This window comes from Cupressus sempervirens, chromosome 2 (assembly GCF_028749045.1).
Source record: "Cupressus sempervirens isolate cs-2001-9-10 chromosome 2, ASM2874904v1, whole genome shotgun sequence".
Taxonomy (NCBI): Eukaryota; Viridiplantae; Streptophyta; class Pinopsida; order Cupressales; family Cupressaceae; genus Cupressus; species Cupressus sempervirens.
Genome location: NC_143119.1, coordinates 196,413,349 through 196,485,437, shown reverse-complemented (window position 1 = coordinate 196,485,437; position 72,089 = coordinate 196,413,349). Strand labels below are relative to the sequence as shown.

General features: G+C 31.9%; 2 pseudogenes; both read left to right on the top strand.

Annotated features, from left to right (window-relative positions):
- The first annotated feature begins 31,473 nt into the window (after positions 1 to 31,473).
- Positions 31,474 to 52,472, top strand: LOC149571753 (alpha pinene synthase, chloroplastic-like; annotated as a pseudogene).
- Positions 52,473 to 54,064: 1,592 nt separating this feature from the next.
- On the top strand, positions 54,065 to 59,984 carry LOC149571752 (alpha pinene synthase, chloroplastic-like; annotated as a pseudogene).
- The last annotated feature ends 12,105 nt before the right edge of the window (positions 59,985 to 72,089 follow it).

The window sequence follows — 72,089 nt, the reverse complement described above, 5'->3', positions numbered from 1 at the left end:
AGATACCCTTCATTTGGAAAATATCAGAGATCCTTTATGCTGCTCTTGTTTCTAATAATGTAAGAATGATGCAATTACAAAGCAACTGATAGGAAGACTTAAGATCTAGTATGTTGATATCAAAGGTAAATTTGGGGCCATTCTCCTATCTAAAGTTAACTAAAGGAATATGTTGATTGTATCACTTCATATATACTTATGAAGAATATCATACGCATAAATTTATATAGTGGTATAATCCATTGAGCCAAGAGTTTGATTGAGGATTGAGTTAAAGAGCTTTTGAGCCAAGAGTTTAATTGAGGAATTGTTAGAAGCATTTGAAAGCTTGTGATGCCCTTTATCAAGCTATACCCCACAACACTAATTACAAACACTTTCGAGTTGTTGAGGAGTCTTTAAGACCTTCAAATTTGACTTTTAACTTTTTATGCCAACTTCAAAAACAAGAAATTTTATTACATTAAATCTAGGCATTATCTTTCAACATAAAGTTATTAGCATTCTTATTTAGCCCCATCCAAAGTTTCAAGAAAGGTCTAGGAATAATTTGTGCTGAAATGTAAACTTAATTTAAATAGTAACCTTATGCAAATTCAAGGTTGACATTGTCCATGAACAAATCATTGCTCAATCAACCTTGTCCTCTCCAATTTGGAGTTCCCCCTTGTCTACCAAAGTAGTCTACAAAAAAATTCAAAAAAGCCTAATCATTCTCAAATTGATTATGTTTGAGAAGGGTACATTGAACTCACCTTCAAGGTGTGAATCTCTTTGTAATGATAACATTGCTCTCACAAAAGCCATAATATTGAAACCCAATGAATGCATGAAAATACCACATTGTAGGTCATGTCTAATGGCTTCTTGTTTACTCATTTTTTTAATATTCATTACACATCCAAATTTTCACCAACTTTGTAGCTCTCTATCCTCCACTAAAAACATCAAATTGCTAGAGGCAACTCATTATTCTATGCTGTTTATCATGACTAGGGATGATAAGAGTATGAGTAGATATAAAATATACAAAATATAAATATATTCCTATGTGACAATGGATAATCAATATTGACTAACTTTAAAGATTTTAAGAAAAGGGGAAATTTAGTTAAAAACATTGATAAATTGTTAATGAAGATAAAATATTGAATAGATTTATATCAAAGGTAGTGATGTAAAAATAGAAGATATGAGTCAAAGTGGGAGAAATTAACTATTGGCGAATGCTACTCAGGGAGAGAAGTGTTATAGTTAAGATATGAGTCAAGCAGAGACATGAAGTAGAGAAGTGTTGCAAGGAGGAGATGAAGGGTTTATTAGTTCTATGAGTATTTTCATAAGGGGGAATATATAATAGAAAAAAGTGGAAACATTATTGTGTTTCATCATAATTTGAAGATGATAAATATTGGTGAGTAGAGGAGGTCTAAGGCCATGCACCAATTCATGCACCAATTATCTAGTAATTACTTTGAAAACCAAACCTAGTGTGACCTTATTAGGTCTATGTACTTTACATGGGTTAGGTTCTACAGGAATGGAATTGGGAATCTAGGCTTTGGAGTCTTAAATAAATTTCAAAAGGGTGTCTGAATCTACCCATAGAATAGTTAGATTTCAACCTAAGAGGAATTTAAGTTTAGAAAATTAGAGTAGGAGACCTACAAGGAATTCTATGATATTCAACATTTTGTACTGTATGAAAATTGGAGGGTTAAACCAAGAGTTGATTCTTAATCAGTTCAACATAAGGAAAGTGCCCCAATAGAAACTTGGGGTTGGTGAAGCCATTTGTGAAGAGTTATAGTTATTGTCTTGGAATAGGGCTTGTATCCCTAAAATAAAAAGGTACAAGATCTTGATTGGAGAAGTACTCACCTTGGAGGGGTTCACAAATGACTCCATCACTTTGGATAGGCCATAAAAATGATATCCTATAGGAGTAAGATATTAGGTAGGCCACAAGTTTAGTTTGGTAGATTAGGAAGAAGAAAGTGCTTAAACCTCACTTCTTGCTCAACATCTCTGCACTAGTGAGGGGGAGATGAAGAGGATAGATGGCTACATAGATATGGAAAAAAAAGAAATATAAAGAGGGGGGGGAATAAGAGAGAGTTAGATACAAGATAGAGTGAGATACAAGGATAACATGAGCCAAAACTACCAAATTGCAGTGCTTGAATCCTTCATTAGAAAATTGACACCCAAATTTGAATACGACTCTACAAAACAACATGTTCCTTCCACTTTTCATACTCTTTTATTTCCTTTTAAAGATGCTCTATGATTTTCCATAACATGCATTGTAAATTCATTAACAAGTATAGCTCCCTCTTAGAAGTATCTTATGTGTCATCTTAGATTCATCCCCCTCTCATGTGAGATATCTCTCTTTCTTATACATCACAACTATTTATTAAACTTTTATTTTTGCCTTAATCTAGTTACTATAGAATAATAACAACACATTCCAATCAACTTGTGATTATGTTACAATCATTAATGTATGAAAACACATAAAAGTATCAGTGATTATGTTACATTTATGATTTTTAAAATGACTATTTTTTGCAAATAATACTTCTTTTTTCTACTATCTTTGACATTTTTTAACTGATGATAAAAAATGGTGGTTATGTATTGAAGCTCAACAAGCTAATTGTGTTTTTTCTTCTTGTCTATATTCTTTTTGTAACAATGATTTTTTCTTCTACACAAATTTTGTGACCACTTGTGATCAAATTTTTATCTTATTTTTAACATAAATGTTTAGAGAACTTTTGATCTAATTTTGTTGGATAGAGTAATTTGAAATTAGTGATTTCTTTCATGGAGTTCCTAATAAATCTTAAGGTTCTCATTTAGGTGACCAATTGCCAAGAGGTCCATGAATATTGCCTAATAAAGTTTATTGCTAGGAGGTCCTAATTGATCCTGACTGTTAACATTTATTGCCAATCAATATTGTATCAAAAATTCAAACTAATTAGGTATTGAATTAAACTTGATAAACAAATGATAGAGAAGGAAAACTTTAAACATGAACAAGATCATAAATCATATGACGATGACATATTGCAAATGATTAACTTATGCTTAAATAGTGATAAAGTTTATTGTTAATCAATATTCTATCAAAGTTTTGAATAGATTAGGTATTGAATTTAATGTCATACATAAATATATCTAATTTAATATCATACACGCACATATCTAATTTAATGTCTTACACAAACATATCTAATTTAATGTCATACATGAACAAACATATACTATAAAATGATAACCAATAATGTCACGTACATTAACAAACACATAATATATTATGATAACCAATAATGTCATATATGAACAAACATATCATATATTAACCAATAATGTCATAATTCAAATAATGTCATACATCAAATAAATGTCATATATCAAATATAGAATGTCATATACATCAAATATGTATCGAATAGGTCCATTGATGCCTATATATATACATGTCTAGATTAAGTATATCTTTTCCTTCCCACAAGGGGAAGGAAACAAGTCTCTCAACATCTTCTTTTGTCATGTGTAGGGAGATAATGGAGATGATGGGGTCCTCTTGACATGCTCACTCATCCTCTTGTTGAGGCTCTTCTCCAACTCTAGTTGATACAAAGAAAGTAGATATGAATCAATATTTATTATACCTTGAAATCAAATATATGTACACACAAAATCAATTATTTTCTTATCACTATCAAATAGTCACTTTGTAAGTCCACCTCAAAGGCTTGTGGACAATTAGGAGTGACAAGACCCTACAAAAATTCAATAAATATAATCACTTATAAATAACATTATAAATTTTGAGACTAACTATTATAAACAACAACTAAAATGAAGAAAAGTCTTTCATACCTCTGTCAATGGCTGTGAGCTAGCCACAACTATAGCCACTCCACTATCAACAGATTGTTGGAGATGAGGAGGTGTGTCTGACGTTATGAGCTGCATGTCATACAATGCATGTTACATGTAACATGAAATATGAAATAAATATAATCAAATGAATTAAATTAACATGAAACAATTGTACCTATACAAAGCTCATATGATGTCTATGCTCCAAGTCTATAGTAGAGGTTGAGGGTCCTTTGGAGAACCGATACACATGCATAATTTTTTTTGTCAATCCTTAATATGATTATGTAATATATATGTATTAATTAAAATGATTAAATGGAACAAAAAATGGGCCTGGAGGATTGCTGTTAGGCCCAACAACACTCCGACCCTAAATTTTGAACAATGTCAATAGATGCTAATTAATTAATCATTCACTATACATATAAAATGTCATCAGATTAGTAAATTATAATTGTAATTTACCTGTGTGTCAATGCCAAATGTGTCATTCAGGAATTGATTAGTGACAAGCCCATCATCCTCACCATCTCCAGTATGAGTGCCAAATGTGCATAGGGATCCGTATGAAGTGCACATGTGACCATGACAAACAAAAGGCTCCCCCTCAACTAATGGGCTCATGGAATGGATGAGGGTCTGCATCAATGCATTAATGGTCCTTAGAGCACTGGCCTCTACATGTTCCTTCACAACTGAAGGAATAGTCACATGCTCATGTTGTGGCTTGCCCATAGGTGCCCTAACTAAATTAGGGTCACGACGTGCTCCTAGCCTCTCAAATGATGACCCCCCACCTCTACCCTGGGAGTCTAATATATCAAAATAATTGGGGATCTCCCCAAGGACAAACTCACAATATAATTTCTTCAAAAAATACATGGGGACCTCGTGATTGTTGCAAGGAGGGACATCAAAAACCATCCACCATCTATCCCAAAAATTATTTCTAATAGCATTGTGTATGCAGCAATGGATGGGTAATCATTTAGTACGCTCTCTAATAGTATTTTGCTCACCGAGTTTTCTAAATAATGCACATATACTACCTTTTAGTTTTTCTTTTTTTTTAACGTCTTTATATGACAATTTATTTGCATAAAATCTTTTTTGTTCATCCTTGTTAACCCTCCAAATATCTAATTGACCACTAACTGAGGCTATTTGGGTCTTAATGGATTTGAGGGATGATGCCAATTGAGCCCTCATTGGACTGGTTTGTCTAGATTCTTTCAACCAAGCAATGAGACCTTCTAATTCAATTTTACCTCTCTCTATTTCATTTATTATATTTTCTTGTGTGCTTGGTGGAGGTCTTACAATTGGTTTGGGTTGTGGAATTTGTTGTTCTTCTTGAGGAGGGTTTTGGTTTTGAGGTTGTTGAGGGTTTTGAGGTTCTTATGGATTTTCTAGTTGATTATGGACATTTTCTGATAAAAAATCAATTGAAATCCAAATAAATAAACAAATCTAAATGAAAATTGTAAAAACCCTACAAAACAATATGAAAAACATATCAAACAATGCAAATTTAAGTTTAGATCACATACGATGTCAGCGTGGGTGCGCTTGTGATCTCGAATTTTGTCAGCGAGGAGGCATATTGGCAATGGATGGTGCAAAAATGTTGAAACTCCAACCCACATACACACTGCTCTGTAGGAAAAGGGCAAAAACACTGATGGAAATGATGGGCTATGGGTGTGTAGCCCATCATATATAAATTTTTTATTTTCCTAATAGTGTGTACACGCTATTGAAAATAGAGAAAAAAAATATTTTTGCACCTTTTTGGCACCACAACTCAGTGCATATGCCCATAGCCATAGGCCTCTTTTTATTTATTTTTGATGATTTATAGATAATATCTGCAATGATAGATTTTGGAACACATACTTTTTTTATAATTTTTTTTCTTAGATATCTCTTTTGACTTTATGCCCCCATGTTGATTAGAGGAGACATGGTGGTCTTCCTTTTTATATGGATTCTTGAATTGCTTCTTTTTCTTGTATTGAACATTCAGGTTACTTCCAAAAGACTTGGGACTTGTGGAAGAAGAATGATGATATGACTAGTTTAAGTGAGTGGGTGGATGAAAAGGATTCAAGGATATGCATCTACATTGATCTTGAGGAAAGATAGGAGAGGGAGGGACATAAGGACCCAAGATGGAAGGAAGATGTGAAGCATTTAGTATCAGTGGGGGAGGTCCAAGGATGGATGTGGAAGATGCAAAAGGGAAATCAATAAGTTAATCAACATCTATATGAAAATCACGGACATCAACATATTTAGAGTGGGAATTAAGATTTTCAATAGTATCATGAGCATCTTGAATAGGAGAAACTTCTTTGGTAGGAGTACTTGAAGCTTGAGAAGATTTAGGAAGAGTAGAAAGTGTAAGGGAACATGGAGTAGTAGAACAAGAAGATGGAAGACTTTGATCTTGACAAGGATATTTTGATATCATAAGTGTAGACTTTTTCTTTTGATTTTCAATAGGCTCAATATTGGAAGTAACAAAACTATTTTTAATAACCTTAATGGATGTATCATCTTTCGAAGGTGCAACTGTATTAAGGTCATTTTGATTGTCAATAAACTCAACAGTATAAGTAGTAACTTGATCTTGCTTAGGAGAAGACATAAGACATGGTGGAATGAATGAGTAAGGGCACAAAGGATCAAAAGAACCATGAAATGGACCAAAGACATCATGAAAATTATTGGATAACATGGAGGGTTCTTGATCTTGATCTTTATTTATATTCTTTTCTTTATCATTTTTAGATTCCTCTTAACATGAAGCCACTCCTAAGGAAAAGGAAGCATGTTGGAATTGTATGGAAGACTTTGGAATAGATGATGAAGGACTAGCTGAAGTAGGAATTATAGCACATGAAGGCTTAGGCTCTTTAGGTTTAGCATTATCAAAACTATTTGTACCCAAGTGAAGGTTAGCTTGAGTTTCTTTAAGAAGTAGCAATTGAGGATAACTATAGGGAACTACATGAAAAGATTAGAATCTTTGTTGAATGAAGGATTGGTAGAAGATTTGGGAGACTTAGAATCTATAGGGGATGTATGGATAGTGGAGGAAGTAGAAGATGGAAGGGGAGCATTAGAAGAAAAAGGTTCAAAATCAACATGATCTTGCTCAAGAGCGTAATCTTTATTTTCAGCATGAGGGTTCTTAGAAGAGGAACTCTTATTTCATTGATGTTTTATTTTAGCCCAAAAAAATGCTTTCTCTTCCTCAAAAAATGGAGATTTATCATTTAGGCATTGTTCAAAAATTTATCAACGTTGTTTTCAAAATTTAAGTCATATGGATTACCATCAATATCTATCATTGATTCATCCCCTTTAAGCACAAGCATAGGACTAGGAGGACTTTTATGACACGTAGGAATATAATATTCATCATCATCATAATCATTGTCACTATAAGTATTATAGATAGGCATATCCCAAGACTTTTCATGTTGTTCATTATGGTATGGCTCAATAAGAGGAATAAGACTATTGGTAGAAGTAGAAGAAGAATGATATCTTGAAGAAGAGGTAGGTAGAGATCTACATGAATGATATTTAGAAGAATTGTGATAAGACTTAGACAATCATGATAAGTCTTAGAAGATAAAGAATCTGAATGATATTTAGAAGAATCATAATAAGACTTAGAAGATGAAGAATTTGAATGATATTTATAAGAATCATGATAAGACTTAAAAGATGAAGAATCTGAATGATATTTAGAAGAATCATGATACAACTTAGAAGATGAAGAATGTGAATGATATTTAGAAGAATCATGGTGAGACTTGGAAATTAAGGAATATTTGGAAGAACAATATTGTAATATGATATTGTATATGATCCTATCAAGAACGTTTAATTTCTTCCATTATTTCATCATTTTTGTCACAAGGTTGGCATCCATATATCTATTGGAGTAACAACACTTTTCAAATTCAATAAGGAGGTTGAGTTCATCTATGCTCAAACGATGGTCCCTAAGAAGATATTCAAGATCCATGGTTCTAGAAGAAGAAGAATCAAGCATGAAAGAACACAAAGGATGAATAGAAGGTAGACTATATGATAATAGGAGGAAAATAATCAAGAAAACATGAAGAAGAGGAAGAATGGAAATGGGAGACTAGAAAGACATGGAAGATGAAGAAAAAGAAGACCAAGGGTTATTTTGTGAAATTTGATACCATTTGAGTTCGTTTGAATGTTGAGCAACATATAATAGCACTTGTAACCAACATGAAAGAAAATGTACTAGTTGATAAGATAACCCTAAGAAACATTGGTATCAAACTAGGATAGTAAAAGCACTCACTTGTCCAAAAGAGAAATGATAAGATAAAATATTGCAATAGGCATAAACTAACATTGCCATAGAGGTGCCCACAACTTTGGGTAAATACCCTTGAACATATGGACCAAGAGGATGATTTATCCAAATTTCAATTAATTAAAATTGAATTTTGATGAAAGTGGATGGACAATAGATTACTAAAACTCTCCAAGCATAATATCAAAGAATCCAAAGTATATCTTTCTCAAAAAGGATAGTCTCTAACTCACCAACTCCAAACAAGATCTCTTGTGAAATCAATGATTATTAATTCAAGAGGTCAAAGCATAATAACCCAAGGTGTAAACAAGCTTCTAACAATGGGGTAAATAGAAATCTAAACTAGATCAACCTAGGTAGATTGGAAATAATAGGACAACAAAGCAGTTTGATCATAAAGTCTCGACTTAGGAATTTATATTTTGTTCATTTTAAATGTCCAAATAGTTGTATCAATAGATTTTTAATCATGAACTAGGAACACAAGATAGCAATAAGGGATTTCAAGAAAATGTCTTCAAACAATGAGCAACGAACAAAGCGACCTTGCACATGAACAAGAATAGCGTCGTAGTATCAATCTAATCCTTAGAACCACTACTATGTATGTTCTCAAAATGTTTTCCAATCACATAGTTAGTCCTAGAAATGAAAATTTGGTAACACTATGGTTTTTAGTAATGTTCAACTCTACATGCTTTATAATCTAGAGTGGGCAAAATCTAATCCCAACACACCAGGGTTTTGACATATTCTAAGAATTTAATCAATTGAAGATACTGAGAAGATTTGAAAATCCAACAAAATATTATACCCATGAGGATTTCCCCCACAAGAAAAATTATATAGTGGTTGCTACTACCATGTCAAAAATGGCTATTACTGCTTGAGGTTTCATCCATGTGGTTGACCCAATAAAGGGAATGTCCACTATGGTTTAACACTCTCTAATCAAGGAATACTCACAAAGTTGTACCACATGGGTACTTGGTTTGGATTCAAGGGTTCCAAGTTTTTGATGTGCCCAAAGGGAACAGAGCATACTCCTCTAGCCTCTTCACCTTACCCAAACATAGCAAACAAGATTCTTTGACATGCTAATTTGAAATCACCTCACCAACTATTTAGAAAATCCATCAACAAACATCATCAATCTAAAAAGAGAAAGGACAAATGGATGTTGAGGACAAATCCAAATGAAATAGTGAGATTATAACAAATATCCTTCTATACCTACAAGGGGATCCATCATCAAGAGGAGCTTCACATGTAAAGCGAGTGAATGAAGCTCAATCTCTCAAGATCTTCCAAATGGTGTTCATAGGGCCTAATTACTATGTGAAACATAGATGCATATAAGAAAATCTAGATCCAATTTTAGAGCACTAAATGAAGTGTGAATCTATGAAAGCATATAAAAGAACTCAAGTCAAACACTCGAGAGGGTTCATTTTACTTCCAAATCCAAACATTATAGAGATCCAAAAAAATCCCTAGTAATCCTTGCAATGTTTCTTTTCTCTATTGTACCTTTCATTTTATGCTCGAATGCTCGCTCGCAACAAACAAAACAACAAGCAAAACAAGCAAACACAAGATATGCAATATATATCCAAATTATGCAAAACTAGGGTTAGATCTAAAAATATAACTTTTAAAATTGATAATAATCAAAAAATAACCCAAATGAAACTCACATCATCCATTAATCCATTGTAAAACTTAAATACAAGCTATTCATTAAATGCCCCTTTTTATTGATTTTTGACCTAGTCATCAAGATTGGACCTATATGATATGAATTTGGATCTAAAAGCCTAAATGCAGAAAAAATGACCCATATCAAAAATTAGATTGATTTTCAAAAATGTTAAAATTTTGAAAATATCTTTTCATTTTTGCTTTAGGGAGCCATTTTGTCAAAATAGACCAATTTTTGCAAATCAAATTATTAAGCCCTAATATGATCTCTAAAATCAAAACACAAAGAACCAACTCTATTTAGAATTCAGAGATCTTTCCAAAAATGTAGACATTTTCAAAAAAATCTCTAATTTTCTCCTTAAAATGATTTTTCATTAAAAATAAAGAAAAAATTAAAAAAAATTGAAAATACCTCAGAAAAATCTAAAAATTGGACTAAATCTTGTTTGATAGGTCACCACCAAAAATTCAAGTTAAAATACCTAGCCGTTTGGGAGATATGATCAAATCTTTCAGATCTAGGGTTTTTTATATCCAAACAAATCTGCACAAGGGGGTTAACTCCAAAAATATCTAAAAACAAAAAGCAAAGGTGGGTTGCCTCATGGTGGGTGCTAAAGATGTATGCATAAAATGTAAGCACACTTCTATGAGTCAGTATATCCAAGATTGCTCAAGAATGAGGTCTCAAATGGTGGCTCATAGCTCTTTATTCATGGAGTGTAAGGGTTAGTAATGAATGCCCTTAGTTTTGACCTAGTTTTGCCCATTCAAGTACACCATGAAACAAGAGATTCAAAGATAAAAATATGCATGCAAATGAAAATGAAAACTAATCTATATGATAACGATGCAAAACAATGCAAGATCTAATCTATGAAAGCAAGATCTAAGCTAATATGCAAATGCAAGGATGAAACCTCATGATGGAAGCCATGGATGCATGAGAGAAGAAGAAAAGAAGATATAAGTTCTCCATGAAAAGCTTTAGTATTCAAACTCCTTCAAAAATCACTCTCCAAACCTACAATATAACAATAGCATAATAATAGATGTTCAAACCTGTAGCATAACATTAGAATAATTGTGGATGTCAAAAATGAAGAGAGGGCTCTGCTTTATAAAGAAAAATGTGGAGGTGGAAAGATTCTCACAACCAATATGGAATAATAGAGTTTGATACATGTGAGACAAAATTCCACCAATGAGAAAAGAGGAGAAGAATTAAATGAGGGAAGGAAAAAGGAATTTATTTCATTTCTATTTTCACGCGAGATTTATTTAATTAAAAGGGAGCAAGTTCTTTTAATTAATTATGAAATATTTAATTAAATTAAAAGAGGGGATTTTATCTTAATTAATTAAATGTGGATGAATTATTCAATTAGAGGAGTGGTTTTATTTTAATTAAATGGGGACTTATTTTATTTAAATAAAATGGAGATTTTCTTTTAATTAAATAAGACTCAGGATAAAATGATCAACCTTAGAAAATATCAAAATAATCAAATTTGATCAAGGAATTTGATTTGAATTGATTTAATAAAATATGGAAAACCATCAATTTAGGAAATTGATAAATTGATAAATTGAATAATGGGGGCCCATAGTATAGGCAGCCATTTTAGGGTGCATACAAGTATCATGTGTTGCTGAGAAAGAAAGCAATAGAAAAAGAGATTAGATTAGAGTATCTGAGTACTAAAGATCAAACTATAGATATCTTTACAAAATCTTTACCTATAGATAAATTTGAGTACTCAAGAGATATGCTTGGGGTTATACCTTTTCCTACTTCTAAGTAGATGATGTTGTAAGTGTATTAGTCTAGTGGTATATAGCACTATTGTTAGAATAGATTGAATACTAATGCTTCCTATATGGGGGAGTATCTGTGATGAGATAAGTCATTGAGGACTCTTGGTATTTCACCTCGAATAGTGTCTTTGGACACTTAAGCTAGTTGAAGACTTGGGGTAATAAAGTGACATAATGAGGACTTTGTCATTGATGTAAATGGGGGAGAATATGCATGAAAACATCTCCTAAGAATGTAGGAGGAGAGTGCATGAAAATCTCTATTTTATTAGGAAGACTTTGAAAGATTCATGTAATTGTGAGTTGTTTACTATGAACAATTGTTTATGATCCTAAAGAAGAAGAAGAACAATGTAGTGTTCCAAAGGCTTTTAGATTTGATTGATGAAGAGGATTTGTGAAGATGAGAACAAAAACAATAATTAAAAAGTACTATTTTGGTATTCCTGGAGCTTATATTTTTTTCATCTATGTTTCCATCAATGCCAAAGGGGAGATTATTAGCATGAATGCTAATGATACTACTTTCGTGGAGTATCCTAAGTATTAGATAGCATTGACATGTTGCACTTGTGATTGTGTTTTCCATTGATGTCAGCATAGCAGTAAGTCTGTAAAGACTGACAGAGTAATAGAGAGAGATTGTAGTTGTACAGACAAGGTTTTTCTTGTTTGGTGATGTGAAGTCATGGACATGTTTAGTACAGTTTCTTGATGATGTCATTCAATGCATAACACATAAGTCAAAGACATACATAAGTTGTACCTAATTTACATAGAGTAGTTCAGAGACAAAGTTCTTGGAATTTTTTTTTGATGTTTGTATTATATCTTTCATCTAAGATGTAATAAAGATATGTGTAGTTAGAAAGTGATGGAGGATAGTTAGATGATGATGTTAGCAGATGCACAAGCCCTAGAATTGTACGTTTGAAGTTTTGTATAGACTGTAAGCCAATAGTGCTATTGTAATTGTAATTAATTAATTATCTTATTATAATTAATTGGGAAAGCAAGAAGGCTAACTCAAGGAATTATTTTAAAGATATGGTATAAAGGAAATATATTTTCCTTGTTTGTAATGTACGATGAGGCATTGTATGAAGTGCGAAGTGTGAAAAGGAGCAGAGTGTTTATTGAATGTGAGTAAGGATCCAAGGGATTATTGGATGCAAGTTTTGTGATGTGGTTACAAGATCAGAAGAAGTAAAGGTCCAATTGAGAAGACATCAATAGGAAGTACTATTAAAATTTATTATTCAACAAGGAATAATATAGGGATCATTTGGACAGTGGTTTCATTGGTCTTTCCGTTAAAGCTATTTGGGCAGTGGGTCCAGCTATCTTCTACAACTACTAATAGGGTTGGCACAACTCTTAACAAGGATTCAAAGTCTCCTAACAAGGACTGATATGTATTAAATGGTCCATCCTCTAGCAAAGAATATTTATATTAGTACATCATCTTGTGGGTGCCATCCCCATTGGGGTTTTCCCTTTGATTAAGGGCTTCCTTAGTTAACATATCTAGTGGTATTGTGTATGAGTATCTTGTTGTGGTTTTTGATAATATTACTCATATGGTTAAGTTTGTTTAAAGTTGATAATTGTGATATTAATTGGATAACTAATTCACGCCCCCCCCCCCCCCCCCCCCCCCCCCCCCCAAAAATTATATTGGTGGACTATAAATTCTAACACTTTTACTAATCACTTGCTCAAACAATGTATTTTAAGGCTAAATACATAGTTATATTTAACTTAGGGAATCAAGTTTGAAGTCAAAAAAGAGATTTTCCTATACTGAGCCTTTGAAGTCTTAAAATACACCCTACCTACTTGTGTTTCACTAAAGGACATCAATTTCCAATGGTGAAATTGCAAGTTAAGGCATTTTCTTGGTTCCAAACCCTTGAATTGAGGGTTTCAGACTTGTAGTCAAAGAAAATGTTGTAACTATCTCCAAACTTAATCAAATTTAACCAAAACAAGTAAAAATAAAAGCTAACATAGATATTTAAGTTGACATTTGCATTATCTATTCTCACCAATCTATACAGGGCCGTACAAGACAAGATTTCTTTACAAAATAGGTTTTTCCTTCCTAAAAATGTTGATTTCTTTGTACAACTTAATGATCTGGCATGAGAGGGAAACAATAAGTCTTAAATACCTTAATCCATCTGGTTCAAACAAACTCTTAATGGTTATGAATGTTGGGAGGTTAAAAAGGAGTTTTATGACAACTTTTAAAAAATTGCATCTTTGCACTTTTACAATTTCTTGCTAAACATGACAATTTTTTGCATTTTTGATCCCAATTGATGTGAGATGATCCAAAACCTTTAGGAATGGTAGGAAATTTATATTCTAAATTACTAATTTAGAGAACTTTTACTAGTTCAAAAGTTCTAAATTATTGATTTACCCCTCCCTGCTCTCATTATGCTCTTTAGAGTTAGGTTACATTTTAAGAACTTGTCATAGGTTTTATTAGAGTTTTCATCCCCCATTGAGTACACATTGAAGGAAAATCCTTATTGTTGTATCCTAAAAATTTGATTTCTCAATGAAATGCAAGGAAATTCTATTTTATGAGTACTCTAGCATTACAACTAAGTTTGTGGGTGCATTCCTTCATGGGTAAGGTGGTGCTCTTATTCTTTCACATTTTCTTTCTTTTATTTGATACATTTATGAATTTATTTACTATCATGCACATTAATTTAGGAATGGAATAAGTGGTATCAAACTTCTATTGGTTCTCATTGAAGTGTTCTAAATTTCTATTGTAGATCCCTAGAGTTACTTGATTAGGGAACAAGGGAATAGGTTTTTGGGATGGTGGGGGAACAATAGAAAGGTGGTTGCATAACTACATATGATACTTGAAAAATTCCTAGTGCAAGCTTTCAAGATGCATTCAAATGATTTTCAAATCAATAACATTTCCTTAATCCCATCTATGGATCTTGCCTACAAAGTTGATTGTTCTCACTTAGTCATGATAAATATATTGTATCTCATGTAATATCGCTACCAAATGAGTATTCTTCTTCAGTTTACAATTATCCAATTAGGTCTACTATTGGATTTTTTGGACTTTCATTCTAAAAGTCTCCAAACAACCCAACAAACAAATACTAACACCTAAAGATAAATATCTAAACTAATCACCAACCAGGCTGCCATCGATGATTACTTTGGATATTTATTTTCAGGTTGTTTCTTTTAAAAAAATCATATTGGTTGAAATATTGACCAATGTTGATTAGCATTGGCAGATATTTAAACCAAAGCATCAACCAGGATGTCGTCATGGGTTTGGCATCCTACTCAATCAAGGGAGCCATTTCGACCAAGTTTGGTCAAAAGTTTGATAGACCTTCTTGCAAACAAGGAAGGTCATTTTCAACCAAAGCATCGACCAGGATTTCATCATAGGTTTGGTATCCTAGTTGATCAAGGGAGCCATTTTGACCAAATTTGGTCAAAATTTCAACCAGAACATATACCATGATGTTGTCGTGGGTTTGGCATCCTACTTGATCAAGGGGGTCATTTTGACCAATTTTGGTCAAAAGTTCAATGAACCTTCTTGTAAACAAGGAATGCCATTTTTGACCAAATTTTGTATTTAGATTTTACATTAACAAGAGTTGGTTGAAGTTTTGATGAGAAAAATAATGACAAGACAATTTGCAGAGCATTCAACTAACATGGGTAGAAGATTTGACCATTTTTTGTCAAAAAATAAAGCCATTTCTACTAGTGAACTTATCTCTACATCACATTCATTGTGGTAACCTCCATCTTTGATGCTCTAATAGGAAATTTGGTTCACTTGTTATTGATTCCACATTTCAAATGTGTGTTTCATGGATGAGATGGTTATTTCAATCATATTCTTCAACTTATTTTTAATGTGGCATCTTTCTTTGAATACTAAAGCTTATTTGAAACTTTCTTAAGAGATTTCCACAACTTCCATGACTTTTAGAATCTTCTGCCAACATATTTGGTTTAAAAGAACTTTCATTTTAAAAAATCGCTTGTAAAGCATTTGAAATGGCCAATAAGGGCATAATTTATTCTCATCAGATCTTTGGACAACTTATGAAAGTTACCGATGTAACATGACCTTTCCTTTGTTGTTGGTCTCTTGTATATTTTAGCTAACTTTGAGAATCTTCATAGTGGGAGTATCACTACTATAAAAAACTTAGCCAACTCCTCTACATTTTTGATGAATAATAACAATTTAGTCTCTATTCAAAATGATTCAATATTTTTCTTCTCAAAAGTTTGGATAATTTTGGAGTTGGTTACAATGTTTATATAAAGATTAATTTATAAAGATTTATTGACTTGAATTTTTAACTTATTATCTTTAAATTATTTAATAAATTTGAGATGGGTGGGAGAGGGAGTGAGAAAGGGAGTGAACATGCCTATTTGAAACCTAGGGTTTTTAGCAGCACTAGGGGTGTCTCAGCTTGGCGAGGAAGAGGATAATGAAGAAGATGAGGATGAAGATGTAGTGAATTGTAGGGGAGATCTTTTTTCTAGTGTACAGGTGCTCTCTTTCCCAAATTTGGCTTTGTTATACTTGGACATTGATTAGGTTTCTCCAGTTGAGGTACTTGGACTCTTTGTGGGAGTTTGGGGCCCTTATCCCTTCTGGATCAGGTAGTCTTCAAGTCCCCTTGCTCCGTGTGTTCTGAAATGGATACATGGGTCTTATGGCTACATTATCATGGGCTAGTGAGGTGAGGCTTGGTGTGAAGTTTTGGCTGTTTTTGTGGGTGTTATTTTGGCCATGGACAACATAATGGAGGAGGAAGTTGCAATGGAAGGATTCTTGTTTCCTCTTTTGGTGAATTTGGTAGTGATATTGTTAATGATTTTCTCCTAAATGCCACTATTTTTTCTTGCAAAATAGAAAATGGAGGTATAATTGGCATTTGATTGTGCTTGATCCATCACTCTCTATTCAATTCATTCACCTCATTTTTTCTTGGCTCTTTTATCAAGTCTAAAGGATCATATATTTTCCTCTACTCTTGTTGGGAGTTTTGTTTCTTTTTTGGTTTATTGTGTTTGGGTATTGGGATATTATTGTGTTTTTGTTCGCTTCTTCTTGTATGAATTCTATGGAAATGAAGCTATCTCCTATTGAGGTGGAGAGCAGGTGTGATATTTTTGAAGTGGAGGAGACTCTTATTGAGGGGAGAATTTTCAGGGCTACAACTTGTGGAGGGGTTGATGGATTGTGGCATCACTACCTCAACCTTGGTATTTTGATATTTCTTCCCCCCTATTTCTATTGAGGTGGACCCTTTCGCTATTGAGCTAGGAAAGGAGACTATGGTGGGTTGGAAGATCTCTGAGAGTGTTGACCTGAACAAGGGATCCAGATGGTTATGGATCTTTGTTTCTAATAGAAAAAAATGGATAGACAGTTTTCTGCTTGAGTTTGGTTATCAAATCTTATGGTGTTGAAAGTGTCTTTTTGTTTCTTATCTTCCTATGATCAAGTGTATGCTAAAAGTTTTAAAGGGCTCACTTGGGTCATTTGCTAATTTTTTGATTAAAGTTTACAATATTTGAAGGGGCTTGTACGAAGTTGACATTTGTCAATATTGACATTGGTTTTAGTCACTTTCAAACTTTTGTCTTTGATAAAGGTAGGTCTAGATGTAGTTCCTTGTTGATTAGGTTTAGGGTAAGATCAAAGAATGACCTTGATATTGTGAGTACATTTTTTTTCTTTCTATATTTTGCTTGCTAATTATTAGTTGCTACATTACAATGGTTGCATACTTTTTGTCCTTTCCATATTTTGTCAATTGATAATTTACCACTACATTTTAAGATATATTGATTTTAATTACAATATTGCAACAACAATAAATTGTTTTATTGCATATAGAAATTATAACTATCCAAAAGATTAAATTGTACCAATAATATGTATCAAAATAATGGTTTTATTTAAATGTTTAATAAATATATAAATATTTATTAATTTTAATTTATAATTTATAATCTTTAAAATATTTTATAACAATTATGTACATCCTTAGGCAAGAGCCTATAACACAAATGGAAAATTATGGCCTCTCATCTGGCAGGTCTTGAGTTCAAATCTACTCGAGCATGACAAATAATAACAATTAATTGAATAAATAATAATAATGGCATAATCAAAGAGAGCATAAGAGATCAAAATATTAAAAAAATTACTTTTTGATGTTTCCATAAATGTCTTGTTGAAGTTGTTAGTCTTGAATTTGTTCCTAGTTTCTCTCTACATACCAATATTATAATTTGACTACTTGTCTCTTACTTCTCAATTTAGATTTAATTTTTAGTTTTGACTCATTTAAATAAATATATTTATTATTATTTGAAGTTATCACTTTTCTATCAAGATTTTTGTTGGAGAAACAACATTATTTAAATGATCCATCAATTAAACTCATGTAAAACTTATATAATATAAAATTTAAATTATTTTTATCTTCAAGTTAAACGTAGGTATTGTACACTAAATACAATAACAATAATAATACTAACTAGTCTTGTGTTTAAGGATTGATCCATCTCTTCAATGAGATCCTTCAACTTAAGTTTCCATAAAAGATAGTTTCCTCAAATAAACTTGCAGCAAAATTAAGGCCACATAAACTATCAATACAAAAAAAATGAAGAAATACAAATACTCCCAAACATGATTGAAACCAAAAAATACAAAACCAAAAAAACAAACAAACATGTAGACCACATGAAAACAATATTCCAAGAGATTTTATAGGATGAGCAGATTGGGAATTTCAAACCACATACTTCGGAATATAAAATTCATAAAGTATGTTGTTATTTACAAAAAAAATTCATTTAATTCATTTATTTATAAAATGATATAAAATTCAGCCTCTCACCATCAAATTCCAAATTTAGCATCTACTTTTATTTTTCCCTTACCAATTTTTTAAAAAAAATTAAAAATTGAAACCACAGACAATACCAAAATGAGAAGAAATCCAAACACTTGCAGTTCCGATCATGATTGAAGCTAGAAAAGACCCAAAATGACAATAATATGCCATGCAAATAAAATGTGACTTTCAATCCGCATATTTCCGAATATAATTTCTATTCAAATGTGACATTAGGCACCATTTGGTTGCTGGAAGATGAGGGCCAAAACTGGGTTATCAGGGGTAAAATCAGGTTTTGTAGAAAAACATGGGCGTTTGGTTGCTTAAAATTATACCTAGTTTTCAATTTCATCTTCTAATAACAAGGTGGAATTCAAAATTAAAACCAGGTTTTGAATTTTATGACAATTTTTTTAATAATATTGTGGGGTTCATGGTATATTCATCTTCTGTGTCAACCAAATGGACCATTGGCTTTCCAAACCACAAAACCAAGTTTTCGAAAACCTAGTTATAAGATAACTTGGTTATGCCACAAATTCATCTTCCCCAACCAAACGGGGCCTTATCGATCATCATATTCAAATGCTACGTTAATCACCTGAATTCTTCGGCTGCCCATTTGTTCAGCTTGCCCTAAATTTCTCATCCGTATATAGAAAAATCCCATCACAAAGAAGTAGACAAGATTTTCCTAAAGAAAAAGGTAAAATGAAGTGTGTGGCTATTGGTTGGTCATGGACTCACTTGGTGAGGGTTAGATTTTAGTGTACATTGTCAATTTCTCTTAATTTGCCATGATTAATTGGAGTTCTCCCATTCTCATTATTGGGACATTTGTACTTACTTCAATGCTTGATAAATGAAAAAATAATTATAGAAACTCACAAATTTGAATTCAATTGTTGTCATGTAGTTTTTCCATGGATTTATTAATGAGTTTTATTTTTATTTAAAGATTTATAATATTATATAATGGACATTTTTTCCGATTCAAAGAACAATTTTTTATATTGAAATAATAGATTACAAAAAATGATCCTCGTCATTAGATAATAAAAATATGAAATAAAAACAAATCTTGAACAATTTTTTATATTAAAATAATATATTACAAAAAATGATCCTCATTATTTATGAAAAGAAAATCTTATAGAACCAATCTAAAAATTATATAAGCTAACATAATGAAACCTAAAATATTATGGCTTCTTACGTGAAGAGATATGTATAAATGAATTTCATAATTGTTTAAATATTTGCAAGATGATTTATTATTTTTTAAAATTAGATACATTATATTTCTACAATATGCAATGCTTAGGATATGTAATTTTAAGATTCAATCGTAGAAAAATTGATTTCTATCAAAAATATATAACACATGGGAAATCCATGGTTAATATAATAGATGAGTAGAGTATTTACATAATCTATCTCTTTGTTATTGAGATGATAAATTAAAAAATATTCTTAAAATTAATAAACATATTTTAGTTTAACTTGCAATATTTCACACTTTTATTTCCTTTGTATTGGTCTATTATGTTATCAATGCAAGATTAATATCACCATGTAAAAATAGTCATATGTAGTTTACAACATAACAAGTCGAGGAGGTGTAGGGAGAAGAACATGAGAGAGAGAGAGAGAGAGAGAGAGAGAGAGAGAGAGAGAGAGAGAGAGAGAGAGAGAGAGAGAGAGAGAGAGAGAGAGAGAAGATGGATATGGAGATATGTAGAAAAACATAGAGAGGGCTAGTGAAATGGCGAAACTAGTTTAGGCTATTGCATGTGGCAGGGTTAACATTACATGTTATCCCATATGACAATTTCTTTTTTTGTTTGTGTAACTACTTCTAAGCAATAGAGTCTTGACAGATCATCATGTGGTGGTGAACAAGAAGATAAGACATTAAACATCAACTAGGTGTAGGAGTTATAGGTGGGTTAAAATGCACTTTGCTAGGGGTTAACATTTTGAGTTAACTATTTTCTCTATTTTGGAAAGTGATTGTCATGCCCTTTCCAAAATAGTATTATTCACTATTTTGGAAGGCTTCCTTTCTTTCCTTCCCAAAATAGTGACATCGAGTTGTGACAAACAGGCTTGTGCCACGTGGTGTTGGGTAAACTTGCATGTTATACCCATTTTCACCATTTTGCAAGAGTCATTTTTGGCAACCCAAAAAATCATGAAATTGATGTTGCCTCTTCCATCATGCATTGGAAAATCTTCTTAGGTTCTTCATTGACCGAGTTATCTCAGTTTACTCTTCACTTGAGTGACTCAGTTTTGGCTCAATTTGTTCTTTAACTGAGTGAACTTGGTTTCCTATGTTGTCGAGTTGGCTCATTGTCTTCTTTGAATTAGTTGTGGGTTAACACACAATTTTTTGGGGTGGTTAACTTTCGTGTTAACCATTTTTTTCTATTTCAGAGAGGCACTTTCATGCCCTTTTCAAAATAACCCAATTCACTATTTTGGAAGGCTTCCTTTCTTGCCTTTCTGAAATAGAGAATTTTGCTATTTCGGAGAGCTTATTTTCAAAAGATATTGATTTTTCTCTAAATCATATCTATTACAAGTTTAGAAAATTATGATTTCCAAATTTATAAAATCTACATATTTTTAAAATGTCAAATATTATATAAGTAACTAAAAGAAAATTAATAGTTATAATTTAATAATAATTTTTAGTAAGTATATATTAAATAAATATTATTATTATTATTCATGTCCAAACATATTATTATTCATTTAGAATTATTTTTTGATAATTTTATTTAGAGTCATTCAACTTGATTTTATTTAGAGTCATTCTCTGATGACACCCTGGGTAGATTGAAAAGTGACCTTATCACTTTATGAATGGTAGAGGAAATCCCAAATGGGAAACCTCAGCTGCTGAAATCCAAGTTGAGTCCTTGATCGGTCATCCTTTCCATTTGACCAAATACTCTTCATACTGCCTATTTCTGGTACTCCTACCCACACGATGATCTAGAATGTCTTCTATCTCCTCCTTCTTAGAAGCAGGAATTGGACATGGCTCTAACACCAACTCCTCATCTGCACCATCATCATGATACTCTGTTAAATCTGCAATGTTGAAAATGGGAGAAATGTGAATACCATCTGGCAGCTCCACTTCATATGCATTTCCTGAGTCATGTTTCTTCAAAATTTTGCAGGGGCCAAATTTCTTCATTTTCAGCTTGTTGTAAGTACCGGCTAGAAATATTTCTTTTTGTAAGTGCACCATGACTAGATCCCCTACTTGGAATTCCTTATGTCTTCTCCTTTGATCAGCCCTAGCTTTATACTCTTGATTCATCTTGGTAATGTGTACTTGAACCTCCTCATGTAGATGCTTGATATGTTCAGCAAATTCCTCAGCTTCAGCACTTGTCCTCTCCCCTTGTTCTATCTTCCTCAATTCTGGTGCAGTCCTTGGGCTATTCCCATATACAATTTGAAATGGCAATTTTCCAGTACTCCTATTTATAGAGTTATTGTAAGCAAACTCTGCTTGTGGTAGAATCAAATCCCATCCCTTGGGCTTATCCCCAACTAAACATCTCAGCAAATTGCCCAGACTTCTTTTTACCACTTTTGTTTGGTCGTCAGTTTGTGGGTGATGCGTGGAACTGAATTTCAAGTCTGTTCTCAACTTTTTCCACAATGTCCTCTAGAAATACCCCACAAATTTAGTATCTCTATCAGAAACTATACTCCTTGGAAGACCATGTAGTCTTACCACCTCTTAGAAAAACAAGTCTGCAATATGGACAACATCATGAGTTTTGTGGCATGGAATGAAATGTGCCATTTTGGAGAACCTATCAACCACCACAAATACTGAGTCATTACCCCTTTGTGTCCTCGGCAATCCAAGAACAAAATCCATACTTATGTCCTCCCATGGCCTTGATGGAATAGGCAATGTCTGATATAGACCAGTATTTTGACTAAACCCCTTGGCAACTTGACAAACCTGGTAACTCTGTACAAAATTCTTCACATCTTGTGAAATTTGAGGCCAAAAATAATGTTCTCTAAGAATGGCAATGGTTTTATCTCAACCAAAATGTCCTGCCATCCCTCCACTATGTTTCTCCTTAATTAGATTTTCCCTCATGGAACTCCTTGGAATGCACAATTGACTACCTTTGAACAACATACCATCCTGAATCAAATAGTCTAACCACTTGGTTCTATCTACAACAACAGGTTCTTTACAAGCTTTTTAGGCTTCAGCAAAATCAGGATCCTCAGCGTACAAATTCTTGAGTTCATTAAACCCAACTACTTCAACCTACATTACTGTAAGAAACAACTGTCTCCTACTTAGTGCATCTGCAACCCTATTAGATTTTCCACTTCTATGCTTCAACACAAATGTATAACTTTGCAAGAACTCTACCCACTTCATATGCCTCTGATTCAATTTACTTTGGCTATTTAGGTACTGTAATGCCTGATGATCAGTATACAAAACAAATTCCTTTGGCAATAAATAATGCCTCCATTTCTTTAAGGCCTGAACTATTGCATAGAACTCTTGATCATAAGCAAAATACTTCTTCTTTGCATCATTCAATTTTTCACTAAAATATGCCATAGGCTTACCTTCTTGGCTTAATACAGCTCCAATAGCGCTGCCACTAGCATCACAATCCACCTGGAACACTTTTCTAAAATTTGGAAGTGCCAACACAGGTTGTTCTGTTACCTTCTTCTTCAGCAATTCAAAACTTCTCGCAGCTGCTACAGTCCATTTGAACTCTTTTCTATCCCCTCTTATTGTATCAGTTAGGGGTGCACATATGCCACTGAAATTCCTAATAAACTTCCTGTAAAAACTAACCAGACCATGAAATGATCTTACCTCAGTAGCAGACCTTGGAGTAGGCCATTCCAAGATGGCTTTTACCTTCTTCAGATCCATTTTGAGACCTTTAGATGATATAACAAAAACCAAATAGACTAACTCCCTTTTTGCAAAGTTACACTTCTTCAAATTAATTAACAGTTTCTCTTCCCTTAGCCTTTCAAGGACACTACGAATATGCAATAAATGTTCTTCCAAAGTCTTGCTGAAAATTAAAATATCATCCAAATAAACAATAACAAATTTTCCCAAGAACTTCTTAAGTACCTCATTCATGAGCCACATGAAGGTGCTTGGGGTGTTCATCAATCCAAAGGGCATGACTAACCACTCATAAAGACCCTTGTTGGTCTTGAAGGTTGTTTTCCACTCATCTCCTTCTCGAATCCATATCTAGTGATAACCACTCTTCAGATCTATCTTTATGAAATACTGAGCTCCACTCAAGCAGTCCATAATATCATCCATCCTTGGCAAAGGAAACTGGTACTTGATGGTGATCCTATTTATAGCTCGAGAATCTATACACATCCTCCACTCTTCATCCTTCTTTGGTGCGAGTACTATAGGTACTGCACATGGACTTAGGCTCTCTCGAATCAAGCCCTTCCTCACCAACTCCTAAACCTGCCTATTTAGCTCCTCTATTTCAGTAGGAGTCATGTTGTGAGCAGCCTTGTTAGGAAAACTAGCTCTTAGAATTAGATCTATCTGATGACTAATTTGACTTACTGGTGGCAATCCATTTGGAACATTATCAGAGATAATATCTCCAAACTCCCCTAGTAAATCTGAAACTTCAACTAGTATTTCACTACTACCTTCTTTATCTTTTCTAGGAATCAAAGCATAGCACATATGCTGATGTTTCATGCCATCTAAAAACTTCCTTTCATCAACAAGAAAAATCCTAGCACTGCTACATACCTTTTCCCCTTCCTTTTTCATGGGCTTCAATTTGTGGCGAACTCCATCCTTTGTCAGAGAGTATGTGTTTGCATGTCCATCATGTACTGCATGTCTATCAAATTGCCATGGTCTACCCAACAATAGATGGCAAACATCCATCGAAATAACATCATAGAGAACTTCATCATGGTAACTCCCAATTTTGAATTTCACTAAAGATTGTTCACTTACCAGGACCTTATGATCATCTTTTACCCAAGTAATCCGATAGGGCTGGGGATGTTTCTTCCTCTTGAGCTTCAGCTTAGAGACCATCTCTTCTGATACCAAGTTATGAGTGCTACCACCATCAATGATCACGTCACAACATTTATCCTCACACTTGCATCTGGTACAGAACAAACTCCTCCGTTGTCCTAGTTCAATCTCACCACTTAGTAGGACTCTTTCATTTACCAAGGTCTCTCCTCTTTTTGCATCCTTTGAATGTGATGATTGTGCATCCTCATCCACATGAGCAACCCTAGCTTGGCCCTCAGCTCTCTGATCTGTCCTTCCTTGTCATTGAGGGAATTCACAAGCACGATGACCTTCTTCATTACAATAGAAATAGGTACCATAGAAGCCTCCTCTTCTTTGTCCATGTCCTCTACCTCTTCCTCTCTGATTTCCAAAGTCTTGATCATGGGAGCAGTTGAAACTCTCATTCCTCTGGTTCCTGCTAGTACCCACATCTTCATTTTTTTTTTGGGTTTCATTGTGGCCTCCAGATGATCTATCGCTTCCCCTTCCTCCTTGACCGCACCCTCTTTGTCATCCTTCAAACCTTTTATTCAGATTCTCTTCAACTCGTAGGGCAAACTGGTATGCCTCTTCAACGCTGGTCATTCTTACCAGACTTAATTCCTCCTGGATGCTAGGTCGCAACCCACTGATATAACGAGCAACCTTCTCTTTATTTTCTTCTACATGTCTTGCTCTAATCAAGAGTCGGTAAAATTCCTCTGTATATTCTTGGATTGATCTTCCTGCTTGCTTTAACCCATGCATATTCTTAAACAAATCAAGCTCATAGTCCATAGGAATGAACAACTTCTTCAATTTGTCCACCATGCGATCCCATCTTGTGATCTTCTCCTTTCATCTTCTGTTTCTTTCCAATTGGACCTCTTGCCACCAGATTTTGGCATGGCCTTTCAATTTGGCCTTTGCAAACTTAACCCTATTTGGGTCCCTGATATCCTCATACTCAAAGTATTCTTCCAGTTCATTGATCCAATCGATCAACTCATCTGGTTTCAGATTTCCTAAAAATACACCCACTTCAATTGTAGGTCTTTTCCCAAACTTAGTAATGTCCCTAAAAAGCCTTTCCTCTGCATGATTTAGAACTTCCCCATCAAATTCCCCTTCTGGTTCTATTACTTCTTCTTCATTGTCATCCTCACTGTCATCACCTGCGGCAACATTTTCTCCTCTATGGAGCTCCTCTTGCAATGCCTGTACCTGCCTTTGGAGGGCTCTAACCTCCTTAGGATTAATAGCTCTGGCCCTTCCACCATACTCTCTTCATGGAGGCATCTTCTTAACTCAAGCCCATAACCACACAGTCCTAGTGCAAGTTGCCTCACAATCAGCGTTCTGTCTACACGCTCAGGAAAATCAGCTCTGATACCACTTGATGGAGACACAACCCAAGAACAAAATGGACACAACAGAAAAGGGAAATTTTATTAACTGAGAAAATAAGCTACTACAAACAGTACAGAGAAAATAAACTTCAAAACATGCCCTAAGGGCTTACAATAGCATAAATCTAGAGATAATTTCTCCTTTTAGTACCTCCTCTCAAACTCCACTCCAAACTGCCTTTTACAATGCCATAAATCTCCTTAAATAGACCCCAGAGGGTTAAGGACTAGGAGTACATTCTAGAAAGTGCTAGTTGGAATCCACCGACCAAATAGAAGGTTCCAAAAGCTGCGTTAGAAGTCGGTGCAAATCTAGAAGAATCCAGAAATGGTAACCGAACTTTCGGGAGGCATAACTTTTGAATCGTAGCTCCAACTGATGAACCGTTTACATTTTTGGAAAGCTCTTGAAGTTCTCTATAGCCCTAAGGACTAGCTTTTCTTGTCCCCCATTTTTTGGCCCTTTTAGAGGTCATTTAATGCCCCTAACCTGACTTTGAAGCATTCTTAGGAGGTCTCCAAAACCCAAAAAACTACAATAACTTTCAAACCGTGGGGCCTTTTGACCTGATTCTTTTTTTGGAATGCTCTAAATTAAAATTACATTCATCTAGCCAATTTACACCTCCTAGTTCACCAAAATGATGGCCCAATTACATGCTCCTATTTTTTCGGCATTTTCTAGCACACTGATAGTGGAACTGTGAGAGTTGGAACCTTTATTTGACCCAAATGGGTATCCAAAAATAAAAACACATGAAACAAATACTAAGTCTAAGTACATCTTTTTGGATGACATAGGATTGCCCTTATACCTTTGGATGCTCCTGCATCAATTATCCACGTTATTTTCAACTATCAACAAATTAAATCTATATATGTTTGATAATATTATATTTTTAAATTTAATAGTTTAAATTTATGTCTTTTTAAAACTATTTGATATAAAATATAAATTTTATGATAAAAAGTTTATATAACTCTTAAATATTTCTACCTATAAAAATTTACTATTGTAAATTCAATTTTTTCTAAAAATTTCATCTTACAAATTATTATAAAACACATATACATCTTTAAAAAAAAGTATTGATGAAGTCATTTTAAATTTTATTACTTATATACAATATATTTCTAAAACTAAAATTGCTACAAATAAAAAATGGAAAGAAACATACATTTTTAGAATGAATCCAGTAGCACTCGACCTATAAGTTATATGATACTAATAAAAGGAAAAAATAATATTTAATTAAATTTTAAATATAATATTGTACATTGCATATTTTTTCTATTTAAAAAAATTATTCTCATTTTAAAAATACAATTTATATAAAGAAACTTTTAATAGATTTATTTTTATGACTAAAACACGTTAAATGAAAATTAAGTTAAATATTGGAAGGGTTTAATACAAGATGAGATGCTTCAAGAAAATTGGTACATTCATATTCATTATTTCTCTTCATTATATGAATAACACTTGTAATAGTTAATTGAAGTAGAGTTTCATCAATCTCTTATTTGTAATATCTTTATTGTGTGCATTATTTCAATTTCAAAAAATAAAAATAAAAATTAAACTTTCTTAGAGTAGTTTTAGAGATCGTAATACTTTCAATCAAGCAAGAACCTAAAAATAAAACTTAAATTATCTAATAGTTGCTAAATCATTTTCAAACATAATATATTTGAATATTGTTAAGGATAAATTTCTTGAACTGACAAAAAAAGAAAGAAAGAACATGGATTGAATAATTGAAAAATAAAAACAAACCATCATAAAAATAATTTTTACATATGCATCATTTCTTAGATAGTGTCATGGTAATTCTATCAAAGGAAGCATATCATCATGGTAAATGCAACTTTAACATAGCCCTATGCATTATTTTTCTCTCACCCACTTCACTTTAAGTTTTTAGGGCACATTGCCCCCCTTAAAAACTTCCTTCTTATCATCATCTTTATCATTTTCTTTGACTAGTTCATCAGACTAAATCTTCTATTCTTTCATTTAAGAAATGAACATTTCCTCCTCTATCTTTGTAGGCATTAAAAAAAAAGACATCTTACTCATTCCATAGAAATGGACAACTTTTGTCCAATAGACTCATAAATAGTGTTAAGATACCCATAATTACAAAGACAAAATTTCAAATGTATAATGCAAAACATGAAACCTCCACATAGAAATAAGATAATGCTCATCTCACAACACTACAACCCTCATTAGATGATCCTTACAATAAACATATAATAGTTTGCATCCCAGCTATAAAATCTACTATAAAATGTTATGAAGTTTCAATATACTTAAAATTTATTAAGAAACTTCTTTTCACATTTTCAATAAATCTAAGAAACCATTTTATTAGATAAGCAATATGTACTATGATATAAAGAATAATGCATGCATATCACTATTCCATGAAATGCATGTAACTACCACCTTGAATATTGTTGCATATCACCATGCTAGCCACATTGTTGAACCCATCTCCTACATATTCTACATCCAGGGATCTTAGATTATAAAATTGAAATATATAAAACAAACATGAAATAAATTTAATTACCAGGACCTATCGTGCAAAGAACTGATATTGCAAAAATGTGGGCATGCATATTGTTGCCTTCCTAACCAGTATTTTAGAACTTGCAATATATGCATTAGACATTTGATTTTGAACTATTATTCTTCAAAACTAGATTTTAATAGCCATAGGGTAGGATTATTTTAAAACACACGAAGCAAGATTTTTAAATATGTTGGATGAGATCATTTTAAAATATGGTGTGCAAAATAGGAATTAAAAAAAAAAATCATATCTAGTCAAAATGTTAGTTTAATTTTGGTTGTCTTTGTCATAGTCCTCTAATCCTCCGTTAGTAGGCCCATCAAATTGAAGATAAAACATGATCTTTATTATGTATGGGGCATACTTATGACATAGCTTACCATGTCACTTTTTGTGTCAAGATAGCTACATCTAATTAAATTTAGGACACACTTATAGGAAAGAAGGGACAAAGAGGAATGGGGTCCATGAATAAGAATTGGGCACATTGGTGGAGCAAAAAAAGTGTCAAGTATCATGCTTATTTCCAAAAAAAGGTTCTAGTATGTTTTAACTAAAAGAGACTTAATCAACTTTGAATAAAGACTTACTATCATTGTTGAACAATCATACATTTTATTTTCACCCTAAAAAGAAGAAAGACATTTTATAAAGAACATTACCTCATAAAGTTGAAATTGCATAAATACTTTGAATAAATACTTTTTAGAAACTATGGAGTGAATACTTATTCCTGAAAAATTAGTAGATTTTAATTGAGAGAAAATCAAATAATGACCTTATATCAATTTATTTCAAGATTTATGGTGGATGTTAAGACAATTATATTATCCACTATGCCAAATTAAATTTGGGTTAAACTTATAATAGAGAAGGGACAAAGAGGAGGGCAACATCTATGTAGCTGACTAAATCTACTATTTTTATTATTATTTAAAATTATATTAAAATTACAATAAAACTATTTTGATAATTTTTTAATAATTAAGAAATGAAAATAACCAACCATTCGGTCAGCTGGATAGGCATTTCGCAATGAGGAGTGGGGTCTTATATGAAGAATAAAAATTGGACACATTGGTAAGCACAAAAAATATCAATACTTATCTATTATTGCTGAATAGCCATTAAACACATTACATGATAAGTTGAAATTATCAATTGTTGAAATTGCTAAAATGGACAAAAGAATCTTCCACACATGACATCAACTACATTAATTTTATCAATACTTATCTATTATTGTTGAATAGTCATTAAACACATTACGTGATAAGTTGAAATTAACAATTGTTGATATTGCTAAAATAGACAAAAGAATCTTCCACACATTACATCAACTACATTAATTTTTTCACCTTGCTTTCTTCCAATAAACAAAAGTAGTATTTATTTTTGTAAAACCAAAGACCAAAAAAATATATTACCATGGTATTTTCAAGGATGCCCACTATGTGTACTCCTAATTGAAAAGATATGGTCTAAACCATAGGACCAACTACTTTGTCGTGTGAAACATGCGAGCCAACAAAGATACATTACGTGGCTCAGTTAGAGTCACTATTTTTAGCAATTGTATTTTCTTATCCCAACCATACAACCATTGAAATTGCATGTCTACACGTTAAAAGAGACTTAAACTAGGGTGGAATTGATCATTTATTTTTAGACTTTGAAGGAACACTTAGGGCCCATTTGGTTGCTAGAATTAACCTGGAATAAGGAAACGGGAATAGGAAAATTGGAATAAATTTATTCCAATTTTGGCCCAAAATGAGAATATATCTAATTCCAGGTTTTTTTAGGAATTAGATTTATTCTTGCATTGGACCAAAATTGGAATAAATTTATTCTAATTTTCCTATTCTTGTTTCCTTATTCCAGGTTAATTCTAGCAACCAAATGGGCCCTTACTTAACTTTAGACGTCTTATTTTCAACTCTCATAGAGAATAGTCCTATTTGTAAACGAGCATGACGTGACCTAATTTTTTCAAGCTAGACATTATATTTTCATGTAACATGCACAACATGGCATGATTGAAACTATGCCTAATTTTTCCAAAGTTACATTTGACAATATCATACATGCACATGACTAAGGAAGAAATTAAGCCTAGAAAAGTAAGTGAAACTTTGACTATTTAACACTTTTGCACTAGGAATCAAGCCTTAATGTGTGATGTTTAAGCTGTTCGAAGCATATGTCACATAGTTAGAGTTGCTATTTCATTTTAGAAAAATTTTAAAAAAATAGGCTGCCACTGTGTTTAACACACCTACAAATATGACTCTCCTATTTTTTCTCTTGATTATAAAGATTTATTTGTCTTGACTCTTGAGTATACAACCAAAAGTTTCCCACGTAAAACAACAACCCCCCATTGCTACAGTTTACACGGTTTTATTTTTTTCCCATGGAAGGGCTATAAATTGGAGTGGATGAAATTCTTCACCACAACATAGAGAAACATTATCCTTTCTTTTAACAATAATAATAATTAAAGAGGCCCAAAATCATGTCTCTGCCTTGCACTACTTCTTTTCCTTCATATTCCAGTGTGGTTGAATAGAAGCTTATATCATTTCATAGGCCTTTTTCTATTTCTATTCATCATAACCCATTACACCTTAGAGCTCCTAAAGCTTCAAGTAGAATGATCAAAATTTCTTATGTTGGGAGTGATCATGAAGGCATCACATCTCACACTAGAAATCAGCACCCCAACATGTGAGATGATGATTTCCTTCAATCCCTCTCAAAAAAATATGATGTAAGACTACATTCACCTTGTTTATTATGTTATTAAGTTATTCTACTCCTTTATCTTTCTTGACTTACAAGTCTTGTTGAATAAGATATTATACTCCTTTACCTTTTGGGACTTACTAGTCTTGTTGCTTTGTTTTCCTTTTATGGTCTTATCAAGCTCCCTCACATGTTCAAAGCTCTTCCTCAAAACACTTCATCTTCAGATGATCTCTATAAACATCTTTCTATGGTGGATGATGTTGAACGCCTTGGAATTGACCGTCATTTCCAAACTGAGATAAAAGAAGCTCTTGACTATGTGTATAGGTATTAAGTTTCTACTATATATATACAATTGGAATCATTTGTTTTTTAATCACATCATTCAGTATATTATTTAATCAGTTATATTAGAGGGTGTATTTCTTTATAGAACTATTCGAGTGAGAATATAAAATATTAACATGATAAAATTTCCACAATCTATTAGTAAATATGAATATATTTATGGATTTGATTGTGTGTTTTTAGCATCACTCTTTTCTCTTTTCCTATTCTTGCACTCTTTCTTCCGAATGATGAACCACTGAGTGTGGTTCAAAATGTTGATGCTAAAAATACACAATTGAATCTAGAAATATACTCAAATATAACATATACTTTTACACAATTTTAATTTTGGGAAAGAAGATAAAATGAATTCTTTTATTTTGATGGCAAAGCTATTCTTTAAAAAATTAAAATAAGATTTGAGGAAAGGGCAGACCACTTAAACATCACACACTAAGGCTTGATTCCTACACTAAAAGTGTTAAATAGTCAAATTTCACTATTCTTTTCAAGCTTAATTTCTTCCTTAGTGTGTGATGTTTAAGATTGGCTACGAAAGAGGGGTTGTCAATGGGTTAAAAAATGTTTGGTGAAATTACAAGGGTTCAAGTCTTTTTGAGTACAATATGTCAACATCATAAGAGATGAGGTTCGACTCATGCTTCATGCAAACTTGGCAAAGGAAAAACCCCTCTGTCATTAGCTCTTAGTCGAAGAGGTTCCCACTTGTGGCTCATGCTCCTGTATTTGATAGGTACACTTCTATGTGTTATAAAATTCTCCATCCAAGAAAGGAGGGGGTGTGGAGGCTAGAAATGAATAATAAAAATGACACGTGGCTCCAAAAGATATTTTCTTTTGTTTTTCCTCTAATTTTTTTATAAGAATTATTGTTAACAATTTCATTAAAAATACCATGTATGTTAAAAAATAAACATCAAAGTTTAATTATCAAAAGGTCAAAAGCATTGCAAATTGTTGCTAAAAGGTAGCTACATTAAGACTTCTTCTTTTACTCAATTCCTAATATTTGTAACATGTGGTTTGAATAGTAGGTATTGGAATGATATCAATGGTAATGGGTATGGTAGGAAAAGTCATTGCATAGATCTTAGCACCATAGCCTTGGGTTTTCGAATTCTTCGTCTCCATAGATATGATGTCTCTTCAGGTGATATTCACAAATGTGTTGAATCATAAAATAATTGTTTATGTTGTTTTTTAATCTTGTGACTTAATAGCATTTTATGATTTATGAATTATTTTGGACTTAATTATAAAAGGCTATGATCATGTATCTACCAATATTTTTCTTTTCCAATAGGTGTAATTATACTTCCTATTAATAGAATGTTCACACTAATTCATAGAATAAATGAATAATTTATTTTTAAATGATCAAATTTGGTTCCAATGTTTAGCAGAATATACTTTAAAAATAGAGTGGACACTCTTATAACTAAATTATAAATGTAAAATTGCGATTTTTATTTTTTTGTATTTTCAAATTAAAAGATTTTTATAATTATTTACAACGTATAATTTTCCTTCCATTTTTTATTAATTATTATAGTTGAAATCTGAAAGTACTAAATATCAATATTAACTATATTACAATTTATATTAACAAAGGATGGAGTTGTGTCTAACTTAATGTCATATCAGATATGTTGTCGCAGTTCAAAGATAATGATGGGAAATTTGTACGCTCAAATATTCAATCAAATGAGGAAGAGTTAAGGAGCATTTTAAATTTATATTGAGCTTCACTCATTGCATTTCCTAAGGAGCAAATTTTGGATGATGCCAAGTTCTTTACTACTACAGATTTAAAACAAGCTCTACCAAACAATAATAATATAAATATTATGAAAGAGGTATAATTGATAAAATTGAATATATTTCTTCATGTTAATTATAAAAATATATTTATTAATGGGAAATCTAATTTTTACGGTGTCACAGATTAAATTCAATTTAGAGTATGGTTGGCATACCAATGTGCCTAGATTGGAAGCAAGGACTTATATTGACATATATGGAGATGCCAATAAAATGAACAAGTAAATCCAATATCTTGTAGCATATTGAAGATATTCTAATTCAACACATTAAGATTTTTAAGTTATTTTTAAAGACACAATATAATTTAGTATTTTAGTAGAAAATAAGTTTATATTTCTTAATTTTCTTAAACTTGTCTAAGATATTCTAACACTATAATTTGGAATTGTTGTAGTATTTTTAACTCAATTATTTTGGAACTAGCAAAGATGGACTTCAATATGATCCAATCAATTCAACAACATGAACTTCAAATTCTCTCAAGGTAAAAATTTCATGCTATGAAAGATACTATTTTAGTTTATTTCTTTAGTTATTGATAATGTTATTTATTGCTTGATTACTAGACAATCATATTAATTTAGTAATGTGTGAATATTATAGATGGTGGATAGAGTCTGGTCTAACTAAATTGGAGTTTGCTCAAAAATGCCATATGGAATTTTGTTTTATAGTAGCTACAGTGTGTACTGATCCAAATTATTCTACTTTTAGAATTGGGTTTGAAAAGATGTGTACATTTCTCACTTGCTTGGATGATATTTATGATACTTATGGAACTTTGGATTAACTTAAACTCTTCACCCAAGCCATCAAAAGGTATGTACAACTTACAAGAAGATATGAAACATATGCATGTTGAATATTTAGTTATTATTTGTATAGGAAACATGGTTTCCTTGCGACAATTAATAGATTGATAATAACATTAAGTAGACATAATATGTGATTAATGACCCAAAAAATAGTAAGTAGACATGCATTGCTTTAGCTTTCCATATTTGTTATGCACTTTCCATAAATGTATATTGGATAATAGATTATCTTATGCTTGATGAAGGTGGGATTTACCATCCATGGAAGGACTTCCAGAATATATGAAAGTGGCATTCAACACCTTTGATGAGGGTGTAAGGAGCATGGCTCAAGAGACTCAAAAAACTCAAGGAAGAGACACACTTGAATATGCGTGTAAAGCTGTATATTTATGAAAATAAATAATTCTCCACATATGTATTTAGTATTATATCAATGTAGAGAGTGTGGATAAAGTATTTAGTTTAACTAATTTATTAATTTCACAAACAAAATTCATATTATTTGAATATTCACTACTAATTATCTCATATATAGTTTATTACAATATAGGTCATAATTAGTAAGAGTGAAATAATTTTTAAAAAAAAAAAATTCAAAAGGAAATGAGTTATAATCTCTCTCTCTCTCTCTCTCTCTCTCTCTCTCACACACACACACACACACACACACACACACACACACACACACATAAAATACACTTTCTTAGATGTACACACACACACACACACACACACACACACACATGACCTCTTATTTTGTTGTATGCCATGAATGTATTTTAAATAAATTATTTTGTATATTTTCTATTTATTGTTGATAATAATAATCTATAAAATAGAAAATTTATTTCAAGTCATTAAAATCTCATTTTCAATATAATTAACAATATATATTGGGTTGAAGAGGGATATACATAGGGTTGGAGAGGGCTTTCCCATTACTTGGTATTTTATTTTACTTGGTATGGTATTTTATTATTAAGTCATAACCTTATATTACTAATATTCATTCCTAATTTGCATCATATTCTAATCAATTTACCCTTTTGACAATGTCTAACCATATTAATTTCATCATTGATCCTTTTCATCTTTTCAATTAGTTCATCATACTTTTTAGGGTAAATAACCAATAATTTATCCTCTATACTAAGTCACATGTCATATATCATGATAAATAAATATAATTTATCTACCCCACTTTAAAATTATTTCAAAATTGATTCTAATTATTAACTTTTTCAAACGAGAGAATTATTGAAAATTTAAAGGTCCAAATATCCCGTCCTACTAATTTTCCTCCACCTACTAATTTAACCTACACCTTCTATATTATATCCCACACCTTCCCTTTCCATTTTCATAGTAGTTTAGCCTCCCTTTAGAATCACATTTGTAAAGCCCCACCAAGGGATCCAAAAGAATTAACCTAAATTTTCCTAAGTTTGCCAAAAAATATATTTTTTTACATGAAAGATAAACCATTCACATTGAACACCTAGTAGCAGAAGTAATAACATACATACAACTAAAAACATACATAAGCATACATAACAGGTTACATTTCTTAAGGATCCCAAGACGTCGAGTCACATTTAATCTTAATGAATATTAAGTCTAACAAGTACCACATCTACATGAAAGAATAATTAAAAGTCCATAGTCCATAATATACATTTGTTTTGAATGCCCCTTGGCAAATTAAATTCATAATACTCAATCATCCATTGTACTTGTTACAGGATATGAAAAGCTTAAAAGATTAAACATATATAAAAATAAATATACATCATCCTCATTGAATCCATGATACAAGTGCAATAAAGTAAATGAAATCAATAACATACATGATACATCCATCCATCAATAAAACATAACTAACTAAGTGCGTGGTTCCTCTCAACCATCAATAGCATCATTAGACCATCATGGGCCCTAGCCATCCCTTCGCATGTAACATCCCAAGTCATCGAAGAGATCATCAGTACTATAGTAATAGGGATGTCACTCCTAAAACATGCTACAACATATGCATAAAGAAATCTAGCATGCAAATATTAAGCATAAGATGATCCTACAAATTAGATAACATCATCTATCACATGCTAATCATCAATATAAAGAAACATGTCAATAATTTCATCCATCGTAATGATCCAAGAACATAATGAAGGTAAATGCCAACAAAGATAGCGCTGGAGGAGATAGTCTCAAGTTCCAAATAGGATATCAAATCACATAACATAAATACTCTCTAAGTCTAGGAATCCTAAAAGTACACTAACTCAAAGGTTCCAACACACAGATCAACATCTACTCCTAGAGGCACAACAAAAACATGTAGGAAACCTACTATGTAAGTGGGAAAGTGTCATCGCATGAATCACGCTAGAGTTACCCTAGTAATCTCTCAATAGACCCCGACCCCCTAGTGATCCCTATGCAACCACTAGTATCCTCTCGTACTGATGAGGCATACTACAAAATGCAAGGTCACAACCAAGCATTCTCTCTACTCCCATCCTAGTCTATACTAGCACTCGAAGCATGGGCGAGAATATACAATTATCTTATTAGCTTCATTTTAATCCCCATTTAGTGTAAATGTTTTCACTTATAAATAACTTACAATGAGTTACCCTGGCAGCCACTTAGGGCCCCAGCCCCCATTGCAAGCCACTTCTCGGCACTACAAGTAGATAACCTACCCTAGGCTCATGGAATCATAAATAAAAAAATCACCTCAGTCCTATACAAGCGAATAGAAAAATACCAAAAGATAATCCACAATAAGAACATCAAATCTCCATGAGCAACTAAAAAGCATCCATTGATAATCATGACCACAATAGTTTCTCTATTGGCAACTGAAGGTATCAATGATAATCACAATATCCATCGGTCCTGATCAAGCAACCGTATAGTATTCAAAAATAAATCTCAATATCCATATCAATGATAAATCACAACATCCATTGGTTCTCAACAAGCAACCAAAAAGGAATCTCAAAGAAAATAATACTGATTGAAGACTCCAAAATGGTCGAGTAAAAACATGTCACCACATGACAACATAAAGAATAAATCAACACTTTAGACCCATCAAGGTGATTGGAAAGTAATCCAAGTATGATTGATCGATGACTCAAAAAATGGTTAAGTCAAGTGTCTCATACACATACATCTCAACTTCACACAAAAAGACTGATGAGCATCAATGAACAGTAAATACAACATCTCATAGAGCATACGATCACATTACAATGGTTGGGTCTTAAAAAGATCGAGATTAACATCAACATGAAATTACATCTCACAACCCCCGAGCCTCTAGTAGACATCCTATGACTAGTCAACAACCCAGTCAACCCCAAAACCTCAAAACACAAACATCATAGAGGAAAAAGATATAAACACATGTTTTAGTTTGCTTTTGCAATCACATGGTTAAGCCAAACATGAGGTTTTAGATTTTGTATCAAGTATATTTCAAGTGTACAAGATTCTTTGTTTAATCTCCAAGCCAACATAGAATTATCCCTCTATTATTTAAAAACCATTTTCTAAAATAATTAGACTTAATTATCTAAATCATTAAACTAGTTTCCATTGACTTCTAATAAAATCATTTTACTAAAATCAATGTTATTAATAACTAATCAAAACTCCCTTAGTTCTAAGAAGTGTCTTGCATTTATATTAAATCAATTTCCTGAGAATAATCAAAGGATAAACAATTATCATAATAATAATGAATTTTCTTCCATTAAATACAACTTTGATTTTATTATAGTTGTTATCATCATTTTTAAGGTAAATCCAAATTCCACTAAATATACTCGTATATTAACAAATCTTAATTAAGCTTTTCTAGAAGTTTGTAATTCTAACTAGGAAATAAATTTTCTAGCTACCTATTAATCATTCATAACTCCCATTCCCAATTTAAAGTGTATTTCAAGTAAAGGGATACTCGGTTCACCCTACAAGTAAATCCTATTCTTATTTTAAATGGTGGGTGCAATTACCCATAATCGATTTGAATAGAAATCAAAGGTAATTGCTTATTCAAATTAATAGAGTAATACCTTTCAATTCTCAAATAATTAATTTACAATTTCATTCAAATTAAACCCCATTGCATAACTTAATTATTAATTAATAAAAATTAATTAAATTTTACATGACTATATTAATAACTCAATGAATATCAATCAATATCTAACAATAATTAAAAATCAATTATATTCTGTGATATAAGGATAACTATGAATCACTAAAATAATGACTCAATATCATTATCTAATGATTAGTTCAACATTTCACCTCCTAACTCTCGATACTGTTTAATCTAATTAAAATTATCATATTAATTAAATTAATATAATTTATCAATCCTTATTCTTTATCTATTAATTATTCATTGATTAAATTTTTACCAACATTAATAATTAATAGTTTCACTTAACAATCCCAACTTAATAATATTGATAGTTAATTATTTAAACCAAATACAACTCAAATTTAATAAATTATCTTAGATGTAATTTGATTTTAATAAACTAGCAACTAACAATTAAATAACATATGATATTTATTAAATATTATATGTTATTGTAGCTATATCTATTATCAACTAAAACCTAAAACTTTATAACAATATTAAATCTTACCAAACGACCATACTAAAAAACTATTTCAAAATGAATTACAACTGAGTGATTCAAAAATCACACATAGGCTGTATTAAGCTGTGCTCATGAGTAGAGGGGTCGTGCAACAGTCACATGGAACAGTCCATGGTCTTCCTTGGCCTTAATTTTTTTAAAGTGCTAGCTAAGCTCTATTTAAGCTTTGTTTTGGATGAATAGAATCTTCAGACTCGATGTAAAAGAACCTCCCAGGCTATTTAATTCACTTGATGTCAAACCACTAGAGGAGTATAGTGAGAGCCCATTCTGACCATGAGAATCCATGACTCGAGGTTGTATAAAACTAATTATTTTAAACATTGTTATTATAATACATTATATTTTAAATATCATAACATATATTAAAATTAATTAATAACCATATATACATATGATTAATTTTAAAAAAAAAAATTAAAACTTTACAATATAAAAAGGGAGGCATTTAAAAAAAATTTCAGTGATTATAAATTGCTGGATGGCTTATTAAAGGCCGTGATATTATTAAAGCAGGCCGTGTAGCCTCTTTTGTCACAGGCCTGTTGTTGTACGTACCTGCGCAGCAGACGGCCACCAAAGGAGAGAGAGGGGGGTGTGGACATGTCCCACCCTCCCTATTAAAATATTATATTTTTTTTTATAATTTAATTTTTATAAACAATGTTTTTACATTAAGCATTTTTTTCCAAATTAGATATATTTTTATTATTATTTTTTTAAAATTTTATTTTATTAATATTTTACCAAAATGATATCTCAACCATTTATATATATATATATATATATATATATATATATATATATATATATATATATACACACACATACATATATATATACATATATACACACATACATATATATATATACATACATACATACATATATATATATATATATATATATATATATATACATACATATATATATATATATACATACATATATATATATATACATATACATACATATACATATATATATATACATATATATATATACATATATACATATACATATATATACATATACATATATATATATATATATATACATATATATACATATATATCTATATATATATGTATATACATATATATGTACATATATATGTACATATATATATATATGTATATATATATGTATATGTATATATGTATATATATATGTATATGTATATATGTATATATATATATATATATATATATATATATATATATATATGTATGTATGTATGTATGTATGTATCTTATGTGATTTGATATCCTATTTAGAACTTGAGACTATCTCCTCTAGCGCTATCTTTATTGGCATTTATGTTCATTATGTTCTTGGATCATTATGATGGATGAAATTACAGACATGTTTATTTATATTGATGATTAGCATGTGATAGATGATGTCATCTAATTTGTAGGTCCATCTTATACTTAATCTTTGTATGTTAGATTTTTTATGCATATGTTGTAGCATGTTTTAGGAGTGACATCCCTATTACTATAGTACAGATGATCTCTTTGGTGGCTTGGGATGTTATGTGTGGAGGGATGGCTAGGGCCCACAATGGTCTAATGATGCTATTGACGGTTGGGAGGAACCACACACTTAGTTATGTTTTATTGATGGATGGATGTATCGTGTATATTATTGGTTTCATTTACTTTATTGCACTTGTATCATGGATTCAATGAGGATGATGTATCTTTATTTTTATATATGTTTAATATTTTAAGTTTTTCATACCCTGTGATATGTACAATGGATGATTGAGTATTCTAAATTTAATTTACCAAGGGGCATTTAGAACAAATGTATATTATGGACTGTGGACTTTTAACTATTCTTTCATGTGGATGTGGTAGTTGTTAGACTTAGTATTCATTAAGATTAAAAGTGACTCAATGTCTTGGGATCCTTAAGGAATGTAATCTGTTATCTATGCTTATGTATGCTTTTAGTTTTATGTATGTTATTGCTTCTACTACTAGGTGTTCGATGTGAATGGTTTACCTTTCATGTAAAAATAAAATAAAAATGTTTGGCAAACTTAGTAAAATTTAGGTTAATTCTTTTGGATCCCTTGGCTGGGCATTACATCTAATATTAGAGCTTGAGTTTCCACATTGGGAGCTCTGGTTATATTGGAATGCCACTAGTGTGAACTAGTTGAACAAAAATGAAAACTTTGAACTATCATGTCTATCTCTCTCAAGCTGAGACTTCAAACAAGGTGAACTGAAACAGAACTCAAACTGTTACTTGCATATTTTTCATACTTCAACACTTAGGTTTAAAACCTGAAATTATATTGAAAACCTAAATGTGGGAAAAACTAAATATTGTAACTTATTCTATTTTCAAAACATGTATCTATCATCTATACTTTAAGGTAGTATGCCTTTGATTCTCTTTGTGAGTATTATGTTGATCCTTTGTTTCGAGTGTTTAGGGAATCTATTTCAACGTTTTTTATAAGAATGAATGTTGGATCAATGTGGTTTCTAGTTTACTATTAAATAGAATCATATTGCTCTAAGTGTGTTTTAGTGTCATCAGTGGAATCATATTCCCCTATAGGAGGGAAAGGGTTCAATGCGACCCGTACAATGGGTTCTTCAATATTATCATTCATGTAGGCTTCCAGGAGTAAGCCTAATTCTAGCAGGGGTGGATGTAATGCCTGCCCTAGTTTGCATTTTGCTATTGTTGCTAAACTCTTTCTTGGTGAATTTTCTATTAATTAAGCCTAATTAAAAGATTTAATTAATGGTTTAATTTAATGGAAAATTAATATGATATTTTAATATTTATTTTATTTAATTAATTGGGAAATTAATTAAATAAAAAAATTAAATTTGAAGATAAAAGTTATAAGTTTAGATTTGGAATGTGATAATATTTATTTTATTTAATAATAATATATTTAGAGTTCATTTTAAAATAAATGCTAAATAATAATATTACTATTTAAGTAAATAAATATTTTATCAATTAAGTTTCAAAAATAAATTTAAAAGTGGAAAAGATATTAAAATCATTAAAAGATTTTAGATTGCATGATGCGTGCATGTGATTAAAATATATTAATATAAAACAACTAGATTTAATAAAGTGAGTGCATGAGATTTAAAATTAATAAATTAATATTAAGTAAATTAATGTGCATTATTTTAATACTTATTCACATAGGAGTATGCGAACTCTTGTGAGTTGTCATGTTGACAACACAAGAGTTTGTACTCTAATTATGCATGTGTTGTCTACACTTAGGAGTTAGCATATTATTTGAGCACATGGTGTCTACAACATCCTAGACACCTCATCATGCTTATCTTCCTATCGTGGAAGTTATGTGCTTAGCCGTCATGCTTATCTCCTAGTTCTTTCTAGACAAATTCTAGATGCATCTTAGAGGACTTTATATATAGGCTCTCCTAGTGTGTATGGGAAGCTCGTATGCTTCTACATCCTTATATGCTTCTACAAGCACTCCTAGTCACTTGGGGGGGGGGGGGGGGAGGGGGGTTTGGTTCTTGGAGGAATTGCAAATGTTGGAGAAGGAAGGAATTTTCGAAAAGTAGATGGTTTTGAGAGGAGGAGCTTCTCTACAATTTTCTAAGGTGTAGCAAATTAGCATCAGTGTCTAGGTAGGCACTCATGATTATTTCGCATATTCTATTACACTCTCTCTCTCTTGCTATCTTCAGCATGTCTGCTATATGACTGCTTGGATAAATCTTGTGATGAATGTTTATATTGTGGAAATTTGGGTATGCATGTTGATTCTTTCTATGTGCGTACAAATCAAGAAAAAATACAATTATAAAACCCTCGTTCCATTGATGAAATAAATTGGTTTTTAAATTAGGTTTGGGTTTCAATTAAAATGAAATGGAGAGATTATATTCGGGAAGGGTTCAAGTTTTAAAAGGAAAATTTTATTTAGGAATTCAAATGTTAATTGAATTTTCCTATCAAATAATTTTTAAGGAAATTCTAAATTGTGAAATTGGAATGGTTGATAGTAGTTTGTTTTTCCTAGGGCCATTTCTTGTTTTGATGCCTAGTTTTCTTTATGAGACTCATCAGCATCATCATCAGGTTTCTTTGCTACACTAGTTACATAATGTAGTAAACCTTTTTCAACTAATGGTTCCTTTATCTTTTCTTTCCAACTAGCATAATTATGTGGTGTTAACATAGAAAAAGAACCCATAATGCAAAAGAAAGAGCACAATATCAAGGAGACACAAGAACACAAGACAAACTCACACTTTTCACTCAATCAATAGATCCCCCCACAAATGAATGCTTTAGACACTTTATATGTAGTGCATTTACAATAGGCCACTTGTCAAACTGGACAAAAGTGGACTTTTGATTTTGCTATTTACAACCTCCTCTTGGAGTTCAATTATGGTACTTAGTAATGTAGCTCAAATGTACAACAACTTTGAAGTTTGATCAAAGCAATACAATGCAAAAAAGGACCTATCTCTAAAAGTGGTATTTCTATCGACACAATCCTATAATTTGATTGTAGATTTGGAAAGTAGACAAGAAATTAAGCACTTACAAAAGAAAAAACCTAAAAATGTGTCTAGATGAGCCTGTACAGAGCATTTGAAGTTGCAAAATGTAGGATTGGATAGGTATAGCTGCAAAAACTTCTTTTTTTTGACAAATTTGAGCACCAAAACTAGAAAAATATAGCACCACTAAAAAATTCAAGAAATTTTAGCCTAAATAAAAAAGATGTACCTAATTTGAAGTCTAGATGACTGAGATATGGCTTCGCGAAGTTGGATTGTCAAATCAAAACTATATATGGTTAGGGGTCTACAAAGGAAATTGCTAGGTAAAATTTGACATCCAAATAGTCATTGTGGTAGTGCAATTAGGCCTACTTGTGATGGTTAAACAACCATAAAATTTAAGATAGTGAAATGGTGACATTAATGAAAAAAGACTATCCAAGCTCATATGGTAGTGCAGTCAGTGATGTGGCATATCTGTACTATATGGATGCTAACATGTAGGTCATATGACCTTTGTGTGGTGCTGACATGGAAATTACATAGCCGATGACTTGGGAGGGGGCACTAACATGGTGTCTATGTGTGGCCAAGTGGTGGATGATGTGGTGCAGTCATGGCAGATCGCATGGTGCTGACTTGGCAATTGTAGCAGCCAATAGAGGTTGGCAATGGGTTTGAAGTGGCAGTGGCGAAAGAGGGGCGATGCTACTAGGGAGCTCATTAGAGTTGATTTGTTGGCAGGAGGTTGCGATCACTAGCAGGAGGTCATGGCTACTAGTGTGGAGGAAGCTAATAGTGGGTGTGGGACTTTAGTCCTAGATTCATCGTACGGTATCCATTATGCTTGTTTAAAAACAAGGGGCTGCTAGATTTGAATCGGCTAAGAAGTTGCCGCTAGTTCTTTCATCAAGTTGTGAAGTGTGAAGTCCACTGTAGAAATGTAAAGACTATCACCGATGGAATAGTAAGCCAGTTATGAGGAAAATTCTAGCCATGGGTGCTAGGATTTGACCACCTGGTTTGCCAATTCCACAAATCGGGACTTCAAGTTCTAGTTTGCAAAAAAATTGTCACAAATTTGACTATAGCCTATGGTAGGCAAATTTATACCCAAAATTCATCAAATTGATGCTATGAATGCAATGGTGAGGTTTTCTTTGGCTCTAGATGCTCCCAATAGCTGCAGATACTCTAGATCTGAATCATGGTCCTCGAAGAGGTGAAACAAAAATGGTCTCCAATGGCTATGTGAAGAGAAGTTCTCTCAACTCTGATACCATGTAAGAATTTTCCTTAAGGAAAAATAACTCTAAGATCAAGAAGCTCAAACACTAGCGCAATATGGACCAATAATGGATGATTAGAATAACAATAATGAGCATATCATATGTACATACACATTAGAAGTATCTATATAATGACATCTAGAATGATTAGGAGTTAGGCAAGTGATGAAACTCACAACTAAGCACATGTCCACCAAGAGTGGATTATCCTCCATTGAGCACAAGAGTTAGTGCGATGATGAGAGGATAAGCTTACATAGGTGTATCTTGTAAAGAGATGTTGTAGACACCATGTGCTCAATTAGAGTGCAAACAACTGTGTTGTCTACATGAGAACTCAGATGAAAATGCAAACTCCTATGTTGTCAACAAGAAAACTCATATAACTATGCATACTCCTAGGTGTCTATATGATAAATAATAAAATAATGCATTTAACCTAAGTAAACTTAAGTAAAGTGTAATAATAATTCATTATTTACACTAACAGATTTCAGCTTTATAAAAGCATATTAAAATAGGCACAGAAAATACAAGGTGAAGGATAACTTTATGTCAACCTCATAGATCTTATTCTTCATATGAGCTTTATGTTCTCATCTTTTTGGTAAAATTTGACCACCTTTATTATGTTGAATTGTAGTGTTCTACATTGAGAAGTTGTTCATTTGTTTGAGAAAATTATAGAATTCCATTGGGTTGTAAAATGGAAGAAAAAAGTGATAACAAAGAGAATGGCCTTCTTCCAAGCAACTTTGACATGTACATGTGGCACATAGGCATTCAAGGCCTTGAATGAAGAAGATGGTAAGACAAGATCAATCGACATGAAAATGGTTATGTGTGGTCTTAAGAGTGCTCTTTACTCTCTCTTTATAGTGTATTTTTCAATGTTAGGTTTTTATTATTGCAACTTCATGAATCCATGTGCTTTTTCCCACACAAACCCTACACATTTATTTTCCAAAATTTCAAGGGAATCTAAATCTTGCTAAGATCAAAGATAAAACCACTAGCATAAAAATAGATTTTTAACAAGAGTCTTTCTTTTCTATATTAAATATCATATATTATTTTTGTCATGAGAATTATTTATATTTATTATAATTTATTTTGTAAATAAATTTTAGCAATGTATTTATAGTTTTATTTGAAGTAGATTCTATCATTTTGAAAGAAACCTACCTACTAGGTTACCCTCCTCACTTTAAATCAATACATTATTTTTATTAGAATGGATTCAAAGAATTTTCTAGCAAGAGAACAAACATGAAAGTTTAATAAAGGAGATGATCTTAGAAGCTTTTATCCATTGTAATAAGTGCATCTATAGAAGAGACTTCTTCTTATGATTCTAGGACCTATAAAGACAATATTTCAGCCTTGTTACTAACGTTTATCCTATTTATTCCCATAAACTGAAGATGATCAAAATTAGAATAAGTCCATATTTGTAGATACTTATACATATTCAATATGTTTAACTTCAAAAAATTTATTTTTACAAGAATCTTATGTTTAGACTTGTAGTTGTTTCTGATTACAATTAATAGATTGAAAAGTGGATTAATTCAATTGAAGAAGTTCACTTAATTTTAGTCATTTAAAACTTTAACTATTTGATAAAAGTGGATAATGGAAAATAAATAATATAAATGGAGGAAGGACTTAGGATACATCCAAAATTAATAACTTATTAGATACTAGTAATAAGGATCCACCATTCAACACTAAGAAAAGTAGCTAAGTTGATATTTGAGAGATATCCAATTGTATTGAGATCCAAAGATGCAAAGTTTTAGTTTTTCACTTGATTTTTTTTTTAAAAATTATTTTTTAATTCATATCTTCATTTTCACATAAATTAGGTACATATTGTCACTTCAATTTGTATTCAAATTAATTTTCCTTCTTTAAATTTGTATTCCCAATTTTTCTTCTTTAGAATTTAAGCTCATCTACAATAAACATTTAATTTTTTTAATATCTCTTTCTTTAAACTATAATTATAATTAAGTGATAATTTAGAATTGAACTATAATTAATATCCAAAAATGCTAATAATTATAAAACTAAAAAATAAACAAAATTAGATAATATATCAAGAATTGTATCTTATCTACCATGTTTTAATAGTGTTGTCAAAATGTATAGGATGCCACCTTTTCCATTTGTTGGGTTGCACGATAGAAATGTCTATTAGATTTAAAAGTTTAAAATTAGAATATTATAATAAATAACATATACAATTTGTTTTTTATTGTATACTACATAATATATATCATAATATTAACACAGATCTTAATTAAACTTTCACAATATTTTAATAGTTGCACATATTATATAATCAAAATACAATATTATACAAACAAATGAATTATTTAATAAATAGTATAATTATCAGCTTTATCCTTGCACCCTTCAAAGGTGCAAGTGCTAGTCTAATACCAATGGATACAACCCGAATCTTTTACACGTTAGATACTCAAATTTGTAAATGAGCATAACGTTAAATTTCATCACATTATATTATTCATGTAACATATCCATTACATTTTATTTCTGATAGAGAATAGTCATATTTGTAAACGAGCATAATGTGACCTAATTTTTCAAGTTACACACTATATTATTTATTAGGTGGCATGATTGAATTTGTGCCTAATTTTGTCAAAGTTATAGTTGGAGTTGCTCTTTCATTTCAGACAAATTAAAAAAATAGGCTACCACTATATTTAACACTGTAAGAATTTGTCTAAGGGAAAAATTCACCCAAGAACGAAGAACTCAAACACAAGCACAACTATAGACCAAAAATGGAGAGAGTATGATCAAAATAACAATGTATTAAATAATTTGATACTTGAGAGTACACTAGGAGTGCCTGAATATAAAGGCCTCAGGAGAGCTTCTAGAATGCATAGAAGTTAGCATCATGATGTGTCATAAAATCAAGCACATGTCCACTAGATATGGATTATCCTCCATTAAGCATAGAAGTAAGTGCGGTGATGAGAGGATAAGCCTAGAAGGGTGGGACACACAAAACAGTGTTGTAGACACCATGTGCTCAAATAAAGGTGCATACTCCTATGTTGTCAACATGACAACTTACAAGGTTGCACAAACTCCTAAGTGTCTCATAAATAAAATAATAAAATAATGCAATATAATTAAATAATGCATTAACCTAAGTAAACTTAAGTAAGTGTAAATAGTAAAGTACTAATTTACACCAACACCCACCCTTAAGTGCAAGTTAGGGGAATGCCCTTAAGCTTATGATCTAGGATGAAGATGCATAATGGGTCCCAACTACTAGGCCATGTTAGGTACCCAAGTACATAATGAAATGCAATCTCCCATAAAGCAGGGAAAGAGGGAAAACCTCATGGGAAAAACCCTCCACCAAAAAGAGAGATAAAGGAGGATGCGTCAATGGATGGAGTAATCAAGACCTGCCCATGATGACATACATCCAGTATATACATAAGAGAATGAGAGAAGGAAGAGAGACAGAAGAGGCCCCCCCTCCAAAAGAAGAATGCCAACAAGTGAAAACTCCTTCGATGAAGAAGCTGGTCCAAGAATGCAGAATGGTGTTCCCCCCAAGGTACTATCCTAAAGATGTATGGTGGCCCTGAAACCTGCTCAAGTATCCCTATACTGATGCTAAAGTTCACCCCTTCCAATTGTACTAAAAATAATGAATGCAGATCTAGCAAGGATGTCTGCTGAACCTGTTCCACTGAACCATCTATCTCCTCTACTAACAAAGAGTCCTCCACTAATTGCTGTTCATAAGGATCCACAATCATACCAACCTATGAAGATTGATCATGTAGAGAATGGAGATGAGGGTCAGAGTGAGCCCTCACAACAACTGTAGAAGAATCATCATCAATGAGAAGATGTAAGTCCTCAAGTCTGTCTCCCAAGTCAAATGAAGCTAGAGTTGGAAGATGAGATGTACCATGTTGAGATGGACCTTTCACTGTGGCAATATAAGCACGTGGACTAGACTGATGTGACTGCTCACTGCAACTGTCGATAGAACCCCATGTGTCTAAACTTTTTGAAGCACTATCGCTGGTGTCACTATTAATTTCCACTGTGTATGATGTGCGAAGAGGAGTAGAGGATAAGTTGGGAGAACTTTCCTCAAGGTGAACATCCTTCTCCACAAAAATCTCAAGTGTCTCAAGATCCACAAGTCTATAAGCCTTTGCATTGTCTTCATAACCGATAAAGGTACAAGGCCTAGGTGTCAGTGCCTTGCAACTCCTAGAAGAAAGGTTTGCCCATGCTAGACAATCGAAGACTCTAAGGTGACTCACAACTAGTTTTTTTCCGCACCATGCCTCAAAAGGATTCTTTCCATCTAAGGTTGGATGAGGAGACCAATTAACTATGTGAGTAGCACTACTTATTGCTTCAACTTTTAATGTAGGATCAAGATACTTGTCCTTTATCATGCAACTTGCCATGGTCTTGAGAGTCCTAATCCTCATAGCTACAACATACTATCTTGTGCACACTGAATGCTGGTGAGTTCTGAAGATCAATCCCCTCAATTTTGCAAAAGTTCTTGAGTCTTCTGTCAACATATTTGTTCTCATTGTCCACTCTAAGTAGCTTGATGGCTTTCCTTGACTTGTGTTCAACATGAGCCCTGAAGTCTTTAAGATTATGAACTAATTCATTCTTGTGATGAAGGAAGAAGACCCAAGTGAATCTTGAAAAGTCATCAATAGATGCGAGTATGTAGCAGCCTTGGTTGACTGAAGTCACTGCAAATGGTCTTGCTAATACCATGTGAACTAGTTGAAGAACAACTGGAGCTCGAGAAGACTTCCCTTGATCATACTTCTTGAGATGCATATCCACCGAATAATATGAACACTCCCTCTTAGAAAAGTTGATATTGGGTAGACCTTTGACCATGTGTTTTGAGCAAAGTTGTTTAAGAGAGTGGAAGTCAAGATGACCAAATTGCTCATGCCATAAATTGTTGTTTGAATTAGAGTGAGTTAACAAGGCTTGAGAAGAACTCTTAGGCACAAAATGGGAGAAGGAATAAAGCCTCTTGTCATCATTGACTTTTCCAACTACTACCAATGAATCATCATTAAGACTTTGCACCATCACTGAATCGGGAAGGAACTAAACCTTATGACTATCTCCAAGGTGAGTGATTTGGTAAACTGATAGGAGATTAGAGCTTAGATTGGGAACATAGAGAACATCTTTGAATTACCCATCTTCCATTTCTACATGTCCTTTCCCTTCAACTTCCATCTTAGCATCATCTCCCATGAAGATGTATGGTACCTGTGACTGCTTCAATGAAGAAAAGTCTTGCTTTGAAGAACCCATATGGTAGGAGGCACCTGAGTCAAGTATCCATTTAGAAGAAGAATTTGTGTTAGCCATAAGTGCTTGACCTTTACCCTTTGAAGAGTTAGGATTAGAATCCTTGGAAGTACCTGGCACTTGAATCTTGTTATTCTTGAGTAGATTTTCTAACTCATCGATTCTTTTTCTCTTGCAATGATGCTCGTCATGATTTGGCTTTTTGAAATATGCATAAAAGAGTTTGTCCTTCTTTTCATTACTTTCCTTCTTGTTTGGAGAAGAACCACCTTGTTGAGAGGAGTCATGTTGTGTCTCAGATTGTGTTTTCTACTTCCACTACTTCTTGTTGTTGTTTCTTTTTCCCCCTTGACTAGATTTGGAATCATCACTAGCTACTAAGGCTTTGGTCTTAGATGGCTTGAGAAGGCCAAAATCCACCAAGTGAGATTGTTCAACAATCAACATGTCTACAAATCCATCAAAGGAAGGTTCCTGGTAAGCAGTTCCCATGGTCAACTTGTGAGTATTAAAACTCGAAATAAAGTTAGCGTACTCAGAAGGTAGCTTCTTTAGGATGTGATGTATCAACCTATCATCCTTCATGGGATTTTCACAATCATTAAGAAGTGCCCTATACTCATTGACTTTGATGATATAATCCTGAATTGTGTCATAATTCTTAGGATCTAAGAGAAGTAGATCATCTTCAATCTGAAATCCCTTTTCTTCATCCACTTTACCATACAACTATTCAAGTCTATCCCAAGCTTCCTTAGATTCTGAACAATTTTTAATGTGAAAGAGAAGATCCCCATGTACACAACTCCTAATTACACCTAAAGCTTATCAATCTAGATTTGTCCAATCAATGAGCTCTTTAGCATCAGTAGGTTTGGTAATTGTACCATCAACATATAAACTATATACTTTTTCCATTAATCTACTCCATGCAATATCTTTCCATGTAGAATAGTTGCGTGAAGTTAGAGGAGGACATTTAAAACCCATGATGAAAAAATGAAAGAGCACAATAGAGAGACACAAAAAATATAGTACACACCCCCCCTTTTCACTCAATCAAAAGACCCCCCCAAAAAAGATGCTTTGGCACTTTATAAGTAGTGCATTTACAATGGGCCACTTATCAAAATGAACAAAGTGAACTTTCTAATTTGGCTTTTACAACTGCCTTATGAGGCTGAAATCTGTCACCTAAGCACTGTAGCTCAGTTTTATAACAATTCTGAAAAAGAACAAAGCTTTACAATGCCAAAGAAGGCCTAGTTCTAAAAGTGAGAATTTGGTCCACACAACCCTAGAATCTGACTTTAGATCTAGAAAAAGATGAAAAAACATGCACTTTCAAAAAAAATGGAGCCTAAAAAGGTGACTAGATGTTCTCGTACGGAGCTTTTGAAGTTGCAAAATGTAGGATTATGCAGGTATAGTTGCCAAAAAATGCAAATTTTGCAAAATCTATGCACCAAAAGTAGAAAAAAACACCACCACTTGAAAATTCAATAAATTCTACTTGATTTCAAAAAAAATTGCACTTGAATCGGAGTCTAGATGTGTAAGATATGAGCTCACAAAGTCAGGTTGCCAAACTGAAAAGCAATCTGAAGAGGGGTCTAGAGGAGAAACTGCGAATTTAAATTTGATGGTCAAATGGCCATCAAAGTAGTTAAAAAATGCCTAGGTTTGACGTTCAGAGGGGCATCAAATTTAGGCTCTTAAAATGATAACGTCGGCAAAAAATTTGCACTCGAATGATGTGGTAGTTGTACGGACTATCTGTACCGTATAGAATGTACAAAAAATGATAGCGTGAACTACTAACCAGGCATACATGCCGGCTGATATGTTTAATGTGTCAGCCTGCACAGTCTGATGCTGACTGGACCTGTCAATTGGGTGAGCACAGATGATGTGGTGGACAACAGAGACAGGAGGCACTGACGACGGTCCAAGTGGGTACCTCATTTGCTGCATAGGAGGTGACTGGAGATCACCAGAAGTCTCACACCACAGGCCAAATTAACATAAAATTCTACACAGTGATTGCTAGGAAGTGATTTCGTCGCCGGAGGGGGTGGGATATATCCCACATTTGTGGGGAGTGGGAGTCTATGGTCGTTTAAAAGAAAAATCCTGCAAGTAAAAACCAAATACAGTGCCTATCGAGGAATGCTTGCCGTTGCTGTAGAATTATGTGCCGAGGGTTTCGCCGATAGTGTTGTAGTCGGGTGGTGGTTACCATTCTGGGTTGCATGCCGCCACTCAAATTTGTTGCTGAAAATGTTGTTTTGACTGCCGGGTGGAAGAGTAGCCTGACCAGAATTGGTACTGGTGGGCAAGCTCGAAGCATTCGATTGTGCAATATGGTATTACTGTGAAGTGCGGGTCATATAGGCAAATGCTCTCTAAATAAAAAAGAAAAAAACCTTGTGACAAAAATAAAATAGTCATTGTGCAGGCCAGGAGCTCATAGCCCAGTACTGTACAAATATTTTCCTCTACTACTAGCCCGTGGGGCTAAAATTTTTTTTTGAAAAATTGCAAGAAAATATGACGGAAATATAGAGAACATAAATGCAGATCCAAAAAAAAGTTCATAAATTTGCAAAAATGACCATACCCATATCGCAAATCGGGGCCTTTGGGTGCTGGTTTGCAAAAAAAATTTGCCTCACAGTCGAATTTGAGCCAATACAGGCATGCTTATAGTCAATTTTCACTGGTTTAGCATTTTGAACGCAATGGAGAGGTCAGATATGGTGCTGGACGCTCCTAATTTTTGTAGCACTCCGGATTCAGGCTGAGGTGATGAAGCAAGCAAGAGGTCTCGAATGGCTTGTGAAGAGAAAGTCTTTAAGCTCTAATAACATGTAAGAATTTTCCTAAGGGAAAAATTCACCCAAGAACTAAGAACTCAAACACAAGCACAACTGTAGACCAAAAATGGAGAGAGTATGATCGAAATAACAATGTATTCAATAATTTGATACTTGAGAGTACACTAAGAGTGCCTGAATATAAAGGCCTCAGGAGAGCTTCTAGAATGCATAGAAGTTAGCACCATGATGTGTCATACAACCAAGCACATATCCACCAGATATGGATTATCCTCCATTAAGCATGGAAGTAAGTGTGGTGATGAGAGGATAAGCCTAGAAGGGTGGGACACACAATACAGTGTTGTAGACACCATGTGCTCAAATAAAGGTGTATACTCATGTGTTGTGAACACAAAAACTTACAAGGTTGCACAAACTCCTAAGTGTCTCATAAATAAAATAATAAAATAATGCAATTTAATTAAATAATGCATTAACCTAAGTAAACTTAAGTAAGTGTAAATAGTAAAGTACTAATTTACACCAACAAACACACCTACCAATATGACTACCCTATGTTTTCTCTTGATTATAAAGATGTATTTGTCTCGACTCTTGAGTATATAACCAGGAAGATTCCCACATAAAACAACAGCCCCCCATTGCTATAGTTTACACGGTTTTATTTTTTCCCATGGAAGGGCTATAAATTGGAGTGGATGACATTCTTCACCACAACACAGAGAAACATCATCCTTGCTTTTAACAATAGAAATAATTCAAGAGGCCCAAAATCATGTCTCTTCCTTGCTCTACTCCTTTGCCTTCATATTACACTATGGTTGGACATAAGTGTATATCATTGCATAGGCCTTGTTCTATTTCTATTCATCATAACCCTTTCACCAAGACATACCCATTACACCTTAGAGCTCCTAAAGCTTCAACTAGAATCATCAAAATGGCTTATGTTGGTAGTGATCATGAAGGCATCACATGTCGCACTAGAAATCATCACCCCAACGTGTGGGATGATGACTTCCTTCAATCCCTCTCAAAAAAATATGATGTAAGACTACTTTTACCTTGTTTATTATGTTATTAAGTTATTGTACTCCTTATCTTTTGGGAATTACCAGTCTTGTTGCTTTGTTTTTCTTTTATGGTATTATCAGGCTCCCTCATATGTTGAATGAGCTGAGAGGTTGATTGAGGAGATAAAGGGCATGTTCAATGCTCTTCCTCAAAACACTTCATCTTTAGATGATCTCTATAAACATCTTTCTATGGTTGATGATGTTGAATGCCTTGGAATTGACCGCCATTTCCAAATTGAGATAAAAGAAGCTCTTGACTATGTGTACAGGTATCAAGTTTCTACTATATACATACAATTGGAATCATTTGTTTTTTAATCACATTGTTCAGTATATTCTTTAATCTATTATGTTACAGGGTGTATTTCTTTATAATATAAAACTGTTTGAGTGCAAATTTTCTTTTAATTTAAGAATATTAAAAATAACATTATCAGATTTCTATAATCTATTAGCAAATGTGAGTATATTTCTGGATTTGATTCTGTGTTTTTAGCATCGCTCCTTTCTTCTTTTTCTATTCTTGCACTCTCTCTTCCTAATGATGGACCACTGAGTGTGATTGGAAATGTTGATGCTAGAAACATAATCGAATTTAGAAATATACTCAAATATAACATATACTTTTAAAAAAAATTAATTTTGGGAAAGAAGTTAAAATGAATTCTTTTATTTTGATGGTGAAGCTAATCTTAAAAAAATTAAAATAAGGTTTGAAGAAAGAGCGGACTGCTTAAACATCACACACTAAGGCTTGATTCCTATGTTAAATGTGTTAAATAGTCAAAGTTGACTTTTTTTTTCAAGCTTAATTTCTTCCTTAATGTGTGATGTTTAAGGCTAGCTAGGAAAGGGGGGTTGTTGATGAGTTCAAAGACATTTGGTAAAGTTATTAGGGATCAAGTTTTTTTTAGTGCAATATGTCAACGTCATTGGATATGAGATTGGGATCGTGTTTGATGCAAACTTGGCAAAGGGAATATTGCTCTATCATTAGATCTTAGTCAAAAAGGTTCTACTTGTGGCTCATGCTCCCATATTTGATAGCTACACTTCTACATGTTATAAAATCCTCCATCCAACAAAAGGAGGTGTGGAGGCTAGAAATGAATAATAAAAATGACACATGACTCCAAAATTGTTTTCTTTTGTCTTTTGTGTTATTTTTTTTCTCTATTTTCTTACAAGAATTATTACTAACAATTTCATTAAAAATACCATTTGTGATGTATGTTAAAAACAAACAACGAAGTTTAATTATCAAAAGGTTAAAAGCATTGCAAATTGTTGCTAAAAAGTAGCTACATTAAGACTTGTTCTTTTACTCCATCCCTAATATTTGTAAGATGTGGTTTGAATAGTGGGTATTGGAATGATATGAATGGTATTGGATGTGTTAGAGAAAGTCCTTGCATAGATCTTAACACCACAGCCTTGGGTTTTCGAATTCTTCGTCTCCATAGATATGGTGTCTCTTCAAGTTATATTCACAAATTCGTTGAATCATAAAACAATTGTTTCTGTTGTTTTTGATTTTGTGACTTAATGGCCTTTTATGATTTATGAATTATTTTGGATTTAATAATAAAATACTATGATCATGTATCTACCAATATTTTTCTCGTCCAATAGGTGTACTTATACTTCCTATTAATAGAATGTTCACACCAATTCATAGAATAAATGAATAATTTATTTTTAAATGATCAAACTTTGTTTCAATGTTTAGTAGAATATACTTTAAAAATAGAGTAGACACTTATAATTAAATTATAAATGTGGAATTGCAATTTTAAAAAAATAAAAAATTTGTATTTCAAATTGAAATATTTTTATACTTATTTAGAAAGTATAATTTTACTTACAAATTTATATTAACTATCTCAAAGTACCAAATGCAAAATTAACTATATTACAATTTATATTAACAAAGGATGGAGTTGTGTCTAACTTGATGTCATATTAGATATGCTATCATGGTTCAAAGATAATGATGGGAAATTTGTATGCTCAAATATTCAATCAAACAAGGAGGAGTTAAGGAGCATTTCAAATTTATATCGAGCTTCACTCATTGCATTTCCTAAGGAGCAAATTTTGGATGATGCCAAGTTCTTTTCTACTACATATTTAAAACAAGCTCTTCCAAACAATAATGATATGAATATTATGAAAGAGTTATAATTGATAAACTTGAATATATTTCTTCATATTAATTAGATCAATCTATTTATCAATGGGAATTCTAATTTTTATGGTATCATAGATAAAATTCAATTTAGAGTATGGTTGGCATACCAATGTGCCTAGATTGGAAGCAAGGACTTATATTGACATATATGGAGATGCCAAGAAAATGAAGAGGTAAATCTAATATCTTGTAGCATACTCATGATAGTCTAATTCAAACCTAAAGATTTATTTGTTTTTAAAACAATACACAATATAATTTTGTATTTTAGTATAAAATAAGTTTGTATTTATTAATTTTTTTATACTTTTCTAGGATATTCTAACATTATAATTTGGAGTTGTTGTAGTATTTTTAACTCAACTATTTTGGAACTAGCAAAGATGGACTTCAATATGATCCAATCAATTCAACAACACAAACTTCAAATTCTCTCAAGGTAAAAATTTCATGCTATGAAAGATACTATTTTAGTTTTCTTCTTTAGTTAAATTTATAATGATTTTTATTGTTTGATTACTAGACAATCATATTTATTTAGTAATGTGTGAATGTTATAGATGGTGGATAGACTCTGGTCTAGCTAAATTGGAGTTTGCTCGACAACGACATGTGGAATTTTATTTTATAATAGCTGCAGTGTGTACTGATCCAAATTATTCTACTTTTAGAATTGGTTTACAAAGATGTGTACATTTCTAACTTTCTTGGATGATATTTATGACACTTATGGAACTTTGGATGAATTGAAACTCTTCACACAAGCCATCAAGAGGTATGTACAACTTACAAGAAGATATGAAACATATGCATGCTAAATATTTAAATATTATTTGTGTACAACACATGGTTTCCATGCAACAACTAATAGATTGATAGTAACATTAAGTAGACATAATAATTGATTAATGACTAGAAAAAGTAGTAAGTAGACATATGTTGCTTTATCTTTCCATATTTGTTATGCACTTTCTATATATTCATATTGTGATAATAGATTATCTTATGCTTAATGAAGGTGAGATTTAGCATCCATGGAAGGACTTCCAGAATATATGAAAGTGGCATTCAACACCTTTGATGAGGGTGTAAGGAGCATGGATCGAGAGGCTCAAAAAAGTCAAGAAAGAGACACACTTGACTATGCACGTAAAGCTGTATGTTTGTGAAACTAATTAATTCTCCATATGCTTATTTAATATTATATTAGTGTAGAGAGTGTGGATAAAGTATTTAATTAAACTGAAATATTAATTTTAGAAAAAAAATTAGTATTATTTGAACATTCATTACTAATTATCTCATATATAATTCATTACCATATCAACCATAATAAGTAAATGTGAAATACTTTAAAATAAAATAAAATATTTATTTAAAGAGGTAATAAACTATAATATAATCTATATATCAAATATACTTTCTTAGATGTGTGTGTGTGTGTGTGTGTGTGTGTGTGTGTGTGTGTACATGTATACATGAATATACATGTATATATATACACACACATGTATATACATGTATACATACATACGTACATACATACACAACCTCTTATTTCATTGTATGCCACAAATGTGTTTAAATAAATTATTTCATATATTTTCTACTTATTATTGATAATAATAATCTATAAAATAGAAAATTTATTTCAAGTTATTAAAATTTCATTCTCATTGTAATTAACAATATATATTAGGTTGGAGAGGGTTTTCCCATTACTTGGTAATTTATTTTTGTTGTTTACCTTTTTATATTTTCTTAAGTCATATCCTTATATTACTAATATTGATTCCTAATTTGCATCATATTCTTATGAATTTAACCTTTTGACTATGTCTAATCATATTAATTTCATCATTGATCCTTTTAATCTTTTCAATTGATTAGTCATCCTTTTTAGGGTAAATAATCAACAATTTATCCTTTATACTAAGTCATATGTCATATGTCATGATAAATAAATATAATTTTCTACCCCCCTTTGAATTTATGTCAAAATTAATTTTAATTGTTCACTTTTTGAAATGAGAGAATTATTGAAAATTTAAAGGTCCAAATATCCCCTTCTATTATTTTTCCTTCACCTACTAAATTAACCTACACCTCCTATATTCTAGCCTACACCTTCCCTTTCCATTTTCTTAGTAGTTTAGCCTCCCTTCCAAATTGCATTTCTCTTTACACATTGAATCTTGTTATAAAATCTCATAAATATGACAATTTACAACTGTAATACAAGACTTTCCAAATTGAAACTCATCCAATTATTATAGCCTTGTCATTTACCAAAATTGAGTTCTCTCATGCAATCTTGACCATTTATTGAGTTCAATCTCATCCATTAATTTTGAGTTCTAGAACTTTAATTTTTTTTCCCATTGCTCTTAGTTACCAAACCACAAACTTTCAAATATGTTTTCATTACTGTCAAATTTTTTGTTTCATTTGTAAATTTACTTTGTCATTTAATGTAAGAAATAGACCATCAACCTAAGAAAAAATAATCTCCCTAATTAAAGTCCAATTGAGAGAGTTTTTTTTTTTTTTTTTTCTATTCCATGCTCTTTTTCTTAATTCCTTTAATGGTTTGATTAATATTTAGGTTGCATGATTGATTAGGCTTTGTGGCTATTTATTGTATGCAACATTTTTTATTTCCCTTTTCCTAGTTGAATTTTTTTATAGAGTTTTCTAGTAATTTATTTACTTAAAATTACTAATGTTGACTTGGAATATTGCTTTTGTATAGTGGGAAGCTTGTATAGATTCTTTCATGCAAGAGGTAACTTGGCTTGCAACAAGTTATATACTGTCTTTCGAGGAGTATTTAGAGAATGGAAAAGTACGCTTTGGATCAGGTGTTGTAACCTTGCAACCTATACTATCATTAGATGTGCCCACCTATGATGATATTATAAAAGAAATTGATTATCCATCAAAGTTCAATGATCTTTTATGCTTGGCCCTCAGACTAAGAAATGATACAAATACTTTCAAGGTATGCATATAAATTTAGATAATTCAACAAAATTTTCAAAATATTGCATTTATTCATTCATGTAATTAATTAATTTTATTTAAAAGTAATTAATTTGAAATTTGACAAAAATATAATAGTTTTATTGAAGGTTGAGGTAGATTGTGGAGAAGCAGCAACCTGTGTGACATGTTATTTAGAAGATAATCCTAGATCTACTGAGGAGGAAGCATTGGATTATCTCAATTCTTTGATTGATGAAAAATTCCAAGAATTAAATTGGGAATATTTAAAGCCTGATAATGTTCTAAGAATAAGCAAAGATCATGGATATGCAATATCAAAAGACATCCAACTTCTCTACAAAGAAAGAGATGGAATTAGTGTTTCAAGCATTGAGACAAAAAATTTTATCACCAAAACCATGTTTGAACCAATACCTATGTGATATTTTAAATAGATTATATATACATTGTCAAGAATGAAATAGTTTCCCTTTATGAATCTAAAACAATGCTCATGTAGTTTACTAATTCTTTGTACATGAGGATTATACACACTTTAACAAAGTAATACTTATTCTTTAAAAAATATAGTGTGCGAGATTTTGATGGGAATTTTTAAAAAATTATTCTTTTATCTCATGATTACTATTATCACTTGAAATTTACACCCTTATAAAGTTGAACAAAACTTGATATTTCAACGTAACGTGGAATCACTCATAAGTTTTGGGAAACTTAAGGTTCAGAGTGAATATCTGGATAAGGTTGACTCCTAGTTTCTTAACATACAAAATTACTGATTTCCCAAGAAAAGGAATAAAGAACATGAGAATAAAAGGACTATAACTAGGACTAAAACTTAAAGCTTTAAATTGCACTAACTAAAGTGATTACAAACTTAAGTAGAAAATAAATACTTTCACCAATACTTAGCTCAATTATGGAGACAATGAATAACAAACTCACTAAAAATTCACCCATGCATAAATATTTCATTAGCCAGTTATAAGTTATAATCACTAGGAAGAAAAACATAGATCTTCACAGAATTGGTTCTTGTACACTTAAATAACATAGTTAACAACCTACATATTAACAAACCACTTGCAAAGACAACATAAAACTATGAGATAAAAGTTGCAAGGAAAATGATTACATACAACTTCATGAAATACTTAGCATAGACAAAAAAAAAAAAATGAGAAGAATTGAATTGACTAGAAAATAGAAATGAGACTTGCAATTTATACATCTTCCATTAGAAAAACTTGAGTTAAAAAATACCAAGAAATAAGACAAAGGATCACCAAAATCATTAACTCTCCAAATCCATTAATCATAATTGAGAAAAATAAGTGAATAGAAGTCACTAATTACATCCTTCAAGAACCTTGGGTTGAATGCAGAAAAATAGCCCCTAAAATAGGACCTAGAACTTCATAACATCAAGTGTAAGCTCACTCAAAACTCCACTAAGTTATAAGTAATCTTGTGACTCATCAAGACTAACTTGAGAAAAACTCAAACTAACCATAAAGAGTCTTCAACCACCTTTGAAAATTCAACTAATCCATAATATATTCCCACGTCAAATCACCACCCTAATTACCTGGTCACATCACCAATGAAAGCCTATCTCCATTTTCTTAAGGACACACATCTCTAGTTTGAATTTTAAGTCATCATATCAAAAGAAATAAGGTGTAACAAAAAGGCTTTTGACATTCATCTTTTTTTGCATTTTTAAAATTACATCACTAAATGATTTATACATAACATCATTTAATAATGTTATTTTTTAATGAAGATATTCAAAAAAAATTCCAAACAAATACAAAGTGGATAAGTGTCAAAACATCAACACCTACTGTAACCACCCATGGCATACTTTTATTAGAAATTTCTAACAATTGAACTTTATTCTTTCATTCTCAACTTTGATATGGAAAGTTGCTAATTTTCCCTTGGTGCTGACAAACTTTTCTAATTGTTCAATGTTAATTATATTTTCTTCTTGTGATAATTCAAAGAGTGTTTATTTTTCATTTTCATTTTCCACATAGTTTTTGGGTAAAACTAGGATAGTGAACTTACTTTTGATTTTGCATTGAAGGGTTTGTATCCTTTTCAAGAGAAATTAATTGTTATTAATATTTAGGTTGCATTTTGAGTATTGCAATGGGTTATATTTTGGTGGATTTGTGAATCTTTACATTTGTGTGTGTGCACTTGAAGTGAGGAAGTTGTATTGGCTCTTTTGAAGTAGAATGTGCATTAATTTTTTTGTGCCTTATTTTTCTGATACATTTTTTGAAGTTGTTTTCTTGCAGATTGATTTGTGTTTCTAGAGTCATGTCATGCTACCTTTACAAAAGGCAAAAAAAACATATCTTGTCAGGCTCTTTGAGGATACAAACTTGTGTGCCAACATCCATGTAAAGAGGGTCAGCATCATGTAAAAGGATATTCATCTTGCTAGGAGAATTCATGGTGAGACATCATAAGATCTTTTAATCTAGATTAGATTTGCAACAATATTAATGATTTTTTGGATTCTATAATCTAGCCTTCTCTTATATAGTTATTGGACTACACTAAATTACATTTTACACTAATCAAATATGACTTTGGTATATATTATCTCATATTACACCAATTATTATTTTTCCTATTTTGGTTTCATAGTAATATTTCCATTTACATGTGAATGGTAGAAATATTTTTCCATCATGAATTTCTTTCTTGACATTGTTGATGATATGCATGCAGTTAAAGCATTGTCATGCCTTTGTTTCACTGCTTTGTATAGCCTATAAATGTATAGGAAATGGAAGAAATTTTTTGAAATAGAAATATTTATGACCATTGATATTTTCAAATTAGCTAGATTTGCATACTTCTTCTCAATTTGGGCATATTGTATTCTTTTTAATTGATCTCTTAGAGAAGGGTTGTTGTCTTAGTTTTTCTTGGTTTTTATTGATTGATTTTTAAAAGGGTCATCTATTGTTCTATTGGGAGAGACTTCCATTGTACCAGTGCCAATTAATTGTAATGTATTAGTAGTTCAAGCTATTTTTTTGATTATTTACAAATTTGCTATTATTTTATATTTTCTTTGGAATAGCTATACATGCCAAAAATACTATGGTGTGTAGTTAATTTTAAAATGTTTCAATGTAGTTAAAAGTAATATTCTAAAAACACTGCACAAATCATTTTAAACTTCTGACTCAAGATTTCAAGCTAGTTGCAAGTAAAAAGTATAGCCTTTATAGTTATTAGTGACATACAATTACTAGATTTAAAAAATGAACATATTTTTCACATTAGGATGAAGCTTTGTTGCTAGGGAGGGTTTTAATTTGTTCACAATATCATAAAATAAGTATTGGGACATTTATATTTGCATTAATGTTATTGTTACTCTCTAGTCATGATTTGTAGAAGATTGAATGGAAGTTTCAAGATTAGTGGTAAATAAGGTTTTAGATTATTGTTGCAAAGATTTAAAATTTGGAGTGAGGTAAATGTCATCCTTTTTGTCTTTTTGATTTTTATTTTGAGTGGAACCATTTTTTTAGCTTGTAGTACTGTAGTATTTAGTAGATAATCAATATTTGAAATTGCATTTCGACAGTTTTTTGTCAATTGTAATGTATACATCATTTTTCTTGATTTGATATGGTCTTTTATATTATTTAATAATATAAAAAGAATTAATCCTTGTACAGTAAAAAGACTCTAAAATTAATCATAGAAAAATATGTTTATAGGTTATTTCCTTTTCATATTATCATGTAAACTAATTATTAGAAATATGAATTATTTGATTATTTTTCTTTTGGATCGATTGTATGATAGTTTGGTCAATATACATACCCTTGGAAGTGATGAATAGTTCCTTAAATTGTTTGGAATGGAAGGGATGACTGAAGTTTCATGAATGAATTTTGTAACAATAACCTTGAGGTACTCATTATGTTTATCATAAATGCAATCAAACTCACTACTTTAGAGAGGCTTTCAACAGGATCATTTTATCACCAAGATGCGCAAGATTTTGAAAAGAAAGAGACCATGTGTAGCAACTAACATATTGTAGCCAAAAGAGTCGATTCATTTTCACTACTTTTATTTCATGATCACACCTTCTAATGTTTGATATATTTATGTGCAACAAAAGACAAAGATACCCTTCAAATTTTGAAAGAGAACCATCCATGTAATTTCATAATATCATTTTTTTTTGAGCTAGATAATATTTTCTCTCTCTCAAGGGTTAGTCTATTCCAATTCTTATTGATATGAATACCAAGCTCACACATGAAAGTAACAACATGTATTTCTCTTCATTTTGACAAACCCCATTGAAAGGTTGAAAATAGGGTCTATATGTCCATGTCTTAGCAATTAATTCCAATAAGAGGAAACACTTTCTTGTATCAAATCAAAAATTTTGTTCAGGATGGAATCAACATCAAGCCCAACCAATTGGGTATAAAATTTGTTGAAAGCCTTACTATTCAAACAAGTTTGTAACAACTATATTGAATACGTTCATGGGGATCCATGTTTAAAGTCCACCCAAAGATCATTTTATGTATAATTCATGTTGGTGGTTGGTTGCCTTCAAAATGTCACCATAGAATGTTCAAATAATGACCTTGAACCATCACCAATAGCTATACAATATGAGCTCTATTCTACAATACTACCATGCTGTCGAGTCTCCAAATATATTGGAATATTCATTTTCTAAAATACAATGAAGTTTTGAAGTTCTCTATAGTAAGAAATGTCATACCTATGGCCCTTGGTGCTTAAACTTGTTATTGAGTTTTTGTGGCCCTTTCACTTCTCCTTCTATAATGACCTCCACTTGTTATCTCCACATTTCAAAGATGGAGTATCATTGAAGGAGATAATTGAAACAAATTACAAGATCTATCTTGATGTAATCACTCATGCAAGCTTGTTATCATTTTGAGGATCAAACTAGGCTCTTATACTATTGATCTAAATTATATTATATTAGTAATTTAAAGGATAATATCAAAAGAAGGAACAATGGCATTATAAAAACATAATAAAAAATATGAAATTTTTCTTTTTTATTCATAATATTACAAATTCTATATAAATTTGGTGAATCTCCTAAGTGAAATGTATGTCTACAATAAAATAGAAAACACAAAATTAATCATTCCCCATTTGATTTGATCGATTGTGGAGAGCTTCTCATGAAAGATTGTGAAGAGCTCTGAACGAGGGTGGAGAGCTCTAAACATTGGTTTAGATTAGTGGAGATCTAGTATTTTGTTGTGATATCCTTGTGATCTTTGCATTTCATTATTGTGCCCTTGTGATCTTTGTGCCCTTTCTCTATGATTTCATTGTCTTGTTGTGCCCTTGTGATCTCTGTGCCTTTCCTCTGTGATTTTATTTAAGGGGAGTAGAGGTACCTATGTAGATATTCTTTTCTTTTCCTTCTAAACATTTATCTCTTTATATTTCCCCTAGCAGGTGATTAGACACGCTTTTCTTTCACTTGGGTTCCTACATCAAAGATTTGTTCTACAACCATCATTCCCTTGGGGATGTTGTTATCTCAAACAATATTACATATTTGGTCAAGCCTTCATTCCTTTATAATATATTATAGGATTTTTGATTTCTTCTCACCTTGTGAGAACTTATGGCTAGTAGAACTAAAAATGTCACCTTTATCAAACCATTAAATTCCATATCTATCATCATTGACCTATGTGTTTAGCCAACAAGCACCACCATTTACATGGGTTCTCTCTCTATTTCACTTTCGCCAATACATGAATTATTGATATTTCATACACTTTCCTATCATTCTTCACAACTTGCATCAATGGAATCCCAACTTTTCTTACATTCTCAAGATCTACTCAACAATAAGTCCCATATGCATTGGTGGTATTTTGTCAAAAAATTCACACAATCTCCTTTTCTTTGGTAGTGAGTGACTTGCATGCATGGTTGGTGCTCCACTGATTCCAACCCAATCACTATATGTCCCATGTCTAACCATGTGATGAGATGATATAGTTGTGCACTTCCTACATTGACGTTCCTTGCTAAATATACCTATGATGTAAGTATTTTTATTGGGCATCAGTGGGAGAAATTGTTGTTGAACTTGACAAGTACATTTTTTCCATCACTTTAATTTCTAACATTCCATGTGTCCATAGTCATGCAATTGTTAATCGAATAAAAGTCTCCCTTCAAATGTTCGCCCAAATGAATATGTTAATGGAAAATGTTCATCTCTCAGTTTAAACCTTACATTTCCAATGACACTTCGAGCCTTCATGTTGATTTATCCTCTCGATGGTTCTTGAGATAATGCATATCATTTCCTTTTGGTAAATCAAAATGATAGCTTGCATACTCATCGAAATGTTTGGCATGGGCTCATTCATCATGCTAATTAGCAATCATTTGGGTAAATAATTTTCAGCTACCAAGATTTCTAATCACATAATGAAAGTTTTTGATATTTAATAGAATGCTATGAACATAAGAAACACTTCCTCCATCCCCCCCATGCATAGTTCCAGAGTACTAGTGATTTGCCAAACTCATTTACAGATTTACAATAAATTCGCAGTCACCCTCATTTCATAAAGATCTTGACACAACAAGAATAATAATATTTTACCTTCCATATATAAGATTCTAAATTGCTAAAAGTTGTTAAAAAATTACCCAACTAACAATTTTGATCCAAAGAGAATACCCATTTTAATACCAAAAGATGGAGTCAAAATGTAGGTGGGTTGTTCTTCCTGCTAGAATTTAGTCATTTTCCCTAAATCTATAATTTAGTTAAATAATTTCAAATTTATTGTAAATATAATCTCCAAAACATTTAGTCATTTTTAAAATTAGATCCAACCCTCTAGAAACAAAATACTTAACTACATCTTTGAAACACAAGCACTGGCACTTCTATTTGTTACTTGTACTAACACATCTTATGGTGGATTCTAAATCATTTTATGAGTAAAACTAACTTCATTAATCTAAAACCAATAACATCTCAATATCATCACAATAAAGGTACAACCACATGATTCAAAAACTTGTAACTAAACCCAAATACCTCATCTTCAATAGTCTAGTGACTTAGATTTATTATCATCAATATTCTACTTCTGCATTGGCACACCCAAAAGAATATATCTCCACATAAAACTCACTCAAATAATTTATGAGTTATGTAGTTAATTTTATATTGGAATATTATTACTTCAAATGGTTTCATCTATGATTCATCTTAAAAGAATATTCATAACAACAATTTGCAGCTCTTAAAACATAAAAACATAACAACTCATAACCCAAAACATAACAACATGAAGATAACAAAAAAGAGAGAAAATATTTTTAAAAGCATATATTAATACTTGAAAATCCATAAAAATTCTCCAAGATGAGAGAATTCTAACTTCTTCCAATATGAGAAAGCTTCCAATATAAGATCGTAGTAAATGAAATGGCTCTTTCTCTTTTGTTCCCTTGCATTTTTTGTCACTTTCTTTGCATCATATTGTTAGTCAGCCTCTCCATGCCTCTCCTACTTAGGCTTGAAATTACTAAATATAACTAATTTAGAATTTTTTTGTTTTGTTTCAGGTACTAAAATCTCTCTATCTAATTTTCTATTTAAATCTTACTATGGTTAAGTCCTAGAATCTCACAAGTGTATAGCAAGATAAATTCATTACAACCAACTCTATCCATCTAGACCTATGACTCATCCTCTCTAGAAATAATTCATCAACATAGAGAACACAATTATTTATATTAAGATATTATAATTCCTCATAAATTCCAAGACCACATTTTTATAGCTTTTCCCTCCAAAAGATTGATGACTTGGACACTGGGATGCTCCTGCATTACATAGATGATCATCCTACCATTTATTTTATTTCTCAAGTTTTTGAAGGCTATTTTTTTTAATATGTGGAATGGTGGTTGAAAATATTCAAACATTAATTAGGGCCTTCTCAAGAATGTCATGATTGGCCTTCTTTACTTAAGTTGTGGACAAAATGGAATGGATAAGCTTATGTAAATTGAAGTTGGATTAATTTTTTTACAAATGCATATAAAGATTGAATTTTGGAAGGAAAGTAGAATATCATTTTTATTTTATATTTTTAATTAATGTTAATGGATTTTAGAAATATGATTTAAAATTAAATTAAATTAAATTAAATATAAATACATGCATGCATGCATACATACATACATACATACATATACCTACAGACATGTATTCATACATACAGATATGTATATGTATGTATGTATATATATACACATATATACACACATATATACATATGTATATATACATATATACACATATATATACATTTATATATACATACATACACACTTGTGTGTTTCTATGTACATATGTACATACGTATGTATGTGTGCATGTATATAAATATATGTGTGTGTGTGTGTGTATACAGAGAGATATTTTTTAAGGTGTTTATTACATCTTAGCACAATGGAAAAATTGATCCAGCTGCGTACATATTCTAGAATCCAAATAATAAAGCAATAAAACTCACTCAACCTGTGCTAAGTGACTTGCCTCAAGATCTTGCACAAAAATAATGTAAACCAATAAAAATGGGAAAATTTCGTAAGAAATATTATTAAAAACATATCATAGAAAATATTTTTAGAAAGAAATAAGCTATAACCTAGTTGAATTGGTTTAGTTGTTGATTAGCTGGATTGATTACAAATTCCTATAGAACTATCATCAGATTAGGTACAATAAAATGAACAATCAACCATTCCCAACTAGTAGGATCAAAAATAGTTTTCCAAGGTGATAAAATTGCATATGCAGATGCATCGCTTACATGCTAGGCATGAAGCACATTACCCAACTTATAATTTTTTTTTGGATATTAGGCCTTCATATGCTGGGCCAACAATGGAAGCCAAGGATGTAACTATGCATGTATTGGCATAGTCTCCCTATGAGGATCCCAAGTATCTACTGTTGTTTTTAATTTGGACATCACTATATGATCTAGAATGTTATGAATTATTGAAGCTAGTTATAACTTCTCCCATGTCTCAAAAAAATGTAGCATAGTTTCAAGGTCCCTTGGCTCCTAGGAATTTGTAGCAGCTATTCTCACTGCTGGAAGAATAACTTTAGTGAAGAGTTGAGTGTTAGGAATTGAAGAAGCAAGTTCTGCTTCTATGTAAATGCCATAACCATAAGCTCATTCCCTTGCAAAAACCTCTTCTACAATGACATTGCCTCTAAACATGTAAAGGATGTTGAAGTGGTTCCCAACCTTGAAACACTCTTACAAGCAATGGAAAAGAAAATGCAAATGTGATACATGAAAAATTTCATAACTTGTAGTCCTCCCAATATTTAGACTATAAATTCTCAAAGACACATTCAAGTGATTCCAAGGTCATAGTAACTACCACAATGAGAGTCAAGCCAAAGGGTTCCACTAAAGCTGGATTAATGAAAACACCTTGCACATTGTAATACAATAATTTTGAAGGTACATGCATTTCATTTATCATGGAGAATGCAGTGCAGTTTAGAGTTTTTATCCAATATATAGATAGAAAGCTTCATCAACCTTTGGTTTTGCAAAAATTCTGTAGATGTCATTGACATCTAATTGATTATGATACTTTGGATATGCCACTTCTCTATATAGATCATACTTTTCAATTAGCTTTAGAATAGTAGTAAGCAAATTAGCACTTGTTGCAGGCATTAGATCAATATCATCTTGATTACCCACGACCAACATTTGTTAGTTCATAACAAAACTTGAAAATCATTAGTTATAGAAGTAGTGTAGCATGTCACAGAAAGGAGACAAAATTTCAAAAAAAAGGCATACCAAATTTACTAATTTCCTCAATTTGTTGCACTCCTCAAAAGCCTTCACTAAAGTTGTGATATTTTTTTAAGGATCAGGTCGAGCAAGAGCCAATACTATTGGCTTTGAAGTATTGTTCAAGAATCATAGGGTCTAAAAATTAAAAGATGGGTGTTAGGTCCATATAATTTTTGGTAAGTTCATGACAATGCATTAGACCTAAAAATGCTTGTGTTTCCAATTAGAGTGCACATGTTTATGCAACCAATTTGTAAAGTATACTAAACCCCACATAGAGGCAAGGAACAAAATTTGTCCCTCTCTTACCTCAACTGACAAAGGGGACTCAGATTATGGAGCAAGATCATTCTCCAAATCTTCCTCTGTGCTATCACCTTGTACAACAACATTGTTGAAGTCCATTCAAGGAGGTATGACCTACAAAAAGTATAACCATTATTGCAAAATTATGACTTCAAATTGTAACAAGCATCCATACCTAAGAAGTCATTGACTATTTCTCATACAAGTACACATAATTGGAACAATCCATAGAAGGTGGGTTTGAGGCCTATGTCAAAAGATGAATTTGACTTTTGAGATATTGTACTAAAATTTGGTGAATGCCTTATTAGATTTTCAAAATATGAGATGTGGATTGAGTAGAGGTTACAAATAATGCAAAGTGAAGATTTTTTATCTGAAGAAATAAATGATTTATTTTAAATTTCAAACCTTCCCATTGTATTACTAAAGTGCCAAGGAAGTCTGCAAAGTTTCATGAAGATACAAAGACTACTTATCGGGTGATATATTATTTGGTGCAAAGCTTCTAGTGAGGAAGAAAATGGTATTGATCCACCATTAAAACAAAATAGAGCTTTTCTATCAAATGACATTAAATTTATGTAATCTGAAGTTAAATTTTGAATTGAATGTGACAATACCTTGGAATGACTCATGAAGTGGTTTCAATTTGGCAGTAAAGATTAGATTTCTATGGTCATCCCAGTGGGCATTGAAAATGCCATAGTTTTCTTCAAACCCTAGCTACTTCTTCCAAATATAATAGCTCCCTTGAAACATCCATAGAGCCTCTCAAAATCTATAGATCAATGCACATGTGCTTTTTTTCTATTTTTCTACAAATGCATCCAATTTGAGAACCTTAATAGAAGACATTCTTTATTTTATTTCAAACAATAATGGACTTCATGGAGAGTGGTTATGCCCATTTTTTCTCATCTAAACCTTGATTTGATGTAGGAGCGATTTCAAGTGTTCCCCAAGGGAGGACTAGAAAGGAATAAGGATTGATATTATATGATATGATATAATAGATTTTAATGATGTCCACAAGGCTAAAGTAGCCTATGGGACCCACACAATCACTCCCTCAAGGCAGGAGTGGAAGTAATCTAGATGCAAAGTTTTGGTTAACTTATCTCTCCTTCTCTAAAGTTTGATAATCAGAGCCGTTGTTCTCTTCACTTGATCTTCTTTGAATAAGTAGTTGAAGTCCTTGTTTTGCAATATCTCTATGTAACCGGATCTGATGTCACTATATGCTAGGCAATCCTTGACAAAGTGTTGCTCCATATCTATTGCTCCCATATTACAAAATTACTAATCCATGAGAAGAAAATTGTACACATTTTGATTTTTCTATCTTATCTTCCTCAAAACTTTCCATGTAAAGAGCTTTTAGTTGAATATAATTCTTAGTTGAGTTTTTGTTGTTTCCTAATGTGAAACAATTGATGTCCACATTACACTCAGATTCATGTCCATTTTTGTTGTTTTCTCCATTTATAACAAATAAATATGGGGTTTTAGTAAAGGAACTCCCTAGGTTTATATCATTTTCGCAAAATAATTAATCGTAGAAGCTATCATCAAACAAGAACATCACATACAACTCAAGTATACAATCAATACAATACAAAAGGCTTAAAATAATAAAATTCCATATCAAAAACATTAGTTTTAAAAAAGAATACATTATTTCACACAAACGACTCACAAATTTGGAATTAACAAGCGTAATTTAATTTTTTCCTAATTTTGAGAGTTGGAAATCTATCATATCCTCCATATGTAGTCCACAAATAGACTTGTATGAAAGTCTCATGCCGCAAAATAGTCATAGGTTGCCAGATTTTCACAAACCAAAAATGAAGTTGTGCATTTTATATCATCTTGAGTTTATGACATGAAGCAGTAGTAGAAAATAATCCTTTGCTGATTCAAAAAGAGATTTTACTCGGACATCTAGAATTATGACATGTGTGCCACTTTCAAGCTCTTTATGCACTAGATTTACTCCCCTCGCACTACCCCTACCATTGCCTCCACTACCACCTTCTCCATCTCTGCCTACGCCTCCACTTCTGCCTCGTCTAGTGAGAATGTTGGAAATGCACACCCTCTTAAAAGAATAAGGATGCCTTATTTGAAAGTGTGTTCCAATTACTCCACCAGTGAGGATAGGGGAAATACAACATAGATGTAGATGCTTCAACAGAGCTAGTGCACCCACCATTGACATGTGCCCCTGAATGTTACAAAAATATGTCATTGTTCTTCTTGTTGAAAAAATTAAACGTTGAAGAGCCTATA